Below are 69468 nucleotides of genomic sequence, written 5' to 3' on the forward strand. Positions count from 1 at the left end.
TAAATAAGTAGATAAAAAAATAAAACAAGGTACCCTAGAAGAACAAAGTCTCTATTAGGAACTGGACTAGAGGCCGTTCATGTGCCCTCTGACAGAGTCTGGTTGTGTTCTGACTGTGTCCTGGAAACTTTACCAAGGCTGACTTTAGGAATAGTGGACTAACTAACTAGGTAGAGGAAATTTCAGGATTAGACTGTAGCATGGTTATTTGGGGCTGCTTTTATCTGGGATTTTTTAAATACTTATTTACTATTTATTTTTATTTATTTGACAGAGAAAGAGGGAGAGACGGAGAGAGAGAGAGAATGGGCACACCAGGGCCTCCAACCACTGCAAACAAACTCCAGACGTGTGTGCCCCTTGTGCATCTGGCTTACGTGTGTCATGGGGAACTGAACCTGGGTCCTTTGGCTTTGCAGGCATACACCTTAGCCACTAAGCCATCCATCCAGCCTTGGGGCTGCTTTTAGACAGACTTACAGTGAGAATTAGAGGCAAAACAAAACAAAACAGTGCAGAAAGATGTGGGAGGCCGAGGCAGGAGGAAAACTTGAGCCCAGTAGTTTGAAACCACCTGGGTAACACAGCCAGTCACAAGAAGAGGGGACAGAAACAGACACCATGCATAGCAGGATAGAGGCCAGCCAGCTCCATGCTTGTCTGGGACCCTCAGTGGCAATTACTGGCCCTCCTACTTTGACTTCATTTTCATTAGTTCTGGTACCTGCATTTGGGCATCTTTTGGGCCTCATGAAACCTTCCACTTACACCACCATTTTTTTTGTTGTTGTTTGTTTGTTTTTCAAAGTAGGGTCTCACTCTAGCCCAGGCTGACCTGGAATTCACTATGTAGTCTCAGGGTGGCCTTGAACTCACAGTGATCCTCCGACCTCTGCCTCCCGGGTGCTAGGATTAAAGGTGTGTGCCAGCACGTCTGGTTTACACTACCATTTTCAGTGGCTCCTTCCACCTCTGCTTCCACCCTGCCCCACAAAGCTCCCTGACCCGTCCCCAGCACTCTCCCCTGCAGACATGTGACCTACCTGACTTCTTTCACCCAGTGTCCATGTGAACACCTGGGATGTTACCACACAATATGGGAGACTTCATACAAATTGTGCACTTGCTCAACTTTTCTTTTCCCTAATTTTTATTTATTTATATGTGTGTATGTGTGTGTGTGTATGGGTACACACGTGCTATGGCATGCAACAGGAGGTCAGAGGATAGCCCCAGAGTTCCTCCTCCTCTTCTATCTTTTTTTTTTTTTTTTTTTTGGTGGTGCAGGCCTTTATTTTTTTTTTTTTTAATTTAATTTATTAGTTTTCTTTTCAGTAAATACAGGCAGTTTGGTACCATTATTTAGACTCATCTGTGATCTACCCCCTCCCATTAGACCCTCCTTATTATTGAAAATGGGTCGTGCATTGTGGAGTTAGCCCCCAGTTATTAGTATGATAAATGTCTCTGAAAATCATGACCCAACATGTAACTCTGACATTCTTTCCGCCCCCTCTTCCGCAAGATTTCCCTGAGCCATGTTGGGTTCATTTTTGGTCTGCTTCAGTGCTGAGGTGTTGGGGGCCTCTGAGGCTCTGGCTCTCTGATTTGGTAGGAGTTGATTTTTCTCTGCATTGATCTCCTTCCCCTTTGTGCTGGTATCCAGTTCACAGGAAAACATCACCCTTGCTTATTTCGCCAGTTGTCCTTAGTTTCAGTTGGGCCCCTTCTGAGGTATGTTGGGGCAGCTCTCTTCTTAGGATCTGCATCTATCTGGAAAAGAGAAGCAGATTCTCCAATGGAGAGTAAGTTAGCACCCAGAAAATTGAGATAACACTTACTTTTTTGATAGACAGTTTGATAGGTGTAGGCCCTCTTATACCCCGTAATTGATGGTAGCTTGATATTGTAGAGTGGGCTTGTGTTTGGGTATGGTTCTGACTTGTTTCCCAGCTCCAGCTAAGGGTCTAGTACCACTGAGTGGATCAGTTAGCCAAATCAAGAGCAATTGATTCCTCACCATGGCTGTGTACCACTATTGCACTTGTGTGGGTATCACATCCAGTTAATTGTTGCTACTTAGGTTAAACAATGTGTTGCTTGGACAGATCTTGGTCACTTCCCCTTTTAAAGATTTTTTTTTTTATTACAGTCAGGGGGAGAGAGAGAGAGTGAGAATGGGCACACCAGGGCCTCTAGCCACTGAAAACCAACTCTAGACGCATGCACCGCTATGTGTATCTGGCTTACGTGGAACCTGGAGAATCAAGCCTGGGTCCTTAGGCTTCACAGGCATGCATCTTAACCACTAAGCCATCTCTCCAGCCCTCTTCTATATTCCCTTTCTTCTTTATTTTTTTCTCAAGGTAGGGTCTTACTGTAGCCCAGGCAGACCTTGAACTCATTCTGTAGTCCCAGGCTGGTCTTGAAATCACATTGATCCTCCTACCTCTGCCTCTGAGTGCTGGGATTAAAGGCATGTGCCACCATGCCCAGCTCTGCCTTCTTTTGAGACAGGGTCTTTCTTGCTGCTGCTTGTGAGCTTCTACATTCTACTGGCCCTGCCTCCCATTGCCATAGTTGAATTGGAATTACAGACGTGTGTGTCACTTTGCATCTGGCTTTACATGAGCACTGAGGAGGATCAAACTTGGACCAGCAGGCTTTGCAAGCAAGCACCTTTAACCTCTGAGCCCAGTCCCTACATTCATTTCTTTTTCAGGTGGGTGTTGTGGTTACACCTACAACCTTAACACTTAGAAAGTGGAGGAGAGAGAATCCTGAATTTGAGGCCAGATTAGGCTACATAATGAGCCCCTATATCAAAAAGCTAGAGGAGCCGGGTGTGGTGGTGCACGTTTTTAATCCCAGCACTTGGGAGGCAGAGTTAGGCGGATCACCATGAGTTCGAGGCCATCCTGAGACTACTTAGTGAATTCCAGGACAGCCTGAGCTAGAGCGAGACACTACCTTGAAAAGAAAAAAAAAAAGCTAGGAAAAGGGCTGGGATGATTGCTCAGTGGTCAAAGGCACTTTCTTGCAAAGACTGTCAGTATAGGTTTGGTTCCTTAGCACCCACGTAAAAATGGACACAAAACATGGCACATATGGGCTGGAGAGATTGTTCAGTGGTTAAAGCACTTGCCTGTAAAGCCTAAGGACCCAGGTTCAATTCCCCAGTACCCTTGTAAGCCAGATGCACAAGATGGCGCACACATCTGGAGTTCATTAACAGTGGCTGAAGGCCCTGGTGTGCCCATTCTCTCACTCTCGCTCTCTCAAATAAATGAATAAAATACTTTTTTAAAGTGGCAAAGGCATCTGAGGTTTGTGGCAGCAAAACACCCTGGTGCTCCCCCTACATACACACGTGCATGCATGCACTCTCACACACAAATAATTGGTTTTTTTTTAATGTTTTTTCCTTTTTATTTATTTATTTATTTGCAAGCAGAGAGAGAGAAGAGATAGACAGAGAGAATGGGCGCGCCAGGGCCTCCAACCACTGCAGACAAACTCCAGACGCATGTGCCCCTTGTGCCACTGGCCTATGCGGGTCCTGGGGAATCACACCCGGGTCCTTTGGCTTCACAGGCAAATGCCTTAACCACTAAGCCGTTTTCTCAACCCCATAAATAATTGTTTTTAAGAGCTAAGGGACGTAACTCAATGGGTCAGTGCTTACCAGCATTTCCTAGTCCTTGGGTTCTCTCACCAACAATTCAGTGAAAAAAAAGTACTGCCCTCTTTAATAATAAATGAAGCTTAGCTTACCCTGACTGTAGACATGTGCCAACATGCTGACCGACTTCTGTGATTGTGGGCAAGAATCCTCACAGCACCGTGATGCCTTTTTTTTTCTTCCCCAAACAGGATAACTGGTCATCTCCTTGGGTTTCAAGAGCTCAGTGTCATTCAGGCAGCATCATGCCCAACTTGTGGGGGGAGGGTAGCATGGCAGTCCCTATGCCCCCGCACCCGCGTGCCTTCCGCTGCATCCTCTTCCTCCCCTCTCATTCGCTTTGCAACTCACGCCCAGCAGAGAATCCAGACCCTGAGCCTTGGCAGAGGACCCTCACTCACTGTCTTGCCGTGTGCGGCCCGCTTCCAGGGGCCGGGAGGAGTACAATTTGTTTCCCCTCTGCCAGGCTGTGGCGAATGGGACGCCCCTGCTCCCTCTCCTCAGGTCTCCGCAGTTGCGTCCTTCGTGCTCTGCTGGCTTGGGAAGTTCTGGTTGGCTTGTCTAGGACATTCTTAGTGGTCACGGTAAACCCGGGCTGGGGCTGGGGGAGGGGAGGGCGTTGATTGGTGGAGTGCACACCTGTCCAGGTGCACAGGCCCTGCCAACAAAGAGGCTCTGTTAGAGGAGGGCCGGTTGAGGACTCTGCGGGCTGCACTGACAGGTGAGGCGTCTTGGGTGCTGAGCGGGGCACAGACTTGGCTTTGAATGGGAACTTCCAAGGCCAGGACAGGCAGGGAGGGGGAGGAAGGGCAGGGACAGAACTTCATATTCACCCTCAAGGGTCTCTCCTTCTCAGCCTGGGGTCTTCCTGCCTCCTGTGTCCTGAAGTGAGGGACACGGGGTCTTAAAGGATGGCCACAGGGATATCAGAACCACGCATAGAGACCCCCACAGTGAAGAGGCTGTGCTGGGACAAAGGGACCGCTCCCAGCAATAGAAGCAGCAGGGGACCTAGCAGGGTGACGGTGGCAGCCCTAACAGGGGAGAGGCTCTGATCAGGACTTAAGGTCCTATCCCACTCCACTCCTGCTGGAGAAACTTCATCCTTCCCATGAGGCACGTGGGCAAATTCACCTCTAGGTGACAGAGCCTCGTGAAGAAAGTACCTCAGGACAGTGAAGTCCCCTGAGAACGCCCCCATCCAGGAGCGTGCGGCTTGGCTTTCCCTTCTGTGTGAGAGGTAGAGGTCGGGGGGGGGGGGGGGGGATCCTGAGGCGGGTGCAGGCGTGGAGTGGCTCACTGAGCATCTGTCTGTCTGTCCTCAGAGAATCAATGGAGGAGCTGGTGGGGCTGCGTGAGGGTTCCACGGGGAAGCCAGTGAGCCTACCCGAGCTGTGGGGCCCATGTCCCCGCATCCGCCAAGGCATCCGAGGTGAGAGCTGGGTCCCCTCCTTCCCCACAGAAGCCCTCAGGACATCCCTCCTTCTCAGGCTCAAGGCGCCCCTGCCTGCTTTCATTTGCTCTCATTAACACATCCAGGGTCTCTTGGGAGGCGGGAAGGAAGGGTCTGCGTGTTCACTTTGAGATCTGCCCATTATAGACAGACAGCAGAGAAGGTAGGGACCCCCAGAAAGAAGCTAAGTGTAGCTGGTGGTCACAGCCTCATAGCTAGAGAGGGCCAAGTTCCAAGCTGGGCTGGCAGTCAGTAGTTGGGGATATAACATAGGGTCTGGGAAGCAGATGGTCAGGCTAGCCCTGTAGTGACCCTGGGACCCTGTTGTTCCTCATGGTCTAAGCTTCTGAGATATTAGGGAGAACCACAGTGACAAGTGTTTCCATTCTCCCTGGTTCCTTGACCACTATTCTGAAGTCCCCAGAGGTGGGGAGACAGATGAAAGGACTTTGTAGGAACCACAGGCCACCCATGGTACCTATACCTTCACCTGCCACAGAATCTGGCTCCGTAAACCCCATTCTTTGTCACCCTGGACCCTAGCCCCTGGTTTCTAGCATGCCCAGAGCCCAAACAGCCCCCAGGGAAGGGGCTGTGACCCTCTGTCCTGCCCAGGTGGCCTGGAGTGGCTGAAGCAGCGACTGTTCCGCGTGGGCGAGGACTGGTACTTCCTGGCGGCCCTCGGGGTGCTCATGGCTCTGATCAGCTATGCCATGAACTTTGCCATCGGGCGTGTGGTCCGAGGTGAGGCCTCCCTGGCACGCACACCTGCTCTGGGTCATGGGATTCCTGCACACTTTTTGGGATGCCAGCTGGGCCGCCAGGGGCAGTGGGGCACGGGAGGTGCTATGGGTGGCCAGTCCAGGGGCTGACTCTGATCATGTTACTTTGCAAGACTGCTTCCCTTCTTTGTGTGTGTGGGGGGGTCTTAGTCATCCTAACTGCACCATGGAAAAGAGAGACCCTGCATCTTCACAGACCCCTGACTCTTGTGACAAATCTGCCTAACCCATGCCAGCCCTGTTTCTTCTCCACCTCTCCTTCATTGCTACCTGCTGGGTGGGGGGAGGGCACCCGCTTTCTCTGGACTCGCAGCTGCCTTACTGTGACTCCACATAGTCTCACCCAGTTCTCACTGGACTCATATGGGACCCAGAAAGGAACACAACCACAGGCCACTGGGTAGATGGAGAACAGGCTCAGAGGGGTGAACCACTCCACGGCCCCACAGCTCAGAAGCAGGATAACTGGGACAAGGCCCCAGGGTCCCAGCACTCATTCCTTCACTGTGTGGCCTTGCCTTTCCTCATCTAGACGTAGACACCCCAGTGTCTGGCCCCGAGGGATGCAGAGGCTGTGGGTAGCCAGCTCCCTGACTGTTGCCTATCCCTAGCACACCAGTGGCTATACAGGGAAGTTGGGGACAGCCACCTGCTTCGGTATCTGTCCTGGGCTGTGTATCCTGTGGCCCTCCTGTCCTTCTCCTCGGGCTTCTCACAGAGCATCACGCCCTTCTCTGGAGGTGAGTCGTGGTCACTTGGCCTATGGTCCACACACCTTGCCCTGCATTTTCCATAGCCCTCGCATACCCTGTGACGTTTCTGAGGGTAGAGACAGGAAACAGTGATCTATGTTAGTACTGGAGAAGCAAGTTTATAAGAGCCAGGCCACTTACTCAAGGTCAATCAGAGGAAATGACAGAAGGGGATCCAGGGGACCACCAGCTCTGCCTGACAACCCCAGTCTCCTTTGTGCCATGTTAGGAAAGATGATTGGTGGCTGGTCCTCTGTGGGACCATGACCACTGGCCAGGGCAAGGAATGGGCTGTTGGAGGTGGCCAGTAACTCCAGGCCTCTAGAGCGGCCTTCAACTGCTGGTCCTTAGGACTCTCACAAGTGTATGTGAAAGTTCACCCCAGGTCCCCACTCTGTCACCATGGTCTTCCTCCTTGGGCAGCCGAGGTTATGAATCCTTTTTATGATGTGTGAGGTTCCACAGGATGGGTCCCCAGAGCACTATTTGCATGGCGGGGTAGAGGAGTTACTAAGAGCTCATCTTAGCCAAATAAGGTGGCCTAAACCTGTAATCCCAGCACTTGGGAGGGAGAGGCAGGAGAATGGCCATAAATTTGAGGCTAGCCTGATTTATATGGAGAGTTCCATGTCAGCCAGGGCTACATAGCAGACCCTGGGGAGAGGAAGGTGAGAGGGACAGATGGAGAGAGGAAAGAGGGATGGAGGGAGGTAGGGAAGGAAAGTTAATGTAGACCTTGTCTTCTCTTTGCCCCTGCCTTCCTGGCCCAGGGTCTGGACTCCCAGAACTGAAGACCATGTTGTCAGGTGTGGTCTTGGAGAACTACCTGGACATCAAGAACTTCGGGGCCAAGGTGGCGGGCCTTTCCTGCACCCTGGCCACAGGCAGCACCATCTTCCTGGGCAAAGTGGTATGAGCGGGGAAAGCCCACTTGTTCTATTGCTGTCCTGTTGCCTGGCCTGTCTTCCTCATCCCCCAGTACAGCCAGCCCTGCCTTGTGGACACAGTCTTGGGGGAGCACACACAGGTCCCCAGGTGTGTCCATGTCATTTCAGGAACCAGAAAGACAGCTCAGTGTGTAAAATACTTGTCTCACAAGCATGGGGACCTGAGTTTGATTCCCAGACTCTATGTGGAAAATAAAAAGTGCCAGGCATAGTGGTTCACACCTGTAGTTCTAGTGCTAGGTAGAAGAAACAGGAGGATCTTGGGGCTGGCTTGACAGCCAGTCTAGCCAAATTAGGGAGTACAAGTCAATGAGAGACTCTGCCTCAAAAATAAATAAAAAAATAAAAATAAACGACCAAGAGGAAAGATATCTAACTAACTTTATCCTCTGGCCTACACAGATACATGCACATACACACTCCAACTCAGGATGCCCTGGAGGTTGAGGTTGACCCTGGGGGTAGAGGATGACCCTAGAGGTTGAGGATGACCCTGGGGGTTGGGGATGATCCTGGGGGTTGGGGATGGTCCTGGGGGTTTGGGATGTCCGTGGGGGTTGGGGATGATCCTGGGGGTTAAGGATGACCCTGGGGGTTGGGGATGGTCCTGGGGGTTTGGGATGACCCTGGAGGTTGGGGATGATCCTAGGGGTTTGGGATGACCCTGGGGGTTGGGGATGACCCTGGGGGTTGGGAATGACCCTGGGGGTTGAGGATGATCCTGGGGGCTTGGGATGACCCTGGGGGTTGGGGATGACCCTAGAGGTTGAGGATGACCCTGGGGGTTGGGGATGACCCTGGGGGTTGAGGATGACCCTGGGGGTTTGGGATGACCCTGGGGGTTGGGGATGGTCCTGGGGGTTGGGGATGACCCTGGGGTTTGGGGATGACCCTGGGAGTTTGGGATGACCCTGGGGGTTGGGGATGACCCTGGGGGTTGAGGATGACCCTGGGGGTTTGGGATGACCCTGGGGGTTGGGGATGATCCTGGGGGTTTGGGATGACCCTGGGGATTAGGGATGGTCCTGGGGGTTTGGGATAACCCTGGGGGTTGGGGATGACCCTGGGGGTTGGGGATGATCCTGGGGGTTGGGGATGACCCTGGGGGTTGGGAATGACCCTGGGGGTTGAGGATGATCCTGGGGGCTTGGGATGACCCTGGGGGTTGGGGATGACCCTGGGGGTTGAGGATGACCTTGGGGGTTGAGGATGATCCTGGGGGCTTGGGATGACCCTGGGGGTTGGGGATGACCCTCGGGGTTGAGGATGACCCTGGGTGTTGGGGATGACCCTGGGGATTTTGGATTGCTGAGACAAGATGAGTGGGGATGCTATACTATTTCTAGGTAAGACTTCTGGTTCTCTTCACCCTGGGCCCCAAGGGAAGAGCAACAGGTGGGAGGACAAGGAGGAGGAGAGAGGACATAGAGGATGAGAAGCAGGAGGGTGGGAGATCTGGAGGAAGGACTCTCTTCCTTCCAACTCCTCACCCTTGCAGGGCCCCTTCACACATCTGAGTGTGATGATTGCTGCCTACCTGGGCCGTGTGCGCACCAGGGCTATTGGGGAATCTGAGGTAAGGAGGACAAGGAGGGGGAAGGGGCCCCTTGGGAAATGGGAGTGGGGAAGGGAATGAGCCCAGGACTCTGTTCCCCTCCAGAATAAGAGAAAAGAAATCGAAATGCTGACAGCTGCAGCGGCAGTGGGTGTGGCCACTGTCTTTGCAGCCCCATTCAGTGGTAAGACCTTCCTCACAACCCCCCCGCCCACCCCGTGCATCCTGAGGCTGCCACTGCCCCATTCCCTGGCTTGAACAGACCCTCAGTTACCTTCTGACCCCAAATCAGTGGACTGCAGTTCTGCCATGTGTCTAGCTGCTGCCCCAGGTTGGCAGGGAGAGTGTCCATTCACTACAGGCTCACCTGAGACATGTAGGTTTGAAGCACAGATCTCACTGTGTGACTCTCTGAGTCTGGTTTCCAGAGCTGGGAAATGAGGATTGTCACAGTCCTTCCCTGCCAGGTGGGGACAGATGCATGCCAGGCTTCTCAGGGCCTGCCCTCCCCACTTCAACCATGGACAAAGGCAATAGGGGGCCCTGACTGTCCAGGAGGCAGGATAGCAGGTCACAGATGGCCAGAGGGAGAATGGGCCTACATCCTGCAGCCAGAGAACAGGGGTCCTCCTGAGCTGTGTGTCCCCCAGGTGTCCTGTTCAGCATCGAGGTCACGTCCTCCCACTTCTCTGTCTGGAATTACTGGAGGGGCTTCTTTGCCGCCACCTGTGGGGCCTTCACGTTCCGTCTCCTGGCGGTCTTCAACAGCGAGCAGGGTGAGCGCAGCTGCCTGGCCAGGCCTCCAGGGGCTTAGCCTTCCCTGCCCTCCCTCCTGCCTGCCCTCCCTCCTGCCTGCCCTCCCTCCTTCCTGCTCCTCCCTCCTTCCCTGCCCTCCCTCCTTCCCTGCCCTCCCTCCTTCCTGCTCCTCCCTCCTTCCTGTTCCTCCCTCCTTCCTGCTCCTCCCTCCTGCCTGCCCTCCCTCCTGCCTGCCCTCCCTCCTTCCCTGCCCTCCCTCCTGCCTGCCCTCCCTCCTTCCTGCTCCTCCCTCCTTCCCTGCCCTCCCTCCTGCCTGCCCTCCCTCCTTCCCTGCCCTCCCTCCTGCCTGCCCTCCCTCCTGCCTGCCCTCCCTCCTTCCTGTTCCTCCCTCCTGCCTGCCCTCCCTCCTTCCTGCGCCTCCCTCCTTCCTTGCCCTCCTTCCTTCTTCCCTTCTTTCCTCCTTCCTTCCTCTCATCCCCCTTTCCTCTTTCCTCTTCTCTCCACTTCTGTTAGCAGAGTCCCTGGCCATAAGGTATGGCTCTGAATCCAAATGCTAACTTGTAATGCAGGTGAGCATGCATGTATGTACATGTGTGTGTGTGCACGTGTTCATGTGTAAATGAATTCGTTTACAATTTTGAACAAAACCAGGAAGAAGTTTGTTTTTTCCTTAATTTATGAGAGAGAGAGAGATACAGTGGCCTCTGGCCACTGCAAATGAACTCCAGATGCATGTGCCACCTTGTGCATCTGGCTTTATGTGGGTACTAGGGAGTCCTTAGACTTCACAGGCAAGCACCTTAATCACTAAGCCATCTCTTCAGCCCAGGAAGTTGTTAATCTGTCCCCTATCTTGGTCACAGCAGGGTGACAATTTAAAGAGACTAAGCAAAAGCCAGAGAACATATATATGTAGATAGACTTTCTCCTGGGAGTAGGGCTTCTGCAAGTGGCCCATCTTCATACTCAACACAGAATTTTCCTAGAAAAACATCTTAATTCCTATGTCCTCCACTATAATCCCCCCTCTTTTGTGTCCATTCCTTGGTGCTGAACCATCTGTTGCAGAGTTGGTGTGTACATTCCATTAAGGGTACATGAATCATATAGTCAAAATAAACCAAGAGGGGCTGGGGAGATGCCTTAGTGGTTAAGGCATTTGCCTGCAAAGCCTAAGGACCCAGGTTCAATTCCCCAGTACCAATGTAAAGCCAGATGCACAAAATGGCACATGCATCTGGAATTTGTTTGCAGAGGCTACAGGCCCTAGCATGCCCATTCTCTCTTTCTCTCTCTCTCTGTTTGCAAATTAATTAGTTACTTACTTAAAAAACAACCAAGGGGCTGGAGGGATGGTTCAGTAGATAGGTGGTCATTATTCAAGTTGGAGTAAACAAGTCCAATCTCCAGGTAACACATAAAAAGACAGGAGCTGTGGTGGGCTTCTGTAATTCCGGCAGGCTGATGCTGTGCTGAGACGGGAGGTGACAGGATATGGACACTTATGGCAAGAGCAGAAAAGAAAAGCAGAGCTGAGCTAGAGTCTAGAGTGAGAAACTGTGCCTCCAATGAGGTGGACAGGAGAAGACTCACCGAAGGTTGACTTCTGCCCTCCACACACATGCTGTGGCAAGCACACATCTGTACTCACACACCTTCACAAAGAAATCAATAATGATAAATAAAAACACTTTTTTTGTTGTTTCTGTGAGTGTCTCAGTCTAGCCTGGGCTGATCTGGAACTCACTTTATAGCCCAGGCTGGCCTCAAACATATAGTGTTCCTCCTATCTCAGCCTTCTGAGTGCTTAGATTGAAGATGTGCACCACCACACACAACTTTAAAAGCAATGTTAAAAAAAAAAAAAAAAAAAGGAGTCTTGAGCCCATGCAGGAAAGAAATACCATGAGTAGAATACAAAGAGTAGCCGAGTTTCCTCTTGACTGAAGACTAGGTAACATGCACAGGACCTCTCTTGGCTCTGCATGTGTCTTTAGGAGGGATGGAGGGATATTACAAATTACTCCTTTATTTTATTTTATTTTATTTTATTTATTTATTTATTTTTTTTTTTTTGGTTTTTCAAGGTAGGATTTCACTATATAGTCTCAGGGTGGCCTTGAACTCATGGCAATCCTCGTACCTCTGCCTCCCAAGTGCTGGGATTAAAGGCATGCACCACCACGCCCAGCTGAATTACTCCATTTTGATCTTGACCTCTCCCCCTCTTATCTCTGAACAAACTTAGTATTTGAAGCTATGCTGGTTAATCATTCTTGGCCCTGGTCCCTTCTTGGTCACCAGATTGTTACCAGGTCACCCGCCCGCCATCAGGTGTGACTTTGTGTCAGAATACTCTCCCACACTGAGAGAAAGTGAAAGCAGAGACATAGAAATGGAACAATGAATTTACTTGCATTTTTGGTCAAAACTAAGAAGAGAGAAATTCCCAGTCTGTCTCCATCTTGCTTCCAGAAAGGTCACAATGTATAAAGAAGCAAAACAAAAGCCAGGAAATATGTGTGTATAGAATACATAGAATCTTTCCTGTGCCCTCAGAGTTCCTGCAACAGCCCATCTTCATGTCCAGCACTGTTTTCCAACAGAAACCTAATCTCCAGTCCACCTCTTTGCTTTTTTAGGAGGACAGAAGAAGGAGGGAAGAGGTCCACATGGGTAGAAAGTGCTGAGGCTGCCTGGGAGGCAGGGACAGAGACATTTGAGATCAAGCCTGATACTGCCTCCACCCTTGCCAGAGATCTCCCTGGAGAGGCTTTGCATGGGGAGGAATGTGACCTCAGACGCCCCCCTTCTTCCACAGAGACCATCACGTCCATCTACAAGACCCGTTTCCGGGTGGATGTGCCTTTTGACTTGCCTGAGATCTTCTTTTTTGTGGCCCTGGGGTGAGTAGCATCCAAGGACGTGGGCATCTCTAGGCATGAACTAAGGCAGGTCTAGGCTCACCCCCATACCCAACCCTAGGGCCATCTGTGGTGTCCTGAGTTGTGCGTACCTCTTCTGCCAGCGGAATTTCCTCCGCTTCATGAAGACTAACCGGTTCACCTCCAAACTGCTGGCCACCAGGTGAGCTGGGGCCTGGCTGGATTCCTCCTCAGGCAGTGCCCGACTCCTGACCTTCCATAGAAAGCCCCACCCTCTAACAGATCCTGCCCTCCCACTGAACCCTTCAAATCCCTCCCTGCCTAGTACCCCACTCATAGTACCCTCGTTTCTTCATTAATGCTGTCTTGTCAAGTCCCACAGCCACTGCCCTACTTACTGGGACACCAGTCCCTTGCTGAATCCCTCCCCTCCCAGGGTCCACACCCCATCACTGAGCCTGTGCTTCCTCTCCTCCCGGAACCACTTCTGCCCTTGGCAGTTCTTATCCTGGATCCTTCTTCCCATCCTAGGCCTGGGCCTGGCTAGTCCTTCCTTCCCACCCTCCTTGAGCCACATCCAGTTTTCAGCGTTCGCCCCACCTTTTTTTTTTTTTTTTAGAGGTAGGGTTTCACTTTAGTCCAGGATCTTTTCTTTTCTTCCTTCTTTCTTTCTTCTTTCCCTTCTTTCTTTCTTTCTTTCTTTCTCTCTCTCTCTCTCTCTCTCTCTCTCTCTCTCTCTCTCTCTCTTTCTGTCTTTCTTTTGTAAATATAATTTATCTATTTGATAGAGAAAGAGAAAGAGAATGGGCACACCAGGGCCTCCAGCCACTGCAGACAAACTCCAAGTGCATGCGCCCCTTGTGCATCTGGCTAATGTGGGTTCTGGAGAGTTGAACAGGGATCCTTTGGCTTTGCAGGCAAATGCCTTAACCACTAAGCCAACTCTCCAGCCCCTCTTTTTTGTTAAATTATTATATTTATTAAGGAAAGGCAACCACGTGGCTAGAGATCCCATGTGGAGGGCCTGGGGGGAAAAAAAGAAAGTTCAAGGAGCTCCTGCCATGTGGGGAGTTGGGGGGAATAAAGGAGCCCATATGGAGAGGAAGGGCTAGGGGCTCCTCCCAGCCCAGGCCCAGGCAAGAGAAAAACTCACCCACAGCTTCAAGGTCCCACTGGTCCCCCACCTGCTTTTTCTCTGGTGGGGTTTTACAGGTTACCTTCCTTTTCTTTCTCCTCCCAAGTTGTTCTTTTTTCCCCCTCTGCGTGAGCACCAGGGTGGTGGGCCTATCACTGCTGGGGAGCCCATCTCCCTTCCCCCAACATCAGGGGGAAGGAGAGGAAGTGAACTGAAGTCCCCTCCCCCCACAGCAAGCCTCTGTACGCGGCTCTGGCTGCCCTGATCCTGGCTTCCATCACCTATCCCCCCGGCGTGGGCCGCTTCATGGCTTCTCGGGTAAGGGCGCCGGGCTTGGTGGTGGGAGCCTCCATTTATTGTCCCCTCTGTGTGCGTTGTGTGCATCATCTCATACAGTCCCCTTCAGAGGAAGAGACCATACTCAGCAATGGCAGAGCTGTCCCCAGTGTCCCTAGCTGGGGAGTGGCACAGCAGTTGAGGCTCAGGTGGGGCAACTGGTTGGGGCAGTTGGAGGCATGCTAAACTCATTGCCTCTGTCACCAGCTGTCTATGGGACAGCATTTGGCCTCACTCTTTGACAACAACTCATGGGCACTGATGACCCGGAACTCATCCCCACCCTGGCCGGCTGAGCTCGACCCCCAGAACCTATGGTTTGAATGGTACCACCCACGATTCACAATCTTTGGGACACTGGCCTTCTTTCTGGTCATGAAGGTGAGCTCCCTTGTGGGGAAAGCTGAGGCAAGCTGTGGGCAGGATGGGGTTACCCCTACAGCTGGAGCCCGGGGCATCCCTTGATACTCAAGTCCCTGATCAGTCCCTTGACCCACTGTGCTCCTGGGCGAGTTGTCCCAGCCTGTTGAGCCTCTGTTTCTTCATCTTGAAGATAGGGTAGTTATTCTTTCTACCTGAAGGTGGAAAGGACTGCTATGTGCCTGGCACATAGTGAGCACTTTATTAGGGCTTGGTTCTTTCCCCTTGTTGATGTTGTCCCTGATACCAGACATTGGCAAGGGCATAGGCCATGGGCACCCTTTCCTCTAGGAACCTTCCCCTATCTATCCTGTTCTGCCCTTGTCCATCTCTGGCCATGTTGCCTGTAACTTCTGCTCTCTGGTCTTCTCTGCCATCTGGGCACAGTTCTGGATGCTGATTCTGGCCACCACGATCCCCATGCCTGCGGGCTACTTCATGCCCATCTTCATCATTGGTGAGCCAGAGGTCCTGGGAGGAGGCTCGGGGGCTTTGAGGCATGGCCATGGGTCCCCCATGCCTCCTCCACCCATGGTGGTGCTGACGACAGTCCCAGGGTTTGAGAACCCTAGGAACCGTTCAGCCTGGTTGTCCCCTTCACCCTGAGTCTGTGGCAGGAGCTGCCATCGGACGCCTCTTGGGAGAGGCGCTCTCTGTCGCTTTCCCAGAGGGCATCGTGTCTGGAGGCGTGGTCAATCCCATCATGCCTGGAGGTTATGCGCTGGCCGGTGAGTGGTCTGGGTCTGGCAGGTAGGCAAATCTTATGGGGCTGGGCTGCAGCGGGAAAAGGCTGGCATTTGCCGGGTACAAAGTAGTCACTGATCTGTCCACAGTACCCCATTCTTTATGCAGATTTGTCTCCGCCCCAAGAGCTTCACCGTCCCCTAAGCCTCCCACTTCTCTCTCAGCTCTTATTTTGCCCTCCATTTCCTCCCTCCTCTCTTGCTATGCTCAGGTACTGGGCATTAGTGTGTGCCCTCTGGGCAGCTAAGCCTAACCATGCCAACCTTGCCATCTGAGTGATCTTGGCCCCTGACCTGAGCCACCTCATCCTTGCTCTGTCTATGCAGGGGCTGCGGCCTTCTCAGGGGCAGTGACCCAAACCATCTCCACGGCATTGCTGGCCTTCGAGTTGACTGGCCAGATCGTCCATGCATTGCCTGTGTTGATGGCAGTGCTGGCGGCCAATGTCATCTCCCAGAACTTCCAGCCCTCCTTCTACAACGGCACCATCATGGCCAAGAAACTGCCATACTTGCCAAGGATTCGGAGCCGCAAGATTGGGTGAGCCTCTGGTTGGGTGATGTGCCTGAAATAATTTGGGTGTGGTGGGATTTCCCCCCCAAAACATGCCACTGTACTGACCTTAGACATGAGGTGATAGGAGCTGACCCACAGCTGCCCTCTGGTTCTCAACCTCCCCAGAGCCCCATGTGGTGGGTGAGGAATCTGGGGCTCAGGCAGACCAACATCTTGCTCTGAGTCCCATGAAGAGTAAGGACCAGATGCGAGAGGCCCCCCCTCCCCTTCCCGACTCTGCTGCCCTCACTGGGTGGTAGGAGCCTCAATGAGCATGGGCTCTGAGGTCCTCCCTGGACCAGATAGGACCTTAGCAGCTTCTGCCCCTCACAGCAACATGGCTCAAAAGCTCAGAGAGATCCTGGATCAAGTCAAGCTCCAGACTTGTGCAAGTTGCTGTCCTCCAAACCTCCATTTCCTCATGTGTGGGGAGGAAGTGATCTCTCTCACACTTTCTAGGCATTAAGATTTTTCTCTCTCCACGTACAACATTTTATTTTTTGAATGAAATTCTGGCTGGGCATGGTGGCTCATGCCTATAATCCCAGCACTTGGGAGGTGGAGGCAGGAGGATCAGAAGTTCAAGGTCACCCTCAGATACATAGTGAATTTGAAGCTAGCCTGGCTATGTGAGATGAAAGAAGGAAGGAAGAAGAAGGAAAGAAGGGAGGGAGGGAGGGAAGGGAGGAGAAAGGAAAAAAGAGGGAGAAAGGGAAAAAAAAACATGACACAAGTCCTCCAGGGTAGGCCGGTGGGTAGTACAGGCCTCAGTGGAGTTGGTGTGGGGCAACAGGGATCCTGGGGGCCGAGGGTGCACACTGGCCATCAGTGAGATGTTCTCTAGGATCCTCCCACCAAGGTCCAAGGCTTACTCATTCCAGGAATCCTTCAGATGTCCCAAGCCCACACTCAGGAACCACAGATCCCTCGAAGATTCCCCTGGGTGCCCCTGCCTCATGTGGGGGCTGACAGCCCTCCACTCTAGGACCTGATGGAGCTCTCCCCGCCACCGTCACAGCTCCTACCCTGTGATCGTGGAGCACTTCATGAACACCTCCATCACCACGCTGGCCAAGGACATGCCCCTGGAGGAGGTGCTAAAGGTCGTGACCTCCACAGATGTGACCCGATACGCCCTGGTGGAGAGCGCAGGTGCCCAGCTGGAAGTGGGAAAAGCCTGAGAGGTGGGAGTGGGGTTCCCTGAGTCTCCCTCCTCTCGGTCCACAGGTGTCACAGGCAAGCAGGGTGCCGGATATGCTTCTGAACCCAGGCTCTGCACCTGGACAGCAGTGTGACCTTGTGCAAATCCCTTAGCTTCTCTGAGCGTGTTTCCTTGGGGATCACATGGACATAATAATAACCATCCTACTGGGGAGGAGCATGTTTAAAGAAGAGATCAGGAGGTGCTCATAAGACAGCCCAGGAATGACTGTTAGGATTCTAGGCTCTCAGCCATTCTCAGCTGTCAAACCTCTGCGTCTAGACGTGCGTGGCCGTGGGCAGGACAGTCAGCCCCTCTGTGCCTCTGAGTCTTGGTTCCCTCTTCTATAAAATGGGGGATGCCGGTTCTCATATGATCATAAGCTGCCTGTCAGTTTCCTCAGAGACTAAGAACACATAGTAGGTGTTCAGTGAGTGTGACGTCCTTCATTAAAATGTCCTTCCCTTTGCATTTGCTAGAGTCCCAGATCTTGGTGGGTACTGTGGAAAGGACCCAGTTGGTACAGGCCCTCCAGGCTGAGCCAGCTTCCTGGACTCCAGGCCAACAGGTGCGTCCTCCTGCTGGGTGTGGGGACAGGGTGGGGGTGCTGAGCGGGGCTATGGGGGGAGGAGCGACTGGCCTCCTGGGGCGAGGCCCCATCGTCTTGCACCCGTCCCCCAGTACTGTCTCCAGGACATCTTGGCTGGGGGCTGCCCCACACAGCCAGTGACCCTGAAGCTGTCCCCAGAGACCTCTATACACCAGGTAAGAGAGAACTGGAGAGTGTGAGGTGGGGAGGAAGGCCTGATGGTGGGGGTGGGGGCCGACTCTTGGGGCTCCAAGTTCTGCCTTTGGACAGCATTGATTCCCACTCCTCTGGGGCTGTTTCCTCATCTGTGGATGGGCACAGCAGCTGCTGCCCAGGAGCTCCTCACTGCCAGGGGAGGTGGAGAGCTTGGGGAACCGTGGCAGTGGCTAAAAGCATCCCATGGAGGCACATACAGAGGCCTGATCTGAGGTGGGCACCTTCCTCCTGGATGATCACCAGAACTCTTAGCCACTCAGGACAGAGCTGGTACCCGGGGTAGAGGAGGAGCAAAAGCAGGCCAGGGACCTAGCTGTGGCCCTAGGTGCTCTGCCAGGGCATCATGGCCCCAAGACTGGGTAATGGTGGAAGACTTTGTACAGATCCTTGAGTGGACTCTAGCTGCCCCTGGTGGTCAGACTGGACATTGCAGGCTAGTCCCTGGCCCAGAGGGCAGGAGTCTTCTGACAGAGATGGGTGCCTGGGCCAGAGGGATGTTCCCTGCCCCCAGCATTTCCCATCAATCCCTCCTCTAGACACACAGCCTCTTTGACCTGTTGAACCTTCAGTTGCTGTTCGTGACGTCACAAGGAAGAGCTGTGGGCTCTGTGTCCTGGGTGGAGGTACCAGTGTCTTTTTTTTTTTTTTTTTTGGTTTTTCGAGGTAGGGTCTCACTCTGGCTCAGGCTGACCTGGAATTCACTATGTAGTCCAGTGTCTTGATGGTGGGCAAAGAGGAGGAGGTAGGGAGTCCAACATCCTCTCAGTCAAAGCTTATGGGCATCATAGGAATCTGATGAGCCCACGTCCTGGCCCAGAGTGGCCACTGGGCTTGAGACCCCAATCACCAACCTGTCACTGTCTGGGTTTGGTGGTCCCATCTGAGCAGTAAGGAGGTGTCAGCTTCTAAACTATTCAAAATCCATGAGGTGAGCAGTCAATGCCAGAAAGCACAGATGTCTCCACTACTGCTAACCCTTCCTTTCCTCCACATTTTCCCTCTACTGTAGTTGAAGAAAGCAATTTCTACCCTGATCAATCCACCTGCCCCCAAGTGAGCAAGTCTGGGGGTCAGAAGAGGGTGCCCCACTGCCTGGTGCCTGGGGCAGCCCCCCCCTTCCCCATCACTACCGTGATCCTCCATCCCAGCGAAGCTCCTTGGCACAACAGACAGCTCTACCCAGCCCTGAAGAGGACCCCACTCATTGCGTCCCATTGGTGGAGGGACAAATCACACCCTGGACGGAGCTGGGAGCGTGAATAAAGACACTGATATATTCCTTCTCCAAGGACAGACATTTGGGCCTTCTGGGGGTGGTCTATTCCCAATGAGAAACTCCTGAGAAAAATAAAGTTCATGCCCAGAGCCGCTGTTCGTCTCCTTCTTCCTCGAGGGCGTGTACTTGCCCCTTGGCTCCTCACTGAGCTGGCCCAGGACAAGCACTTGGGATGGCTGGTGCTTACGAGGGCATCACACATTGAGGCCCTGCCCTCCTCACGCTCTGCTCCCAGGGGAGAGTGGGTGCCCACTGGGCCTTAGGATGCTTGCTTGTCCTCACAGTGTTTCACAGTGCTCTGTGCATGGTCTTGCTCTCTGGGTCTTATCTCCTTAGCTGAGGCACAGTGGATAAAGGGGGAGTCCTCAGGTGTGACTCCTTGAGGATTCCATGAGCCCTGGGTATCCACCATGGGGCCTCTCAGCCCCAGATTCCCTACCCATGGTTCAGTGACACACCTTCCCCACAGAGACCAGGCCAAGTTCATCCAGGATGAACCCACCACTTTAATGTCAAGAGGAACCTTGTAGGAGACGAAGGGGGTTTGAGAATGGGGAGGCACAGGCTCCCTGGAGTGGGGAGCAAGGCAGGGGCATCTCGGAGGAAGCAGGTGAGAGGAAGAGGGACAGTCAGACCTTCCAGAGACTGAGGGAAGCTGAGGAATGACTCAGCTACCAGAAAAGGTGATCCCATATTCCATGGGATCGATGCACAGTGGGGAGGGGCTAAGCCCAGGTCAAGGATGGTTCCCTAGGCCCCCTCCAAGTTGGTCTCACAGTCCTTCCGTGCTTGTATTCCTGGGGGTCCAGCTGTCAGCTCTCCTGAGGCCCGTTGCCCTGGTGTCTGCTAAGAGTCCTGGAGCAGGCAGAGGACAGAGGCCCTGGAAGGGCCAAGTTCACAGAGCAGGGAGTGAGGGGCTCCCACTGCTGGGGCAGGTCCCCAGAAGCACAGAACAGTCCAGAAGACAGCTGCCCCATCCCTGCCATTCACTGCTCCATGCCTGCCCCAAGAGGTCAAGAGAAATCCGTTGCTACACTGGTGCTGTGGTATGCCTGGGCTCCCGCCAGGCAAACAGGCACTGGAATGATCCAGTCCTTCAGTTATAGAACACCTCGTCCTCCTCCTCCGAGAGCGAGCCACTGTCCATTGAGGGCAAGGAGCCATGCAGGCGTGCCCCACCCTCAGGCCCTGGACCCCCAGGCAGCCTCCTCCGATGCTGCTGGGTGGGGCTTGGGAGCTCCTCGGGTGAGGGCCAGCCAACATCAGAAGAGAGGCCAGGGGAGCAGGCCAGGAGACTGTCGTCCTGTGAGGGTCCACTCAGAAGGCTGTCCTGAAGGTAGATGTTCTCCAAGTCTGGAACATCAAATGGGGACGGGGTGGGGGAGGGACAGAGTTCTGCATCCATCTTCCCACCCTCCCTGGATGCAGACGACAGGGCAAAGAGGAGGATACCTGCTATGCCGCTGCTGGGCTGTGTGACCCTGGGAAAGTCACTGAACTGTGTGGCTGTGGGACAGCTAGTGCTCTTCAGGGACCCCTAACCCTTCCCTTCTTGGTCATTGTGAGTGGAATGAATGCAAGTTTCATTCAAGACCCAGGCTCATAGAAACCTCCCTCGTAACTCGGGGTTCTAATAATCACAGTGGTTCTGGCACCCCTAACTGTGACTCTGGGGTGAGTTTCTGAACCTCTTATTGTCCCCCTTTCTTTATTTGTAAAATGGAGACATTAGGATCTGCTTTCCAGGTTATCAGTGCCCGTGATGAACCTGGTATTCCAAGCACGCCCATCTCCATCACAACCCTTCTGCCGAGAACGAACGGGCAGGCAAAGACCAGCAGCTCCATTTTACATAGAGAGGAAGAAGTGAAGGCTTGGGAAGGAAGGGGCATCTGGCCTCAGCACCACTCCGCCCACACCACCCTGGTGTCCCCAGCTATACCTTGGAGGTGGAAGGCGTCCTGGGGACTGTTCTCCGGGTGTAGCTCCTCATCATCTAGTGAGGACCAGGCACTCAGAGTGGCCTCTGTGATGGCAAACTGCTCAGCGACCCCTGGGAGTTAACAAGACTGGGTTCAGTGAGGATGTGGGATGGGGTGGGGGGTTGTGTCCAAATGACCCTAGCAGAAATGCCCAGATGATCAGGGAGGCCACGAAGTGCCTCGTCCACTCTGTGTCCTTATTGTCCTTGCACAGACAATGGTCACAGGGTGACCTGGCTTCACCCCTGCAGAGCCACCCTGCACCTCCTCCCACACCCTTTGCCCCTCGTGCCAACCTGCAGCAAAGCGGGCTTCACGCAGCTCGTCAGAGAGGCAGCAGTAACGCTCGTCCTCGGCAGGGGGCAGCTCCCAGCCTGACCGCTGGGCACTCCAGCCCTTCCACTCGATGAGGTGGGCCACGCGGCCACGGGCCATGGCCGTAGGCTTTGTGATGTGGTCCTTGATGCTCTGCACCACCCCTAGGGACACAGATGGCTATCGGGGGACTGTCCCAACATAAGGTCCAGTTCAAGATATGATACCCTCAGCCAGGCGTGGTGGCACATGCCTTTAATCCCAGCACTTGGGAGGCAGAGGTAGGTGGATCGCTGTGAGTTCGAGGCCACCCTGAGACTACATAGTGAATTCCAGGTCAACCTGAGCTAATGTGAGACCCTACCACGAAAAACCTATATATATATATGAATGAGATACCCTCAGCCCCTCATACCTCAGCCTATCCATGGTCTGTTCCCGAGCCCCTATATCTGTTCAGTGCTCTGAGCACCGAATGTCTGGCACCCCCGATGCCACACGTGACCCATAGGCCTTCAGGAGCAGCAGACGTTTTGCCTCGCTGTGCCCACGCACTGCCCTGTGCTCTCCTCAACCTCTGTGGCCCCACTTCACTTACATGCCCATGCTCTGGCATACCACCTCTCACCTAATGTCCTTTTCCCAGGGGATATTCCTGTGAATCTGGGGCAAGTTTCTGAGGTAGCCACTTCTTTCACACTCCTCAATTCCTTTCTGACCCAGCACCACCACCCCTCTCCGTCCCACGAATCAACAGTTCCCATGAATCAACAGTTCTGGTGGAGCTGCTCTGCACTCTCCCAGTTCTACCAGTGGGAGACTGCTGAGCGGAGCAGGCCGTGAGAGCTTCCTGGAAGAGGCGGCCTGCAGTTGGGCTCTGAAGGCCCGTTGAGACTGGACGAATGGAAGTCAGAGCTGGAGGCTGTTTCAGAGATGAATGGCATAGGAGGCATAGGAGAGTCTGGCGTGACACCAGCCCCAGCAAGGGGGAGACAGGGGACTAGACCAATGTAGGCTGGGAGCTCCTCCCAGGACCACACTGGGGGGCCTAGAGCACCAGGCTGAGGGTTCAAGGTTGTCTTTTAGCAATGATCGTTGGGAAGAGCACCCCAGCTAGAAGATTAGGAGTGTAGGGACCCAGCAAGGGCCAGGACTAGACATGGGGAGAAGAAGAGCTGGATGGAGTTCTTAGGAGCAGGTCCTCTGGTTGGAAGAGGTGACTCAGCCTCTCCATTAACCGAGCCTGAGACTTCTGAAGCCATTAGGACACAAGGCCTCGGGCATGGGAAGACTCTGAGGAAAGATGAAGAGACCAGGAACCTGGGAAAGAGGGAGGGGAGAGGAAAGGGAAGACCTCCCCCTCACCACGATGGCCCAAGTTCAAAAAGGTAGAGGAAAGCCGGGCGTGGTGGTGCACGCCTTTAATCCCAGCACTTGGGAGGCAGAGGTAGGAGGATCGCCGTGAGTTTGAGGCCAACCTGAGACTACAGAGTGAATTCCAGGTCAGCCTGAGCTAGAGTGAGACCCTAGCTACCTCGAAAAACCAAAAAAAAAAAAAAAAAAAAAAAAAGGTAGAGGAAAAGTGGTTTGTGGGGAAGATGACGCCTAGGCCAAGAAAGGGAGGCAGGCGGTGAGGACGCCAGCAGCGATGTGGCATGGTGCGAGTCTGAAGTGGGCGGGGGGCAAAGCTCTGGGAAGAGGCAGGAGTGGCCTGGGGGGCTGGCCGGGCTGGGCTGAGTCCACTCAAAGCAGAGGTCTGGAGCAGCCCGAATCCCTTCCCCAGCCCGTGTTCCTCTCACCCGCCCTGCTTTGGCACGACCTTACCAGAGGTGCTCCCGGGGACACACAGTCCTCTCCAAGGGCAGCGGAGGACTGAGCAGGGGAGGAGGGAAGGCTGTCAAATCCGGCCACCTGGTGGTCTCCAAGGGCCCTGGACTCTGCGGGCACTGCGCTGCAGACTGGGGAGACCCTCCCCAGTGTCTGCACCATGCCTTCACTGAGCAGGGTCCCCAGCCTCCTTGCCTGCTTCCCTCACGCCCCGTGGGCCCTCCCAAGAGCAATCCCTCAGGGCGCAGGCTTCGGCTTCTCCCATGGGGGACCACACAGACAGCTACCAGAAAACCCTGCGTCCTCCCTCAGGGCTTCCCCACAACCCAGCGACTTAACCTCTGAGCGCAGGAGCCCAGCTGGAGCCTCGCAATGAGGCAAAGGCTGACCTCACCAGGGCCGCCTTCTTCTACCTCCTGCAGGGTGTCCCAGGGCGGAGCCTGCAGTCTGAGGGCTGGAGGAGTTAGGGCAGCCAGAACCTACCCACGAGGGATGATGTGGCCAGGGCAGCCACGCTGTAGTTGCTGGGGCAGGCTCTGGAGTCAGACAGGTAGCCATTGGTGGTCTGGAAGCACCTCTGTAAAAAGAGGAACAGGGACTGGAGAGATGGCTTAGCGGTCAAGCGCTTGCCTGTGAAGCCTAAGGACCCCGGTTCGAGGCTCGGTTCCCCAGGACCCACGTTAGCCAGATGCACAAGGGGGAGCACGCGTCTGGAGTTCGTTTGCAGTGGCTGGAGGCCCTGGCATGCCCATTCTCTCTCTCTCTCTTTTTCTCTCTCTGTCTCTTTCTCTGTCTGTCACTTTCAAATAAATAAATACACATAAAACAAAAAAAAAAAATTTAAAAAAGAGGAACGGGTGAGCAGGTTGACTGCGGCTATCACCCACCCACCTCTGGGTAGTGGGCAAGGACCTGGCATGTAAAGCAGGGAGATCCTACCCACACCCAGAGCCCCTCCCCACAGGGTTGACTGGACCATGGGCCTGGGTGGGGCATAGCAGAGAAAGGAACAATTAGGTCAGCCAGACTGGGGGCCAGAGAGGACACTGACCTGCCAAGGATCCCAACAGAAATCCAGCTGCTTGTCCTAAGGCAAGAGGAGAAAGGGAGAAGTCAGGGCCGGGCTCAGCATGCAGCAGCCGGCTGGGCCCTGCAGCCTCAGGGGAGGGTGGCCAAGGAATGGGTTCACCTTCTGGTGCTCCAAGAGGTCAGGTCGCTCACTCACAGGTCATGCCCTGCTGTCCCCTAGCACGTATTTACCACAGGTGGTAACATGTAAACAACACAACTTAGGCCTACAGTATGAGTTTTTAAAATCCACTGATCTCAGGAGGCAGAGGTAGGAGGATTGCTGTGTGTTCAAGGCCACCCTGAGACTCCATAGTGAATTCCAGGTCAGCCTGGGCTACAGTGAGACCCTACCTTGAAAAACAAAACAAGGGCTGGAGAGATGGCTTAGCGGTTAAGCGCTTTCCTGTGAAGCCTAAGGACCCCGGTTCAAGGCTCGATTCCCCAGGACCCACGTTAGCCAGATGCGCAAGGGGAAGAACACGTCTGGAGTTCGTTTGCAGTGGCTGGAGGCCCTGGTGCGCCCATTCTCTCTATCTCTGCCTCTTTCTCTCTGTCTGTCACTCTAAAATAAATAAAATAACAACAAAAAAAATTAAAAAGAAAAACAAAAAAAATCAAAAAACACAATTATGGACTAGGGAGATGGATAAGTGGTTAAAGGTGCTTACTTGCAAAACCTCAATGGCTGGGTTTGATTCCCCAGTACCCATGTAAAGCCAAATGCACAACATGGCACATTCATTCCATGGCAGTTCATTTGCAGTGTGTACCGGTGCACCCATTCTCTCTCAAATAAATTTAAAAAACAGGGGGCTGAAGAGATGCCTCAGCAGTTAAGGTGCTTGCCCATAATGCCTAATGACCTGAGTTCAATTCCCCAGTACCCACATAAAGCCAGATGCACAAAGTATTGCATGCATCTGCAGTTCCTCTGCAGCGGCTAGAGGCCCTGGCGTGCCCATTCTTTTTCTCTCTTTCACTGATGGGTATGGTGGCACACACCTTTAATCCCAGCACTAGGGAGGCAGAGGTAGAAAGATCACTGTGAGTTTAAGGCCAGCCTGATACTACAGAGTGAATTCCAGTTCCAGGTCAGCCTGGGCTACAATGAGACCCTACCTTGAAAAAACAAAAAACAAACAGAAAAAAAAAAAAAAAGCAAGGGCTAGAGAGATGGCTCAGCAGTTAAGAGCACTTCCTGTGCAAGCACAGGCGCCTGAGAGCACCCACATAAAGAGCTGGGCATAGCCACACACATCTGTAACCCCAGCACCCTGGGGGAGCAGAGACCTGAGAATCACTGGAGATCACAAAGCTCTGGGAGCAGGGAGAGACCAAACAAGAACAGGCGGAAGAATTGGGCATGGTGGGGTACACCTTTAATCCCAGCACTTGGGAGGCAGAGGTAAGAAGATTGCCATGAGTTCAGGGCCACCCAGAGACTACATAATGAATTCCAGACCAACCTGGGCTAAAGCGAGATCTTACCTCAAAACAAAACAAAACCTGGTGGAAGAATGATGGAGTGGGATGCCCAGTGTTCTACTCTGGCCACCACAGCGAGTGCACGGGGCACATGCATTATAACACATGTACATATGCACACGCACACACCCCAGAACAGAATAGATCAGATCTGAACCTGCTGTCTACAGAACTGAGCTAACTGGGGCAGGAAGATCTTCAGGTGGGATTGTGTTTTCTAAATAGGTCTGGCTGGGTCCCTGGATGCCCAGACCCTTCCAGAAATCCTCAAGACCCCTGTCGCCCAAGGAGAAGCTGAGTTTGTCAGGGAAGAAGGGAGATGGGAGTGGTTCCCCCTTACTGTGGGGGAGCAGTAGGGGCAGACAGTATCAGGGAAGCAGGAAGAAGGACGATGCATTCGTACCCTGTGAATTTTAGCATATTTCATCCAACACTTTCTCTGGATACATTTTAAAGGACAGGATATTTGTAAACAAAGGTGTTTATCCCCCACCCACCCACCCCCAAAAAGAAGAAGGATGATGCATGAATGACTGTTACCTTGCCAGTGACATGGTCGGGGGCAATCACAGTGGGTGGGTGGGTGGAGGGCAGGTCTGTGTTCACAAGGTCAGTGCCCTGAGGCCTGGGACAGTCCTTGTGGGCACTTGTGAACAGATCTGGAAATAAGAATGACAAAGTTTAGAAAAGTCCAACTCAAGCCAGAGCAATAAGGCAGAGAAAAGAAATAGGGCATTTAAGTGGAAATGGAAAGGCTTGAACCATTCCTGTTTACGAGCGACTTTCTTTATTATTTTTTTTTCTTTTTGTTTTATTCAAGGTAGGGTCTCACTTTAGTACGGGCTGACATGGAACTCACTCGACAGTCTCAGACTGGCCTCGAATTTATAGCAATCCTCCTACCTCTGCCTATGACGTGCTGGAATTAAATGCATGCGCAACCAAGCCCAGCGGTTTTTGTTTGTTTAGTTGGTTGGTTTTTGGTTTTTCGAGGTAGGGTTTCACTCTAGCTCAGGCTAACCTGGAATTCACTATGTAGTATCAGGGTGGCCTCAAATTCATGGTGATCCTCCCAAGTGCTGGGGTTACAGGCGTTCACCACCATGCCTGGCTTGTTTGTTTAAATATTTTATTTTTATTTATTTATTTATTTATTTATTTGAGAAAGAGAGGGAGAGAGAAAGAGGCAGACAGAGAAAGACAGAATGGGCACATTAGGGCCTCCAGATACTGCAAACAAACTCCAGGCTCATGCGCCGCCTTGTACATCTGGCTTATGTGGGTCCTGGGGAGTTGAACCTGGATCCTTTGGCTTTGCAGGCAAATGTCTTAACCGCAAAATCATCTCTCCAGCCCTGTTTTTTTTTTGTTTTTTTTTTTTTTTTTAAGGTAGGGTCTCAGTCTCACTCTAGCTCAAGCCAACCTACAACTGACTCTGGAATCCATCCAGGCTGGCCTCAAATTCACAGCAATCCTCCTTCCTCAGCCTCTTAAATGCTGGGATTAAAGGTGTGTGCCCCACCATGCCTGGCCATTTTTTTTTTTTTTTTTGAGGTAGTGATTCACTCTAGCCCAGGATGACCTGGAACTGTAGCCCAGGATAGTCTCAAATTCATGGCAACCTTCCTACCTCAGCCTCCTGAGTGCTGGGATTAAAGGCCACCACCACGCCCAGGTATAACTGGGTTTTAGATGTAAAAACAAAACAAAACAAAAAACCTGAAAACTAAACACTTCACCAAAAAAAGGTTGAACTAATAAATTAATAAGATTACATGATACAAAATCAATATACAGAACCCAACAGCTTTATCGTATGGTGACACACCTACTGTCCTGAGCTGGAAGGATCACTTCAGCCCCGGAATTGGAGAACAACCTGGATGACATCAGCATCATATTAATGGTGTATCATAAAGAAATTCTGGGGCTGGAGGGATGGCTTAGTAGTTAATGTGCTTGCCTGCAAAGCCAAAGGACCCAGGTTCAATTCCCCAGGACCCATGTAAGCCAGATGCACAAGGTGGTGCATGCACCTGGAGTTTGTTTACAGTGGCTGGAGGCTGTGACACACCCATTTTCTCTCTCTCTCCCTCCCTCTCTCTCTCTCTCTGCCAAATAAATAAATAATAAAATAAATTCTGGGGGCTCAGAGGATGGCTCAGTGGCTAAAGCTGCTCGCTTGCAAAGCCTGCCCACCTGGCTTACATTTCCCAGCCACCCGCACAAAGCTGGACACTAAGAGTGGTGTAAACATTTGGCATTTATTTGTAGTGGCAAGTAGACTCTGGTGTGATCATACACACAAATAAATAAATAAATAAAACTTACTTAAAAAAAAAAAAAGACATGCAGCCCGGTGTAGAGGCTCACACCTTTAGTCAGCTGAGGTAGGAGAAGCACTGTGAGTTCAAGACCAGCCTGGGTGAGAGTGAGACCTCAAACAAAGAAAACAGAAATTCCAGCTTGGGGACATAGCTCAGTTGGTAAAGTGCTTCTCTAGCATGTATGAAGCCTTGGGTTCAATCCCGAGCACCACAAAAACGGGATACGGTGGCACACACCTGTGACTGCGCCACTCAGGAGACGGGAGGCAGGAGGGTCAAAAGTTCAAGGCAGGGCTGGAGAGATGGCCTAGTGGTTAAGATACTTGCCTGTGAAGCCTAAGGACCCAGTGAGAGGAGGGTACAGTTAGGGTGACTGAACCCCTGGAAGTAAGAAAGTGCTAGAAATCAAAGAGGATCTGACTTCTTATCCCTGGCCTAGTTCCCTAGACCTGATTTTCCACAAACAACCAGGACCCCTCCTGGGAGGGAGGTCTTTCATAGGATTCAAACATTGTGGGTGATCAAGTTCAGCCCCTGGAACTTGGTGTTGGGACTAACCTCTTCCTGAGACAGCCCCTAGCCCTAACCAACCTGCTATCCCTCTGGTTCACCTGATCTGGAAGACAGTCCACCACTAGAAAGTTAGGAATACCTCTGCAAGGGGAGGGCAGGCTCTCTGACCACTTGGGAACTTCCATCTGTGGGTGAATTTTTCCCTCAGCTAGGCCTGGGCTGGGGCCTAGTTGGATTGAACCAAGGGGAGGATCCCTTAGCCCTTACTCTCCACATGGGTTCTTTTTTTTTTTTTTAAATTTTATTTATTTATTTATTTGAGAGCGACAGACAGAGAGAGAAAGACAGATAGAGGGAGAGAGAGAGAATGGGCACGCCAGGGCTTCCAGCCTCTGCAAACGAACTCCAGACGCGTGCGCCCCTTGTGCATCTGGCTAACGTGGGACCTGGGGAACCGAGCCTCGAACCGGGGTCCTTAGGCTTCACAGGCAAGCGCTTAACCGCTAAGCCATCTCTCCAGCCCTCCACATGGGTTCTTTATCCCCTCCAGCTCCCACATGGCAGGAGCTCCTTGAACTTTCTTTTTTTAATTAATTTATTATTATTATTATTTACTTATCTGAGAAAGAGAGAGAGAGAATGAGCACACCAGGGCCTTCAGCCTCTGCAAACAAACTCCAGACACATGCACCACCTTATGCATCTGGCTTACATGGGTCCTGGGGAATTGAACCGAGGTCCTTTGGCTTTGTGGACAAGCAAGCACCTTAACCGCTAAGCCATCCCTCCAGCCCTGAACTTTCTTTTCTCTCTTTCCCTTGCATGGTTTTCCCAGACCTTCTACGTTGGATCTCTAGCCATGTGGGTGCCTTTCCTTGGCGCTGTACTCCCCTCAATAAATATAATAATTGAATAATTATCCTCTCAGTCTTTTTTTTAAAATCAATTCTTTGATTATAATTAGAAAAGAGGGGCTGGAGAGATGACTTAGCAGTTAAGGCACTTGCCTGCCAAGCCTAAGGACCCACATTTGACTCTCCAGATCCTAAGTCAGCCAGATGCACAAGGGTGAGGCACGGGCAAAGTCGTACATGCCCACTAGGTGGAGCAATCATCTGGAGTTCATTGCAGTGGCTGAGGCCCTGGCACACCAATTCTCAATCTGTTTCCCTAACAAAAATAATTAGAAATGAACCTAGGGCTTGGGGGTCCAAGGACTTTCCTGATTGTGAGCACCCTGTTTTCACCAGGTTCTACTCTCCAGATCCCAATTAAGCCAGAAGCACAAGGTGGCGCACACAGCTGGAGTTCATTTACAGTGGCTAGAGGACCTGGCACACCCATTCTCTTCCCCCTCTTTTTATTTATTTTTTATTTTTTTATTTTTAAATTTTTATTTATTTATTTGAGAGCAACAGACACAGAGAGAAAGACAGATAGAGGGAGAGAGCGAGAATGGGCGCGCCAGGACTTCCAGCCTCTGCAAACGAACTCCAGATGCGTGCACCCCCTTGTGCATCTGGCTAACGTGGGACCTGGGGAACCGAGCCTCGAACCGGGGTCCTTAGGCTTCACAGGCAAGCGCTTAACCGCTAAGCCATCTCTCCAGCCCCCTCTTTTTATTTGAGGTAGTGTCTTACTGTAGTCCAGGTTGACCTGGGATTCACTTTTTAGTCTCAAGAAGGCCTTGAACTCATGGTGATCCTCCTACCTCTGCTTCCGGAATACTGGGATTACAGGCATGTGCCACCATGCCCAGTGTCTCTTTCTGTCTCAAAATAAATAAATAAATTAATTAATTAAATAAAACACTAAAAAAAAATTCAAGGTAATCTTCAACCATGTAGCAAGTTCAAGGTTAGCCTGGGCTACATGAGACCCTGTATCTAATTTAATTAATAAATAACATTTTTTTTTGTTTTGTTTTTTGAGGTAGGGTCTCACTCTGGTCCAGGCTGACCTGAAATTAACTCTGTCATCTCAGGGTGGCCTTGAACTCATGGCAATCCTCCTACCTCTGCCTCCCAAGTGTTGGGATTAAAGGTGTGCGCCACCATGCCCAGGACATTTAAATTTTTTTGAGGGCTGGAGGGATGACTTAGCAGTTAAGGCATTTGCCTGCAAAGCCAAAGGACCCAGGTTCAATTTTCCAGGACCCACGTTAGCCAAATGCACAAGGGGAGCATGTGCATCTGGAGTTCGTCTGCAGTGGCTGGAAGTCCTGGTGCATCCATTCTCTCTCTCTCCCTCTTTCTCTGTCAAATAAATAAATAAATAAAAATATTAAAGGCATGCACCACCACACCCAGCTAAAAAAATACTAAAAAAAAATTTTTTTAAGAGGGCTGGACATGGTGGCATACATCTTTAATCCTAGCACTCAGGAGGGCGAGATATAAGGATTGCTCTGAGTTTGAGACACCCTGAGACTAAAGAGTGAATTCCAGGTCAGCCTGGGCTATCCTGAGACCTCACCTTGAAAAAAGCCAAAAATAAAATAAAGTAAAATAAAACAAAATGTATAATTTAAAAAAAAGAAGTTATGGTTCTTTTCTCTCTTTTTTTGTTGTTGTTATTTTTATTTATTTATTTGAGAGTGACAGACAGAGACAGAAAGAGGCAGAGAGAGAGAGAGAGAGAGAATGGGTGTGCCAGGGCCTCCAGCCACTGCAAACGAACTCCAGACGCGTGCGCCCCCTTGTGCATCTGGCTAACGTGGGTCCTGGGGAATCGAGCCTCCAACCGGGGTCCTTAGGCTTCACAGGCAAGCACTTATCCACTAAGCCATCTCTCCAGCCCTCTCTTTTTTTTAAACACAGTCTGACTATGTAGCACAGGCTGGCCTCAAACTAACAATCCTCCTGCCTCAGGTTCCTGAATACTGAGATTATATGGTGTGCAATCACACCTGGTGCTGAAGTTTCTTAAAGTAGAAAGTAAAGAAAACTACCAGATTTTTCAAAGAAACCAGCTTCTTCAACAGAAGAAAATTGGGGACTGGTAAGGTGGCCCAGTGGTTAAGGTGCTCATGTGCAAAGCCTGAAGGGCTGCGTTCAATACCCAGCACTCACATAAGGCCAGAGGTTGAAAAAAAAAAAAAAGGCCTATGCATCTGGTATTCATTTGCAATGGCAAGACACACTGGCACACTCATTCATGCACACACACACACAAAGTAAAACCTATTTTGGAGTCGGGGTGGTGGTCCACACCTTTAATCCCAGCACTTGGGAGGCAGAGGTAGGAGGATCACTGTAAGTTTAAGGTCACCCTGAGACTACCGAGTGAATTCTAGGTCAGCCTGGGCTAGAGTGAGAACCTACCTTGAAAAAAACAAAAAAGAAAAAAATAACAAAAATAACAACAAAAAGCAAAACTGAAGGAAATACATTTCTGAGAAATATGTTCAAGAATATGAATTAGGGGCTGGAAATATGGCTTAGTGGTTAAGCGCTTGCCTGTGAAGCCTAAGGACCCTGGTTCAAGGCTTGATTCCCCAGGACCCATGTAAGCCAGATGCACAAGGTAGCACATGCATCTGGAATTCGTTTGCAGTGGCTGGAGGCCCTGGCAAGACCATTCTCTCCCTCTCTCTCTTGGCCTCTTTCTCTCTTTGTCACTCTCAAATAAATAAATAAAAATTAAAAAAGAATATAAATTTAAGTCATAAAGATGTACATGTTTGAAAGGTAACTGACAATTCTGGAAACTGCATGTGCATGTGTATGTGTGTGTGTGTGTGTGGTGTATATGGCATATAAACACATATGTGCAGTGGCACATGCCCCTGGTGCACCTGTGCAGAGACCAGAGGAGAACAAGTAGTCTCTCCTCTAACACTCACCAGATTTTTCCTGTGAGTGTCTCACTGAGCCCAGAACAGCCATTTTCAGTGAAACTGGATGGCCACTGAGCCCCGGTGATTCTCTGGTCTCCACGACTTCCCCAATCAAACTAGGGGTACAGATGTGTGTGGACATATCCATCTTTTCACACACGGGATGTGGGAGGTTGAACACAGTAGTCTCTAGCTCAAGAGGTCTGGTATTTAAAATTTTTTTTAAATATATTTAGCTATTTGAGAGCGACAGACACAGAGAGAAGACAGATAAAGGGAGAGAGAGAGAGAGAATGGGCGCGCCAGGGCTTCCAGCCTCTGCAAACGAACTCCAGACGCGTGCGCCCCCTTGTGCATCTGGCTAACGTGTGTCCTGGGGAACCGAGCCTCCAACCGGGGTCCTTAGGCTTCACAGGCAAGCGCTTAACCGCTAAGCCATCTCTCCAGCCCAGACCTCGTATTTAAGCAGCAGGCACTTAACCTTTGAGCCCTCTCCCTAGCCTCATTTAGTCCTTGACCTTTACATCCTGACGAGACTGAGCCATTGAGGAAGGTCTTCCCTCCCCTGAACTTGTTTCAACATTTTTGTTTTCTCAGGGGCTGCAGAGGTGGCTCAGTGGTTAAAGGCACTTGCTTGCAAAGTCGTACCCATGTAACAGCTGGATGCAAAGTGTGCATGCGTCTGACATTCATGCAGCGGCAAGAGATCCTGGTACGCGCACACACACACACGTACATATGCATGCAGACACATAAATAAGAAACTTTCAAAAATTGTTTTTCGGGCTGGAGAGATGGCTTAGTGGTTAAGGCACTTGCCTGTGAAGCCTAAGGACTCTCCAGATTCCACATTAGCCAGGTGCACAAAGGTGAGGCAAGCACAAGGTCACACATGCCCACTAGGTGGCACAAACATTGAGAGTTCAATCGCAGTGGCTGAGGCCCTGTCACACCAATTCTCTCTCTCTCTCTCTCTCTCTCTCTCTCTCTCTCTCTCTAAAATAAAATTTGAAAAAATTGTTTTTCATCATGTACTCCTATTTGGGATTCTCCTTCACAAAATAATCTTGGGGAGATTCCACGAGCCACTATCGTTTCGGGTGTGGATGAAGAAACGATGGCACTGCTAACTAGCTGTTGCATCATTTGCTTATTTGCAGTGCTGGGGATTAAACCCAGGGCTTCCCACCACCCAGCTGGGGTGCAGCTGCAGGCAGCTCTGTATCTAAGAGGACAGGAAACTACCAAGCCACCGTGGGTTCATCAAGTGCAACACTGGATCAAAAGTGAAGAAGTTACAAGGGTTCAATTCATAATTTGTTCTCCACAATTACTACTGCATCTCCTGCTTGTCTCCTCCTCCTCTTTTTTTTTTTTTTTTTTTTTTGTTTTGTTTTGTTTTGTTTTTCAAGATAGGTTCTCACTGTAGCTCAGGCTGACCTGGAATTCACAGTGTAGTCTCAGGGTGGCCTCAAACTCACAGCGATCCTCCTACCTCTGCCTCCCGAGTGCTGGGATTAAAGGCGTGTACCACCACACCTGGCTCTCCTCTTTTTCTCCCTTACTTGCCTCCTTCCCCTCTTCATCTTCCTCTTCCTTTTTCTTCTCTTTTTCTGCTTTCTTCTCCTCCTGACCTCCCCCTCTATCCCTTCCTCCTCCTGTAGTGTTAGGCATCAAACCCAGAGCCTCTAGTGTGCTCTGCTACCAAGCCACATCCTCCGCCCTCACCATCATGGTCTGAGATGTCAGCTTGAGGAAAGGGCACACATTTGAAGGAATTGTGGAGGTCATTCGACATCTTACTTACTATAAGGTTTCTTGGGCATCTATTTAGGGCACTCTGATACTTAAACTACGTTCTAAAATGAAAGTTAGTATATTGAATAGATTTGCCAGCTGGGCATGGTGGTATATACCTGTGATGCCAGCACCTGGGAGGTGGAGGCAGGAGGATCAGGAGTTTAAGCTATATAGTAAGTTCAAGGGCCTCCTGGCTACATGAGACCCTGTCTCAAAAAAAGCAAAAGTGGCCAGGCGTGGTGGCGCACGCCCTTAATCCCAGCACTCAGGAGGCAGAGGTAGGAGGATCGCTGTGAGTTCAAAGCCACCCTGAGACTACATAGTGAATTCCAGGTCAGCCTGGGCTAGAGTGAGACCCTACCAAAAAAAAAAAAGAAAGAAGGAAATATAAAGAAACTCTCTCTCTCTCTCTCTCTGCCCCTTTCTCTGTCTGTTGCTCTCACATAAATAAATAAAAATTTAAAAAATAAAAATAAAAAAAGCTAAGACCCTGGCTTGCTGGTTCCATGCTCAGTGGGGGTATAGTCCTGAGTTCAATCCCCGGGGTGAAAAAGATAAAATAATAATCATGTGCACCAGTAATATCATCACCAAGTGTAAGTCACCAAGTGTTAGTGTGACACATAATTCTACATGCTGTCCTTTGATACAACCAATAGCAGTTAAATTTCTGACATCAGTAACACACACACACACAAGTGCATGCACATCTTGTCTACGGAGTGAGTTTGAGGCCGGCCTAGGTACATGACAACCTGTCAAAACAAAACAAGAAAGGCTGAGGACAGGGATGCCCCAGGTTCACCATGTTTTGAGACAGCCGCTGTCACTGCCCACGGAGGTGGGGAGCACACACCCTTTCCACGGTGGGCTCTGCCTAGGCCCCTTGGACTACAACTACCCACTTCTTCCACTTGCCAAGGTGGGAGTCTTGTGAGCTTTGTGGAGAATGGTTACGAGATTCAGGTGCCTTGGAGGAGGAGACCCATTGGATGTCTGCAAGCCCGCACAATGCTGCCCCAGGGCCGCTGTTCACACCCTCCTTCTGGAACTCTCTCTTCCCCTGACAGCCCAGGTTTCACTCTCACTCCATTTAGGTCTCTGCTCAAAGGCTATAGCCTTGGGCTAGAAGATAGCTTAGTGGTTAAGGAGCATTCTTGTAAAGCCCAAGGACCCAGGTTTGATTCCACAGGATCCACATAAGCCAGATGCATGAGGTGGCATACTCATCTGGAGTTCATTTGCAGTGACTAGAGGCCCTGGTGCATTCATTCTCTCTCTCTCTTTCTCTACCTCTTTCTCTGTATCTCAAATAAGTAAACACAATATTTTCTTATTTTTTAAAAAAATATTTTATTTTTACTTATTTGAGAGAAACAGAGAGAGAGAGAGAGACAGGTAAGAGAGAATGGGTGTGCCAGGGCCTCCAGCCACTGCAAACAAACCCCAGACCCAAGTGCCACCTTGTACATCTGGTTCTATGTGCATACTGGGGAATTGAACCTAGGTCCTGATGCTTTGCAGGAAAGTGCCTTGACCACTAAGCCATCTCTCCAACCCAAATTATATATATGTATGTATACACACACATATATATAGTTTTGTTTTGTTTTTCGAGGTAGGGTTTCACTCTAGCCCAAGCTGACCTGGAATTCACTAGTCTCAGGATGGCTTCAAACTCACTGTAATCCTCCTACCTCTGCCTCCCGAGTGCTGGGAATAAAGGCGTACGCCACCACACCTGACCCAAATAAAAGATTTTTAAAAGCATATTTTTTAAAGCTATATCCTTAAGAATGTCCCCAACTATTTTGCTTGGGAACACCTGCCCCTGCCTGTCCTCTCGGTCTGCTCCACACTACACTGCACCCAGTCACTGGTGTGCGCCTGGCTCCTCCATTCTCTCCACACCTGCCCTTCATCTGTTTTATCAGCCACGGCACCTGCCACAGGGCCCAGCACACAGCAGGCTTTCATTAACTATGCCTCTGGACGAGGAAAACAGAACTATTCCAATACTGCGTGGCGAGCCAGTGTGAGTTAGAACTCCAGACATATAAAAACATCTGAGCCTTTTGCCTCCACCCCACACACCAGACACCAACAGAGAGAAAGGGAGGGGGCAGAGCCAAGAGCAGAGTGTGACCCTCAGCGACGGCCAGCCTGGCTGGAAAGGGGAAGGCGAGCAGTGACCTGGATGGGAGGTGAAGATTTTCAGCCAAACGGCCCTGGACTCAGAATGTGGAAGAGGCTGGCCGGTCTGGGACCTGCCCCAAGACTCATGGCCAAGGTGGGGAGACTAGAGCCAGGCAGGTTGAGGCCAGAGAAGAGAAGAGGAGGCACGGTGATGGCTAACTGCTCCCCTCTTTCCCCATGACCCAAGCATAAGGCAGTTAGGCCAGAGGACAGAAGGTTCCTGACCTCGTGAGCAGAACTGCATGTCTGTACATTGCAATGGCCAGCACAGCCTGCTCTATGTCCCCAGACCTGGACGTGTGACCCTGAGTGAGTCTTGCTCCTCTCTGGGCTCCGGAGTCAACACAAATAGGGTTTCGGGGTGGGGAGGGCTTAGGGAAATGTCCTTCAGGGGTCATGTAAGCCATTCACTAGGTCTATTTTTATTTACTTGTTGGCCTGTTTTTGCCTGTTTATTTATTGCAGTGCTGTCTGGAGATCAAAACCAGGGTCTCATGTATATTAGGCAAGCGCCTCATCAATAAACTACACTCCAAGCCCTCTTTTTACTAGGTTTAGTTTTAGTTTTTCTGGTTTTTTTTTTTTTTTTGTTTTGTTTTTCTTTTTTGAAACGGAGTCTCACTATGTAACTTTGGCTGACCTGGATCTTGCTATTAGACCTGACTGGCCTTGAACTTGCTGCAATCCTCCTGTTATCTCTGCCTCCCAACTACTGGGATTCCAGGTGTGGACCACCATACTTGCTACTGGGTGCTAGGTTTTCTTTTCCCCCCCAGATGGGTGGGCAGAGTTTTATGTAGTGCAGGCTTGCCTCAAATACACTATATAGCCAAGATGACCTTGAACTCCTGATCCTTCTGTCTACCCCTCCCAAGTGCTGGGATTACAGGTATGTGCCACTATATCTGGCTATTAAATCCATTTTTTAAAAAGTTATATATAGCCGGGCATGGTGGTGCACGCCTTTAATCCCAGCACTCGGGAGGCAGATGTAGGAGGATCACCATGAGTTGGAGGCCACCCTGAGAATACATACTGAATTCCAGGTCAGCCTGAGCTAGAGTGAGACTTTACCTCAAAAAACTAAAAAACAAAAACAAACAAAAAACCTGTCTAAAATAGACTTTCAGAGCCCATGCAGAGTGGTGTTTCACCTTGTTTCATGAAGCTTCTATTTAAGTTACATGTACACAGGCATGTACTCGCTTACACATATAAGAATTGTCTGAGTGGGCACTGAAGAGATGGCTTAGAGGTTAAGGCTTTTGCCTGCAAAGCCAAAGGACGCAGGTTCCGCTCCCCAGGACCCACATAAGACAGATGCACAAGGAGGCACATACAGCTGGAGTTCTTTTGCAGTGGCTGGAGGTTCTGGTGTGCCCATTCTCTCTCTCTCCCTGCCTATTTCTGTATCTCTCTCTCAAATTAATAAATAAGAATAAAGTAGTAAAATAAAAAGAATTGTCTCAGTGTACATACTGGGTCAAGACACAACTATGTTCCTATAGAGTCAAAGAAAGACTGAAAGCTATGGCTGGGTATGGTGGTGCACGCCCATAATCTCAGCACAGGAGAGACTGAGGCAGGGAGCTCACACCATGAGTTCAAGGCCAGCCTGGACTACACTGTGAGTTTCAGGTCAGCTCGGGACATAGAGTGAGACCCTGTTTCAAACACACACACCAGACAACAAAGTTACAGCACAGCCATTTGGAGCTTGGGCATAGCTCAATGGAAGAGCCTAACATGCAAAAAGCCCTGGGTTCCATCTCCACCACCACCACAAGAAGACATCGCTTTCAAAGCTCTGAAAATTCTATGTGTTGTATAAAGCCAGGGCCTACCAAGCTGAAGATGGGGTGCCCTAGGGACTTGGATGCATGCTGGAATGTTTCTAGGTTCACTGTCCATCCCCTAAAATTGTTTTTTTTTTTTTTTAATTTATTTACTGGACAGAGACAGAGAGAGAGAGAATGGGCGCACTAGGGCCTCCAGCCATTCCAAATGAACTCTAGACGCATGCGCCACTTTGTGCATCTGGCTTACGTGGGTCCTGGAGAATCGAACCTGGGTCCTTTGGCTTTGCCGGCAAGCGCCTTAACCACTAAACCATCTCTCCAGCCCAGAAGTTGCTTTTGAGCTCACCAGCTGAAGAGCAGGGAGTGAGAAGAATGGGGATGAGGACCAGCAGAGGAGGTGAGATGCACTGAGGTGGTGGGGGGCCTCCTGGCTCCAGCCCCTCCCCAGCCTGCCTGTGCCTGACCTCCATCCCAGCTGGGACACAGACGCCTCTCCCAAAGTTGCCTTCTTCCCCTGAGGACTTTGGCCCCATAAGCGCACAAGGACTGGTTGCCATGGAGACGTCAGCTAATAAACCAGCCTAGGGTGAAATCACAGACTGCTCTCAGCCCAGCTGGGACCCAGCCACATCACTGCCATTGGAAAAACAGGGTTTATGTAGGCTGGGAGGGGGTGCAGGGGGATCCCACGGGACTGCTAAGTTGTGCTTCCATGGGTGCCTCCCTCTCCCAAGGGTGTCGTGGAAGACACCCTTTCTTCCCAGTCCTTACTCTACTCTCTGGACCTCAAGGTCTGAGGCCCCTTCTTTTTTGCTTATTTTTCAAGGTAGGGTCTCACTCTAGTCCAGGCTGACCTGGAATTCACTATGTAGTCTCAGGGTGGCCTCTAACTGACAGCGATCCTCCTACCTCTGCCTCCCGAGTGCTGGGATTAAAGGTGTGCGCCACCATGTCCGGCTTTTTAAAACTTTTTTTATTGACAACTTCCATACTTACAGACAATAAGCCATGATAGTTCCCTCCCCTCTCCCACTTCACCCTTCAAAAATCCACACTCCAATCATATCCCCTCCCTCTCTGTTAGTCTCTCTTTTATTTTGATGTCATTGTCTTTTCCTCCTATTATGAGGTTTGTGTAGGTAGTGTCAGGCACTGCGAGGTCATGGACATCAAGGCCAATTTCTGTCTGGTCTATTGCAATGTAAGCAGTCCTACCCTTCCTTTGGCTCTTACATTTTTTCCGCCACCTCTTCAGCAATGGACCCTGAGCCTAGGAAGGTGTGATAGAGACTTTCAGTGCTGAGCACTCCTCTGTCACTTCTTGTCAACTGTGGTGTCTTTTGGAATACTCGTCTGTCACTTCTCAGCGCTATAGGGCTGAGTTCCCTTCTTGGACCTTCTCCCTCCCCCACCTCTGGACTGACAGGCTTCTGGTTGCCAAGACAACCTCAAGGAGCCATCTTGAGCCTTTAAGGAGAGGGGTGTTATCCAGACGTCCCCTCCGTCCCTCCGCCTTCACTCAGAGCTTCCCCTCTGCTTCGCAAGGTTGCTCCCGTCTTCAATCAGACTCACAGTCTCACCACCCGGGTGGTTCTTGCTGTCTAACCTAAAGCCTTCTTGCTGCAAAGCTTCCCTGCCAGCCTGTTGTCCGTCTGCTTGGTCCCTGGGTGAATCTGTAACACTAGTCCCCCAGGCTCCTCTGACTTGCCTCAGAGCCATCCAGGGCCTCTGGTTCTATGTCCCAGCCCATTAGTCACCATGGTTGCCAACTGTCCCCAGAGTGTTTCCAAAGAGCGAGAGAATAAGCCTACAGCCACTTGGGAGGAGACAGTTACAGGTGGAGAAGGGCGGGGGAGGGCAAAGAGGGCCCACGCCTAACCCTGCTCTTCCCCAGCAGCCCGAAGGGGGCAAACAAATTGTGAGCGGCAAACTGAGTCCAAAACCCCTTGTGCTGGTCTTGTCTCTCCTCACCCCACCAGCCAGCTGCCTCTCTATGCTCCTCTGACACCTTCTGCTCAATGAATGCACCAGGTGGTCCTTTGGGCCACTACCATGTAGGTGTGGGCCACCCAGGCTGTCCTGGGCTCTAGGGAGAAGCAATGGCCAGAGTACTCCTCCTGTGACCTTGCTCTGGGGCTAGTCTCTGCTTCCCTGCCAGCCCCTGGGCTGTGGCATTTGTCCCAACCTGGGGCACCCACCAGGCTTCTCATCTGAGGGCAGCGAGGCAGCCACCCACCCACCACGGCCAACGCTCCCTCAACGCACCTGCTCCAGCCTTGTCTGACTCTCAGTCTCTCTTTCCAGACACTCTGAGTCCTCTGTCCCATGCCTGGGCCTGGGCCTGGACCTGAGCTTGACCTAGGGCTGTACAGAGGGAGGTCACAGAGGAAAGTCCTCCCTTCTCTGGTGAGTCCTGGCCTGGGAAGCAGATCCCAGAGCTTGCCAGTGGCTGGAGACAGTGTTCTCCACTCTCTAGGATGTTGGTTTATAAACTACTGGGCCATCCCTTGTTGGTACCATTCCGTGGTAGCGTCATTCCTGACTGGTTCATCTCAGAGATGCATAAGGGCGTCCATTTCCACCCCAGCCAAGGACTTCCACACATCCCAATTCCTCCCAACTCCCTCTGCCGTCCTGGAGCCCAGCCTCCTGAGTTCCTGTTCTAGCCTCACTACCTCCAGGCAGCCTGCCAAGTTGGCCTCCATTAGACCAGGTGACGCCCACAGAAGTGGCCCTTGTGGGCCAAGACTGCCTGTTAGGAGTTCCTGCCACAGTTTATTAAGCCAGGACTTCTCACCCGTTATGTCTCATTGAACCTTAAAAATGTAGATGTTGTTCTGCTCAGAGAGGCTAACTGACTTATCCAAATCACCAGCTATTAAGTGGTAGAGATGGGGTTGGCACCTAGGCCAGGGTGAACCTCCAACTACCAATCAATGCCGATCTCTGAGAGGGCTCTGGTCATTCTTCCCGTGTGTGTGTCCGTGTGTGTGTGTCTACTCCAAAATCAAACCTGCATCTCTTCCATCAGACTGTAAGCCTTTAGGGTGCACACCCTGTCTCCCCTTCCCTCAGTCTCCCCACAGTGTTCCGCAAAGTCCACTCTGTAGCAACGCCAGCACCACACAGCACAGGGCTTGGGTACTGGAAGCAGAGTGGGTGAATGTGGCCTGTCCCCTCAGAGCCTGAGACTTCTGGACATAACCAGATGTCTGACCTTCCAGAAGCAAGCCCTCCATCACCAGTATCTGCTCTCACAGTACTCAGCGTCCAGTACTGTGGACACCCCCAGGATGGACCATGAGGCTGACTGGTTGGTTGGAAGAGAGGGCTGAGGTAGGAAGCAGGTGGAAAGGCTAGAGTGTCAGGGGCAGGGGTGGGCACCCAGGGACCTGGAGCTGGAAAATGGGGACGATATTAATTCTTCTCTGTTCCATCTACTGCCACTGTGGGTGCCATCAGAGGCCCAATCAAACATGAACCCTTTGAGTTATTTCAGAAAATTGTTCTGGAACACTGGCCATGCGCCCAGTGTCTATATGCAGGGTATATGAGAAAGCAAAGGGTGGGCCTTCCTACTCAGTGCTGGAACCGTGGACTAGGATTCGAACCTGCCCCTGCATGTCCGGCTGGATCGCCTGGGGTGAGGTTCTGCTCTGCTTTGAGCTAGCCCATTTCCCCTCCCAGGGAATTCAGGGAGAGTTAACTAGCCAGAGAGCAAAGGCCGGGCCCAGCTTGGCTCAGGATAAGCACCCAGGAACAGCAGCTTAAAAATAGAGGAGGGGTGCTCGCTTCGGCAGCACATATACTAAAATTGGAACGACACAGAGAAGATTAGCATGGCCCCTGCGCAAGGATGACACGCAAATTCGTGAAGCGTTCCATATTTTTAAAAAAAAAAAAAATAGAGGAGGGGAGCCAGGCATGGGAGTGCATGTCTTTAATACCAGCACTCAGGATATAGAGGCAGGAGGACTGCTGTGAGTTTGAGGCCACCCTGAGACTCCATAGTGAATTCCAGGTCAACCTGAGCTAGAGTGAGACCCTACCTCAAAAAAAAAAAAAAAAAAAGCTGGGTGTGATGGCATACGCCTTTAATCCCAGCACTTCAGAGGCAGAGGTAGGAGGATAACCATAAGCTCAAGGCCACTCTGAGACTACCTAGTGAATTCCAGGTCAGCCTGGGCTAGAGTGAGACACTATCTTGAAAAAAACTAAAAAAAAAAAAAAAAAAAAAAATCAAAAGGAAGAAAGAAAAACTACAGGAGGGGTTGGGGAGTGGTCAGTGGTTAAGACACTTCCTTGCAAATCCTAGTAGCCACCCAGTCAGATGCACAGGGCTGGAGAAATGGTTTAGCAGTTGAGGCGCATGCCTGCAAAGCCTAAGGACCCTGGTTTGCTTCTCCAGGTCCCACATAAGCTAGATGTACATCGTGGTGCATGCATCTGGAGTTTGTTTGCAGTGGCTGGAGGCACTGGCACGCCCATTCTCACTCACTCTCTCTCCCTTCCTCTGTCTCTAATAAATAAATAAAAATAAAAACAAAATCTCTAAAAACTGTCAGATGCACAAAGTGGTGCATGCATCTGGAGTTTCTTTGCAGTGGCAGTAGAGCTTAGCAGAGTGCCCATACTCCTTCTCTGTGTTCATAAATAAGTTTTTTTCAAGGTAGGGTCTCACTCTAGTCCAGGCTGACCTGGATTCACTATATAGTCTTTTTTTTTTTTTTTTTGAGGTAGGGTCTCACTCTGGTCCAGGCTGACCTGGAATTAACTCTGTAGACTCTGGGTGGCCTTGAACTCACGGCGATCCTCCTACCTCTGCCTCCCAAGTGCTGGGATTAAAGGCGTGCGCCACCACGCCCGGCTCACTATGTAGTCTTAGCGTGGCCTCCAACTCACAATTATCCTCCTACCTGTGCCTCCCAAGTGCTGGGTTTAAAGGCATGTGCCATCGTGCCTGGCTTAAATAAAACTCAAAATAAATAAATGAGGGCTGGCACGACGGTTCAGCTGTTAAGACACTTGCCTGCAAAGTTTAACAACCTGGGTTTGATTCCCCAGTACCCACAAAAAGCCAGATGCACAAGGTAGCATATGCATCTGGAGTTTGTTTGCAGTGGCTGGAGGCCCTGGTGTGCCCATTCTCTTTCTCTGTCTCTCCTTGAAAATAAATAGAAATACTTCAAAATATTTAAAAATAAATAAATAAATGAAAATAGATAAGATAGTTCCTAGTCACAATGTGTGGCCAGTCTGGCCGCTCGCCCCCATCACCTTCCAACTGGCCTGCCACCTGCCGCTCCTCAGAAGGAAGGAGGGTAAACCAGGGTGGTGGCGCACACCTTTAATCCCAGCACTCGGGAGGCAGAGGTAGGAGGATCACCGTGAGTTGAAGGCCACCCTGAGACTACATAGTGAAATCCAGGTCAGCCTGGGTTAGAGTGAGACCCTACCTTGAAAGAACAAAAAAATAAAAGAAGGTAGGAAGGGCTTGGAGTCTCTAGCTCCCTTTCCTACCAAGAAGGCCTGGAACAGCTCTCTCTGTGACAACCCTGACATACACGCCACAGCTCGTGAATACTGGTGGAACAGAGCTCCGTGGGGGCTCCTCACACTGAGACACTCACACAACCCAGTGACACCCACGCTGTTAGCACCCCAACTTCAGAGAGAGCACCGAGCCTATATGTAGGCCAAGTGACTCTCTGAGGCCACACACTGGGGAGTGTGGACGCCAGTCTGGGTCCTCCTGATCCATCAGCTAACCACTCAAGGGGACAGCTCTCTCAGGAGCGGCCTGAACCTGGGGTAAAGCCTGGCGCCCTGGGGCATCAGTGCAAAGCTCACTGGCTTTGGCTTCAGGCTACACACCTGGCCTGGAAGCCCTTGGCCAGTTGGCAATGTGGCAGACAGCTGAGAGAGCGAAGGAGGTGGGGACTCAACAGCCCAAGAAACCTACAGCTCCAGCTCAGCTCGGGCAACAGAGCCGAGGGCTGGCTGTGTGGCACTGAGACTTGGGGGGCCTGGTTCAGAAGTGAGGAGCCAGTCTCAAGCCCCGCCTTTGCTGTTTCCCAGCCATATGGCTCTCAGGAAGTCATTTGGTGTCCTCATTTGTAAAATGGGAGTCTAAGGAGTTGTTGGAGAGATGGCTCAGTGGTTAAAGGCACTTGCTTGCAAAGCCTGCCAGCCTGGGTTCCATTTCCCCCGGTGCCCACATAAAGCCAGATGTAAAGTAACATATGTGTCTATGATCTCAGCATGCCTGTATCAATGGGAGGCAGAGCAGCCAGGAAGGAGATCTCCTTTGCAGCGGCAAGAGACCCTCACAAAGAAGGTGGCATGCAAAAACCTCAATGTTAGCTGGGTGTGGTGGTACATGCCTTTAGTCCCAGCACTCGGGAGGCAGAGGTAGGAGGATCGCCATGTGTTCAAGGTCACCTTGAGACTACATAGTGAATTCTAGGTCAGCCTAGGCTAGAGTAAGACTCTACTTCTAAAACAAACAAACAAAAAAACAGGGACTAAGATAGTATATAATCAGAGCTGGAGAGATGGTTCAGTGGTTAAAGATGATTGTTTGCAAAGTTTAACACCTGGGTTCAGTTCCCCAGTACCCACTGTAAAGCCAGATGCACAAAGTGGCACATGCATCTGGAGTTCATTTGCAGTGGCAGAAGAAGCCTTGGCATGTCCATTTCTCTCTCTCTCTTCTTGCAAATAAATAAATAAATGAAAATATTTTTAAAAGATAGTATATAAACCAAGATAGCCCCCCCCCACACACACACAGGTAGCACTCAGGAGGCAGAGGTAGGAAGACTGCTGTTGAGTTTGAGGCCAGCCTGGGTCTACAGAGAGAGTTCCAGGACAGCCTGGACTAGAGTGAGACCCTACCTTGAAAAAACAAAAAATTAAAAAAAAAAAAAAAAAGCCAGGTGTGGTAGCACATACCTTTAGGCCCAGCATTGGGAAGACAGAGGTAGAAGGATCACTGTGAGTTGGAGGCTACCCTGAGACTACATAGTGAATTCCAGGTCAGCCTGGGCTAGAAGACCTTATCTCGAAAAAAATTTTTTTTTAAATAAATAAACACAGTGTCTCATGTAGCCTGGGCTGGCCTTGAATTCTCTGTATAGCTGTGGCTGGCCTTGAACTCATCCTCCTGCCTCTACCTCCTGAGTGCTGTGATTACACACATGTGCCCCTCACTGACACCAGCTCAACCTCTTTTCCTAAGTGTAGCTCAGCTCCAAAGGGACAGCTCCAGAGACCCGCTTGCCCATCCCCCCACCCTCCATGCAGAACCCCGTGTGCCCACTCTCAGACAGATGCACCCTCAGGTGAGGGAAGATCACTCCAGTTCCCTTGGCACCACCTTGGAGAGAACCGATGGTGCCAGGAGAGAAAAAAGCCCAGGGTGACTGGGAGTATCAGCTGTCCCCTCCCCTCCGGTCTTCCGAGCAAGGATGGGGGTGGGGACTAGAAATTAGGGGTAGGGGAAGGACAGCCTGCTTTATAACCTGTTCACCACCATTGACGCTTTCCTGCCAGTGGGGTTCCGGGATTGAAAACAGGGGCACGGGAAGGCTAAGGGGAGTGGAGCTAGAAAGGCTTGCGTGTTAGGGGGCAGAAGACAGGTCTGCTTGTCCTCCAAGTGCCCCGTGGTCCCTAAAGCAGACCAGAAAAAAAAAAAAAAAATACAAAAACCGGAAGCCTCCCTCTCCTCCCAGGCACACTGCAGGGGGCGTGTGGCTGTCAAGAAGAAAGCCTGGCACCCAGACTCCGTTTCATGCCACCTGCCTGGTGCCAAGTGGGTCTGGGCATGAGGCAACCCCCACACACCCGCTCTCCGCGCCGCCACCCACCCTCCCCAGCCTGGTCCCCCTGGGGCACCGGGTCCCCTGGAGAGCAGGTGGTCCGTGAAGGGCGGACACCCATCCCCGGGGTTCCCTGCAGCAGCCGGAGAGAGGGGATGCGCGGGTGCCGGGTCGCAGCCCCCCACACCTCACCTCGCGACACGCAGGAGCCCATCACGGGGCCGCGGGGCCGGGCCGCTGCGCCCGGGGTGCGTGGGGCGGCCGCGCGCTCATGTCTCCGCGGGCCCGAGCCCAGGAGCCACCGATGCACCAATTCTGGGCCGGGGCTAAGCGGGTCGGTGTCCACGCGTGCCCGTGTCGGCCCCGCAGCTTCCGCCGCCGCCACGTCCCGCTCGCCTTGCGCCGCACCCGCTGCTGCTGCCAGGGGCCGGAGGGCGGCACCACGTGGGGCGGGCACCGGGGAGGGCGGAGGGAGGCGCAGGGATGGGTGCGCCCCGCCCCCACCGCCATCCCACGCACTTGTTGCCACAACCCCGGGGGAGGGGGGAGGGGGGTCTCCGGGCCCGGGCCCAGGAAGATGGACCTCTGACCTCAGGCCTCCAGCACCACCTGGTGTCTGGAGCTCAAGGTCAGCGGAGGGGACCGGGGTGGGGAGGTTTCTGGCATTGAAGCCCAAGCAGCCTGAGCTCTCCAGGCGCCTAATCTTGTGCACTGATGCTCTGTCTACAGCCTGCAGTTGGGAAGATCGGCGCTTTTGACTGACACTTCCTCTCTGGGAACTTTGGCCCAGGGTGAGGGTACAGAGGGCTAGGACACGACAGGGCACTGGTGTCCTCCCCACCAGACCAAGAGGCTCGCAAGGTCACAGTAGGAGGCACGCTACCTCCCCGGACTACCTCTGAGGCAGAGTAAACTGAGGCACAAGGCCTCTTCTCCCTGTTGGTGGTCTGCGGTGTTGTCAGCAGTGGTCCCATGCAATTGCTACACTTCCCTGTGCCCACATCCCCCCCACTCCTCACACACCCGACACGCTTGCGGGCAGTCACGCCCGCACACACTTGCATTCACGCATGCTCACATGGGCTCCTGAGGAGGTGACCGGCGGTCCTTAGCAAATCCTGTCCGGCCCACAGCACTTCATGTGTGAGGCTCACACTTGCGCACCCTCTGTCTCCCTCCATCCTTGAACCTACTTGTTCCCAGGTAGGAAGGTGTCACTCATTCCGTTCGCTGGAAAGGCAGGTGTCACTGAAGACAGACCTGCATAAGGAATAATGGAGGTTTAAGGCAAGACTGCAGCTAATGGTACTGTGCAGGGCAGAAGCTGGGCGTGGAGGGATTGCCTGCTCCTCAATGGGCAATGGTTCTGTGGGTGGGCCCGCTGTGAGGGAATCTGGACGTGAATGGGGGCTCACACAAGTTGTGTGACCTTGGCTGAGCTGATGCATCTTCCAGGGCCCCAGTTTCTCCTCCTGTTAGCTAGGAGCAAAAGCATCTCTCCTCATGGGGTTTCTGTGAGGGCTAGTTGAAGACTCTATGCCAAACGACTGGTGTATAGTAGGTGTCTGAGGCTAAAAGTAAATTCAGCCAGCCCATTGCATCCATGGGTTCTGTGGAGTCAGCCAACTGCAGACTTAAAATGTCCAAAAACAAAAATGGAGTGATAGGGCTGGAGGGATGGCTTGGCTATTAAGGCATTTACCTGCAAAGCCAAAAGACTCAGGTTCAATTCCCCAGGACCCACGTTAGCCAGATGCACAAGGGGGAGTACATGCATCTGGAGTTTGTTTGCAGTGGCTGGAGTCCCAGGCGTGCCCATTCTCTCTTTCCCTCTTTCTCTATCAAATAAATAAATAATTTTGTTTTAAATGGAGTGATAGGCTGGAGAGATGACTCAGTGGTTAAGGCACTTGCCTGCAAAGCCAAAGGACCCACGTTTGATTCCCCAATGTCCACAGAAAGCCAGATGCACAAGGTGGTGTGTGCATCTGGAGTTTGCAAAGACTAGAGGCCCTGGTGTGCCCATATTTTCTCTCTCCTCTCTCTCTCTCTAAGAAATAGATAAAATGTATAAAAATTGACTCATGTACAGGGGAGGTGGGTATGACGGTTCATGCACAAAGGCAAGACGATCAGTTCAAGGTCATCCTCAGTTACATAGTGAGTTTGAGATCAACGTGGGCTACTGAGACTGGTAGTAAAAAGCCTGGGTTGGGGAGATGGCTCAGTGGTTAAAGGTGCTTGTTTGTGAAGCTTGCTAGTCCAGGTTCAATTCCCCAGTACCCACATAAAGTCAGATGCACAAATTAGCACTTGTGCCTGGACTTTGCAGTGACTAGAGGCCTTGGCATGCCTATTTCTCTCTCTCTCTCTCTCTCTCTCTCTCTCCCTGCTTGCAAATAAATAAAAAGCTTGCTGGTCTACTGGTTGGGATTCAGTGCTCTCTCAATTAAAAATAAATAAATAAAGTAGCTCGGTGTGGTGGTGCACACCTTCCATTCCAGCACTCAGTACTCAGGAGGCAAAGGGATGAGGATTGCTGTAAGCTCAAGGCCAGCCAGGGACTACAAAGCAAGTCTGGTCACAGGTCAGCCTGGGCTAGAGTGAGAACCTACCTCAGAAATAAATGAATAAATAAAGTAGGTGGGAAGATGAGCATAGAATATAAGCAAATGCTGCACCATTTTAAAAATTATTTTCATTTTTTTTAAGTTTTTATCTTTTTGGTTTTTCAAGGTAGGGGCTCACTCTAGCCCAAGCTGACCTGGAATTCACTATGTCGTCTCAGGGTGGCCTCGAGCTCATGACGCTCCTCCTACCTCTGCCTCACGAGTACTGGGATTAAAGGCATGCCCCACCATGCCAGGCTCCATTTTTTTTTTAATTTTTAAAATGTTTTTATTTAGTTATTTGTGCAGGAGACAGACAGAGAGCGAGAGTGAGAATGAACGTGACTGTGAACGCAAGCATAGCAGAACCTCTGGCTGCGTCTGGCCTTATGTGTGCACACCGGGCCACTGAACCCGGGCCAGAAGGCTTTGCAAGCAAGTACCTGTAATCTCTGAGCCATGTCCCCAGCTCTTAGTTTTGTTTTGTTTTTGATTTTCAATTTTTCAAGGTAGGATCTTGCTATCGCCCAGGCTGACCTGGAATTCACTATGTAGTCTCAGGCTTGTCTTGAACTCACAGTGATCCTCCTACATCTGCCTCCTGAACGCTGGGATTAAAGACATGAGCCACCATGCCCAGCTTGTTTGTTTGTTTTTTTGAGGTAGGATCTCACTCTAGCTCAGGCTGACCTGGAATTCACTATGTAATCACAGGGTGGTCTCAAACTCATGGCAGTCTTCCTACCTCTGCCTCCTGAGTGCTGGGATTAAAGACTTGCACCACCACACCCAGCCTCCTGCACCGTTTTTGTTTGGTTTTTTGCTTTTTGTTTGCCCAGGCTGACCTGGAATTCACTGTGGAGTCTTAGGGTGGCCTCGAACTCACAGCAACCCTCCTACCTGCCTCCCAAGAGCTGGGACTAAAGACATGCGCCACCATGCCCAGCTCTCCGTCATTTTATGCAGGGTCTGGAGTCCTCCCATGTATTCTAAGGGAAGACAACATAAGTCAAAACAGCTTCCTACATCCATGGAAGGAGGTGCAGGGGCACAGACTGAGGACCTCTTGCCAGTGAGCACATATGAACCACCTACTATGTGCCCTGAATAAGTGCGATGAACCACCTACTATGTGCCCTGAGTGAGCATGGTGTTCAGGTGTAACTGCCTGGAGGCCCATGCCCTGAAGGGTCTGTCCTTTATCACAAGGACTCCTAGGTGCCTCCGTGCCAGGGATGCCCTCACTCATGTGTACAGAAGGAAAGATGGGTCTGCCTGAGGCCAGCCTCTGGTCCTGTTCTCTGTGGCCCAGAGCCCAGCGGGCAGACATTTCCCTTTTTCTTATTCCTGTCTCGAGCCCGTGGCCTGGCTTGGAAGGAGGGCTGTGTGACTCACCATGACGCAGGAGCAGGAGTTAGGTCACAGCTGCTGATGCTCCTGCTGGCAGCCTGACAGCTCTGTGGCAGAAGGGATGAAGGGGAACCCCTGTGGAGAGGAGGAGAAGGACAGCACACACGAGAGGGGCTGCCTGGGGACCAAACTGTGCCCTCTTCAGCCAGGACAGGGCCAGGACAAGCTGAGGAGGGGCGCCGCACAGGTCCCTGGTGGTGGGGTCACAGAGGTGCTTCTCAGGATCCTGTGGCTGACCTGCGCATTCGTGCTGCGCAGCTCCCGACTGGCTTCCTCCTTCCTGGTATGGAGCACTCAGGGAGAAGCAGGAGTTTGCCCAAGGTCACACAGCAAGTTGGTGGCAGAATGAGGACTAGAACCCATGTCACCTGCCATACGGGGGCAGTGTCCTCTCCTTGCATATCCATACTCACCTTTCTAGTCCTTGGAATTCTGCTGAAGCAGATAATGTCCAGCCAGTTCCAAGATATGTGGCCATTCTCTCTGGGGCAGGTTGTCCTTTCCCAGATCTCCCCACAGGCCATCTGCCCTTTCACTGCTCTCTTCTGTCCCCTGTCATGCCCACTGATGGTGGAGGGAGGACGGCTCCGAGGAGGTAGTGTCAGGCCAGGTTCTTTGCCCCTCACATCCCGTTCTCCAGCCGTGAGCATGGGTGGCAGGCAAATTCCCCTCCCATGGCTGCCCCACTTGCTCCTATCCATCAAGGGACATTGGCAGTCCTGAGAGCCAGCCCTGCTCTGAGCACTGGAGTGTGGAGAGGGATTGCTACAGAGCTGGAGGAGAGGAAGATTAATACACAAGAGTCACTACGGTGATGAATCAAACTGACGCCTGTCTGGCCACCCTGAGGTCGCAGGAACACGATGGAGAGCCGCCTGTGAAAATAGCTCAGGGTCAAGGTGAATGATGCCACTTCCCCTGCCTGGAGAGCAGTGAGAGGAGCTGATCCTGCCAGGAGCCCTGGGAACAGCTTCAAGGCTATGGCGGCCCTGAAAGGGGATTTTGAAAGGTTGGGTGAGGGTAATGGCGGTGGGTAGAGCTGGCCCAGGGCTCCTCTAAGCACCCAGCTTGGGGGCAGGGGATAGTGGGGCATCTGAGACTTCTGGGAGACAGTAGGAGGGGGGTGCTGTGCACCAAGTTGCTCTTCCCCTGGTTGAAAGCATCTCTACTAAAGGGAGAATTTAACAGCAGGGGGAACAGCCAGGAGCTCCACAGACTTGGGGTTGGGTTTTGTGGCCAGAAGGATCCTCAGTAGGTCAGTGACTGACTGCAGGAAAGCAAGACTTGCCCGAGGTCCCACATCTGGAAAGTGGTCCCAGTCGGAACCGAGCCAGCCTTTCCCTCAGGCTGCAGACATTCACCAAGGGCTGATGATGTGCCAAGGGATGTCGGTGCTGAGGTCACGATGGGACTGAAACAGACAGGCCCCTGCTCACTGGAGCCTGCAGTACTGGTTTCCCAGTGTTGCCCCAAAATGACCAGGATATTTACACTTGGGACCACAGACCTGGATGCATAGGGCAAACCCCAAAAGACTTGACCTGGTCTCAGGCCTGGAGGAATAGCCCGAGGACATGACCCGCAGCCCCAGGATGAGTGGATCTTGGCAAGGCAGAGGAGACAACTTGGACGTGCCCATCCTCGGTTCTGTTTCTGAACTTGTGTAGCAGACCGTCTCTCCACTTCAGTGACCCAGACAAGGCCTGGAGTGATGAGGACAGGGAGAGACAGAAGAGCACGTCCTCAGTCTGGCCCAGGCAGCAGAGTCCTCAGGAAGCTCAAGTCTGGTGGAGGAGACCTGGGACATTGGGAAGAGACCAGCCCCTCCTCGGGGAAGCCTCCAGGCTGGGAGTACAGGAACACGTTGGATTTGTGTCCGAAATGCCTCGCACGGGGCCTGCCATGTTATCTGCTTCGTGACAGGACCCCTTCCTGGGCCCAGGGGGGATGATGTCCTCACTGGCTCTCCGGCTCTCTGCAGGCAGAGTAGACCTACCCTTGCTGACCCCAGAATAGTGCATGCCATGCAGCAGGTGGCCACCAGGGGGCAGGCGGAGACAGCATGGTTCTAAGCTGCTTTCAAGTTCCAAATGACCCAGAAAGCACCACGCTGGCAAGTCAGACCCAGCCAGGGCTCAACTTGTCCATGCTGTGCTCTGCGCAGTGGTGCCAGCGATGAGGAGGGGACTGAAATGCTGTTCTTGCTCCTGTCACCGGGCCCTGAGGCTGACCATGGAGCTGTGACTGCCCTAGGACTGTGCCAAGGTGTCACCTCCCTGGAGACAGGCGCTGCAAGGGGACAAGCCCCAGAGGAGGGGCTTCCTTCCAATCAGCACAATGGCACTGTACAGGACCCGGCACCCCTGAACTGAGACCCACCTGGTTCTGACCTCACTACACAGATGTGGAGACTGAGATCCAAGAGAGGAGTCAAGGCCAGTTAGGAACAGAGCTGGGATGGGAACCCTCAGCCACAGAGTTTGGGGGTGGGGTGACTCGGGATAGGTGCTACTTCTGGTTTTGTTGTTGTTTTTGTTTGTTTGTTTTTAAGTTTTTCAAAGCAGGGTCTCACTCTAGCCCAGGCTGACCTAGAATTCACTATGTAGTCTCAGGGTGGCCTCGAACTCAGGGCGATCCTCCTACCTCTGCCTCCTGAATGCTGAGATTAAAGGCACGTGCCACCATGCCTAGCTACTTCTGTTTTTTTATTTGCTTGTTTGTTTTAGGTAGGGTCTCGCTCTATCCCAGACTGACCTGGCATTCACTCAGTAGTCACAGGCTGGCCTTGAACTCACAGCAATCTGCCTGCCTCTGCCTCCTAAGTGCTGGACTCAAAGGTGTGCACCACCCTGTCTGGCTGGCTACTTTGGAGACCTGCCCTGTATGGGAGTCCCAGGGGTCAGTTGTGGGGCCACAGAGCCTGAGAACGTCATAGGCTGACCTTGGAAGAATGGCTGTCAGCTGCAGTCTGGGGTTGGGGGACACCCAGCTAGAGTTGGAAGTCAGGATAGAGTCCTCCTCAGGCAACCATCTGGACTAGGTGAGATATAGGAAGGCAAGTCCCCAGGCTGACAGGGGAGATAGAACCCTCAGGGATCTGCAAGTCCGGTGGAGGAGACACAGCCCCTATGCTGAGCCTTCCTGAGCAGTGGGATACACTCCCTGTCTTGTGCCGGGATATCCTCAGGACTAGTGCAGAGCCCTCAGCTCCCCAGGAGACACCATTCATTAGGGTGCTCCTCCCCAGTGAGGGAGCCCGGCTGAGCCTCGTGGTGCTTTGGTGGCAGACTGGGGACCAGTTAAGGTGCTTGCATGGTTGATAACAGCATGATGCATGGTGCAGCACGGGCCCTGTCTAACATTACAGTCGCCCCCAGGCAGTGGGCCCACCTCATTGTCATGGAGACAGCTGTTACGAGCTCTCACCACTGAGCTGCCCTCAGCCCCGTTTCTCTCTGTCTTGGGAACTCCTGAGGCCTCAGGAGCAGTGGCGTCCCCTCTGTTCCTGCCTCTGAGTGTTTGCGCAAGCTGTGCACTCCTCTTCCATCTGCACACGCCACACATCTGTCCTTCCAGTCCTACCAACAGAGGTCCTGTCCATCTTGCTCCCATGCATTCTTTCCTTCTGTTTTGTTTTTGTGAGGTTGAGTCTCACTCTAGCCCCAAGCTGACCTGGAATTCATTCTATAGTCTCAGAGTGGCCTCAAATTTATAGTGATCCTCCTACTTCAGCCTTCCAAGTGCTGGGATTAAATTCATATGCCACCATGCCCAGCCCCTATTCCCTATTTTTTTTTTTTTAAGAGAGAGAAAGAAGGATAGAGAAAGAGGCAGAGAGAGAGGGAGAGAGAGAGAATGGTTGTGCCAGGGCCTCCAGCCACTGCAAACAAACTCCAGACGCATGTGCCTCCTTGTGCATCTGGCTTATATGGGCCCTGAGGAGTCAACCTGGGTCCTTTGGCTTTGCAGGCAAATGCCTTAACTGCTAAGCCATCTCTCCATCCCCTATTCCCTAAATTTTAAATCAAGCAGCTCCTGCAAGGTGGTAACTGGCCACACAATGGGATTCAGCTGACAGCACACATGCATTCTTGAAGACTGAAGTTGGTGTCAGCAAACTATGGCCCATATCTTGTTTTTGCAAATAAAGTTTTATTTAAACATAACCAGGCTTATTCATGTATCTGGCTGATGTGGTATGATCCCCAAAGCTGAAAATATTCACTCTCTGGCTCTTTACCAAAAAAGTTTGCCAATGTCTGGCTGAGAGTCTAGCAGAGAAGAGAGACAAGACACTGGGATAAATAATTTTTTGTTGTGTTATTTATTTATTTGCAATCAGAGAAGCGAGACAGAAAGAAAGGGCATGCCAAGGCCTCCAGCCACTGCAAATGAACTCCAGATGCATGCACCACTTTGTACATCTAGCTTTATGTGAGTACTAGGGAATTAGGGAATTGAACCCGGGTTATTAGGCTTTGCAGGCAAGTACCTTAACTGTTGAGCCATCTCTCCAGCCCCTGTTTTTTGTTTTTTGTTTATTTGAGGTATGGTCTCACTCTAGCCCAAGCTGACCTGTAGTCTCAGGCTGGCCTCAAACGCACAGTGATCCTCCTACCTCTGCCTCCTGAGTGCTGGGATTAAAGGCATGCACCACCATGCCACACCCGGATCTAAATATTTTTACAACTTCTAAGAGTACAGGGCAGAAATGGAGCCTGAGGGTAAGACCAGCTGACCATTTCTTCTCTCCTCTACCATTAATACCTGAGCAGATAAGCCAGGGTAGGAGGTGAGCAGCTCACATGCCATGGCTTCTCTGAAGGTTGGGCCTGTGTCTGGAGTCTCCGCTCCAGAAGGGCAGTGCCCTTCTCCCCTGTCTCCTCACCTGGCTTCCCATGTACACAGAAGCAGCTGGATCTGCCAGGATTGGGAAGTATGTCCCTTTTGCAGATGGGACAACAGAGGCCTGCCACGTTTGATAAACCAGCCAAACCTTGTTCCGTGTCTGTAGGCAGAGCTCTGGATGTCGTGGGAAAGCCCCCGATGGTATTTAGGACAGTGGGTTTCAGCCCAAGACTCATTTGGGCAAGTCTGTCCCTGTTGGGCCTCAGTGTGGTCTTCTGTAACCTAGAGGCCTGGATAAATACACCTGGAAGATCCACCCGCTGCACGCTAGGGCTCGCCTTGGCCCTCCTCAGGCCTTGCTTTGTCTCTGTAAAATGGGGAGATGAATGTGAGCCCTCCCACACTCCTGTGGCTGGACCCAGGCCAGGGAGATCACAAGTGGGAAAGCGCTTTGAGCTTAGTGGAAGAAAGGTGCTCTATAAACCTAAGGGGTTATTATGTGCCCATCTGGGATCAAGCACAGGCTGGCTCCCAGAGGCCCCCCCTCCAAGCTTGGTCTAACCAGCAGAGGGCACTGTGGAGAAGCCATCTGGCTCCTGAGCTTGGTCCCTCTGAAGACACCTACTGAGCCACCAAGCCTGCAGTGGAGACACCCGGGACATGGTATGAATGAAGGGGACCCAACATGACCCTGTGTTGTGATGGAGCCAGATGGCCTGAGCCCAGAGTGAGATGAAAGCCAAGGTGGGTACCAAGCAGGCATAGTGACCCCTTGCCTGGGAGCCCGCAGGGGTTGGAAAGACATTCCAGGCGGTCTCAGCTGGAAAGGCTGTGGGGATCACGAGGAAATGGGCTCCAGAGCCAGCTGAGCCTCCCGCCGGCAAGTGGCCTCACCTCTCAGGGCTTTGCTTCCTCCCCGGTAAAATGAGAAGTGTCCTTGTCTCTCCTCACAGAGCTGCTGCAGGACTTGAGCGAACCCTGAGCGGCACCCCGTAGGACAAGGCCTGAATGCAAGAGCCCTCAACAGTGTCTCGGCCCCATCCATGGTCTACGTGATGGTGGCGGGAGCCATGAGGGGTTCCAGTGGTAAAGGTGAAGCTGAGGACCAGATGAGAGAGACACCACTGAGGTTTGGGAGAAGGGAAGCACAAGTTGGGGGTTGTGGATAAGGGAGTTTGAAAGAGGAGAAGAGCCAGCTTTTCCTGCACAGTCCCTCCCAAGCCCCTCCTCTGTGAGAGCACTGGGGCTTCTCTGAGCCTCAGTTTCCTCTTCTGTGAAATGGGGCAATAGCCCCTGGATCACAGGGCTTCAAAGATCCCTTAAGACTGCTAGAATCTTGGAAGAGTCCAAATGTCTGCCTGGCATGTTGGATAGTCACCTCAGCCCACCCAGGCTCTGTCCCTGCAGCCACAAGACCTTTTGTTTAGAAAACCAGACTAAGTGGGATTGGAGAGATGGCTTAGTGGTTAAGGTGCTTGCCTGTGAAGCCCAAGGACCCAGGTTCAAGTCCCCAGTACCCACATAAACCAGATGCACAAGATGGCACATGCATCTGGACTTCATTTGCAGTGGCTAGAGGCCCTGGGGCACCCATCCCCCCCCCCGATCTCTCAAAAAAATAATAAAATTTTTTTTAGTAAAAAATGAAGGGTCTGGAGAGATGGCTTAGCAATTAAGGTGTTTGCCTGTGAAGCCTAAGGACCCAGGTTTGGCTCCCCAGAACCCACATAAGCCAGACACACAAGGTGATGCATGCACCCAAGATGGTGCATGCATCTGGAGTTTGATTGCCATGGCTAAGGCCCTGGTATGCCAATTCTCTCTCTCCCATAAATGAAATAAATTTTTAAAAAGAAAGAAAACCAGTCTAAGAGGAAAAACTCCAACACAAAATGAACCCAGCTGACTTCCCCTACCCAGCCCCTAGAAGGGGGGGACGGGAAGGGGACCCAGGGCTCTGGCAAAGTGTTTTCCCAGCACGGGAATGGAAAACGGCAGCAAGAAGTTCAAGGTGGCCCCATCTGAGGCCCCACAATGCACCTGAGAGCTGTGTGAGGCCTCTCCCCAGAGGGTATGACAGTGGCATGAGGACCCACTGAGAAGTGGGTTAAACAAGCAAGATTCTAGAGCCCCTCCCCCAGGCCTGGTGAAGGGTCTGAGCCCTTCTGGGGGGAGGCGTGGTGGTGACCCAGAATGTCCTCCACTTGCACTTTGAGAGCAATGGGAAGGAAATGAGCTAACTTGGGGTAGGGACTAGGTAGGTGGGAGGCCCCATCTGATATGGGGATACTTACAAAGTCCATCAGTGGAAAGAAGGAAGATGGATATGTAGGAAGCAGAGAACTAAGGAGACACACCATGAGCTGAAAAGATGACCCAATTAATTCTGTACCTGGGGAGGCTGAGGAGATGGCTCTGCTGGTAAGAGCACTTGCTGCTCAAGCATGAGGAGCTGAGTTACTGCACACCACCCGAGTGCTGAGGGGACCAGAGACAGGAGGACTGCGGGGGATCACTGGTCAGCCAAGTCTAACAACAACAAAAAATTCTGGGCTGGGCTGGAGGGATGGCTTAATGGTTAAGGCATTTGCCTGTAAAGCCAAAGAACCCAGGTTCTATTCCCCAGGACCCATGTAAGCCAGATGCACAAGGGAGCGCACACATCTGGATTTCGTTTGCAGTGGCTGGAGGCCCTGGCACGCCCATTTTCTCTTTCTCTGTCAAATTAAAAAAAGGGGGTGGGCTGGAGAGATGGCTTAGTGGTTAAGCACTTGCCTATGAAGCCTAAGGACCCCAGTTCAAGGCTCGATTCCCCAGGACCCACGTTAGCCAGATGCACAAGGGGGCACATGCGTCTGGAGTTCGTTTGCAGTGGCTGGAGGCCCTGACGCCCATTCTCACTCTCTCTCTCTCCCTCTTTCTCTCTGTGTCACTCTCAAATAAATAAATAAAAATAAACAAAAAAAATTTAAAAAGGGGGGTTGCTGGAGAGATGGCTTAGAGGTTAAGGCATTTGGTACAAAGTCAAAGGACCTCTGTTTGATTCTCCAGGATCCACGTAAGCCAGATGCACAAGTGGCACAGGCATCTAGAGTTGGTTTGCAGTGGCTGGAAGCCCTGGCACACCTATTCATATTCTCTCTCTCGCTCCCTCTTTCATGCTCTCAAATAAATAAATAAAAATAAAAATACTAAAAAAAAAAGTAATTCTTAAAAAAATAAAGTGGTTTGGCCAGGCGTGGTGGTGGTGCATGCCTTTAATCCCAGCACTCGGGAGGCAGAGGTAGGAGGATCACCATGAGTTCCAGGCCACCCTGAGACTACAGAATTAATTCCATGTCAGGCTGGACCAGAGTGAGACCCTACCTCAAAAAAACAAAAAAAAGAAAAGAAAAAAAAAAGTGGTCTGCCTCCAGGTTTAGTGAGACATCCTGTTTCAAGGCAATAAGGTGGAAGAGCGATAGAGGACCCCCAACATCCTCCCTTTGGCCTCCTCATGCATGTCCATGAGGCCTGTGCCTCTACACAGTCACACACACATACTTCACATACCACATCCTCCCCTCATTCTATAGCTTGGGTGTAGGTCTTAGGCAGAACTCTGGTTTAGCATGCACAGGGCTCTGGGTTCAATCCCCAACACTGCAAAAACAAAAATTCTTGGAACAGGGAGATGGCTTAATGGTTAAAGGTGTTTTCTTATAAAGCCTGATGGCCTAGGTATAATTCCCCAGTACCTACATAAAGCCAGATGCACAAAGTGGCACATGCATCTGGAGTTTGTTTGCCATGGCAAGAGGCCCTAATAAACTTATTCATATTCTCTCTCTCTCTGCTTGCAAATAAATAAGCAAATTAAAAATCTGAGTGAGAATTGGGCATGGTGGCGCACACCTTTAATCCTAGCAGTTGGGAGGCAGAGTAGGAGGATCACCATGAGTTCAAGGCCACCCTGAGACCACATAGTGAATTCCAGATCAGCCTGGAATAGAGTAAGACCCTACCTTGGAAAAAAAAAAAATCTGAGTGAAACTGGGCCTGATGGTGCATGCCTTTAATCCCAGCACTTGGAAGATAGAGATAGGAGAATTGCTGTGAGTTTGAGGCTACCCTGAGACTCCAAAGGACTTTGACTTCCAGGTCAGCCTGGGCTAGAGTGAGACCCTACCTCTAAAAACCAAAATTAGAAAATAAAATAATTTTTTAAAATCCCAGTAAGGCTCCACACAACTGCCACAGCTTTTAATGTCCACAGCCAGCCTCAGAAGTGGGGGTTCTCCCAAACATCCCTGTGCAGGTGGGGAAACTGAGACTCTGAGAGGCAAGTGCTAGGATTCCAAATGTCATCTGCCAAAGAACACTTGCTCTATCTCTGTATCAGAAGGTGGGCAGCAGAGAGGAGCAGGGAGAGGGTTCAGGCAGGTCCTTCTGGGGTCCTGGTGCTTCTGTGACATGCCAGAGCTGAGCATGGGCAAGACAATCCAGGGAGGAAAATCCACAAGACAAAAGAACCCAGTAAGCTTCCCCTGCCCAGCCCCTGAGGGAGGGCTGAGATAGAGTTCTGGGATAATAAATTCTTTCTCTCCCTGACTCCAGGTAGCCCCGTTGTCCTGCCTGGAGAGGGATGGCTGGATGGCTTCTTCTCCCACTCTATAGCTCTTTTTTTTTTTTTTTTTTTTAAAGAGAGAGAGAGAATTGGCGCAGGGCTTTAGCTGCTATCATCAAACTCCAGACACTTGTGTCACCTTTGTGCATCTGACTTACATGGGATCTAGAGAGAGATCAAACCTGGGTCCTTAGGCTTCGCAGGCAAGCACCTGAACTGCTAAGCCATCTCTACAGCACCCCTGCTTTTGGATTAATTTATTTGCAAGTAGAGCCAGATACAGAGAGAGAGAGACAGAGAGAGAAGAAAAATGGGCACACCAGAGCCTCTAGCCACTGCAAGTAAAACTTCAGATGCATGCGCCACTTTGTGCATCTGGCTTTACACAGGTCCTGGGAAATCAAACCTGGGTCCTTTGGCCTTGTAGACAAGGGCCTCAACTGCTGAACCATCTCTTTAGCCCTCCAATTCTTTTTTTTTTTTAATTAATTAATTAATATTTTGGTTTTTTGAGGTAGGGTCTCACTCTAGCTCAGGCTGACCTGGAATTCACTATGTAGTCTCAGGGTGGTCTTGAACTCTCAGTGATCCTCCTACCTCTGCCTCCTGAGTTCTGGGATTAAAGGCATGTGCCACCACGCCCAGCTTTAATTTATTTTTAATTTTTATTTATTTTCAAGGAAAGAGAGAGAAAACAGGTATGCCAGGGCCTCTGGGCACTACAAATAAACTCCAGATGCTTGCATCACTTTGTTGTCCACTTGGACTTGTGTGGGTCCTGGGGAATTGAGCCCAGGTTGTTAGCCATTGCAGGGAAGTGCCTTAATAGCTGAACCATCTCTCTAGACCCTCCAACTCTTTTTTTCTTCTTCCCAAGTTTATTTTATTTACTTGAGAGACATCTGGGAGTGCTGGTGCACACCTTTATTTTTTTTTAACATTTTTTTTCAATTTTATTTAGTTATTTGACAGAGAAAGAGAGAGAGAATAGGCATGCCAGGGCCTCCAGCCACTGCAAACAAACTCTAGATGTGTGTGCCCTATTGTGCATCTGGCTAACGTGGGTCCTGGGGAATCAAACCTGGGTCATCTGGCTTTGCAGGCAAATGCCTTAGTGGCTAAGCCATCCCTTCAGCCTGGTGCACACCTTTAATAGCACTCAAGAAGCAGAGATAGAAAGCTCACTATGAGTTCGAGGCCAGCCTGAGACTATACAGTGCATTCTAGGTCAGCCTGGGCTAAAGCAAAACCTCAAAACACCAAGAGAGAGAGCGATAGAGGCAGACAGAGAGTGAGTATGGGCACGTCAGGGCTTCCTGCCATTGCACCAACTCCAGACACATGCCCCATTTTGTGCATCTGGCTTTTCATGGGTGCTTGGGAGTTGAACTTGGGCCTTTTGGCTTTGCAGGTGAGCGCCTTAACCTCCAAGCCATCTGTCCAGCACACCTCTCTCTTTAATCCAACATCTTGGAGCTTGTTGGCCACCTGTTTGGCAAGCCACACCTTCTGCACCAGCAGATGCCTCCCCAGGGTGACCAGTCCAGACTCAGGCAGCAGCAGATAGTGGTAGAAGATACAAGTTGGGGCTGGCGTGATAACCTAGTTGTTGCAGTCCGGTTCGCATTGCTGGTAGAAATCACCCAACCAAGAGTAGCTTCTGGGAAAAAGATTTATTTTGGCTTACAGGCTCGAAGGGAAGCTCCATGATGGCAGGGGAAAACGATGGCATGAGCAGAGGGTGGACATCACCCCCTGGTCAACAGAAGGTGGACCACAGCAACAGGAGGGTGTGCCAAACACTGGCATGGGGAAACTGGCTATAAAGCCCATAAGCCCGCCCCCAACAAAACACTCCCTCCAGGAGGCCTTAATTCCCAAATATCCATCAGCTGGGAACCTAACATTCAGAACACCTAAGTTTATGGGGGACACCTGAATCAAACCACCACATTCCGCCCCTGGCCCCCATAAACTGATATCCATACATGATGTAAAATACAATGCATTCAGTCCCATAGTTTTTATCAATCCCAATGATGTTCAAACATCCCCATAGACCAAGATCTTTTAACTGAGCCATAATACCAAAAAATAACCTCAAAAAACCCATAATGGCACAGAATAAATATTCACACTGCAATAGATGGCATTGGGCATAGCAAAGAAACATTCAACCAATACAAGATTTAAACAACCAGGGCAAACATCAAACTCTGTAGCTTCAAGTCCAATAACTCTAGCCAGTGACAAATCTTCAAGTCTGATAATTCTAACCAGCAACAAGTCTCTGGCATTCCAATTCTGCCCCTCCAGCTAGGCTACTCACAGTCCTGGAAAACTTCATCGGGCCGGCAGCTCCTTGGCAGCCATCTCATGGTCCCAGCATCTCCACTGGGTCTCCACTGCAAGCCACGGTTCATCCTCATGGCCCCATGGGGTCTCTATGCAGGCAACCAGCAAACCCACTTCACACTGCCCATGGCCATTTCCAAAACACAAGATCATGTTGCAAACTCAGTGACCCTCTTTCCAGCATTTTATACTCCACAATACCAGGTAGGTGCTAATTTGTTAATCCAGGGGGGAATAAAGCAGACTTTGAAGAACAGGACACTCCTTGAGCACCCAGGCCCTTTCAAAAGAGTCTACATTCTTCTTGTTGCCCCAGCGCAGGTCAGCTAGCCCAGTCTCAAAGGTTGTAATCTCTCAGTTGCAGCTGAACGGGCAACAGTTCACCCAAAGATTTTTCTTTCTGTGCCATATCCCTCTGCACACATCAGTTCATTTCTACGCAAAGCAACCCTGCACAACTTCTCAGGACACGGGCTTAAGAGCAAGCTTCTCATACAAACTGCTAGCCCAGCCCAAGCAAAGCTCTTTCTCACCCTCATAAGCCAAACCTCATAGTCCATAGTTCTTACTGCCTTCAGGTCTTGTAGCTCTGACCAGAATAGTCCATCAAGCTGTACTTACAGCACTGCGAGGCATCTCTTAGGCCAAGGTTTCAACTCCTGCCACATTCCTCTTGAAAATCAGCTCCAAAAGGCCGAAGCCACATAGTCAGGTGTCTAGCAGCAACCCCACTCCTCGGTACCACTTTACTGTTGTAGTCCGGTTCGCATTGCTGGTAGAAATCACCCAACCAAGAGCAGCTTCTGGGAAAAAGAGATTTATTTTGGCTTACAGGCTCGAGGGGAAGCTCCACGATGGCAGGGGAAAACGATGGCATGAGCAGAGGGTGGACATCATCCCCTGGCCAACAGAAGGTGGACCACAGCAACAGGAGGGTGTGCCAAACACTGGCATGGGGAAACTGGCTATAAAGCCCATAAGCCCGCCCCCAACAAAACACTCCCTCCAGGAGGCCTTAATTCCCAAATATCCATCAGCTGGGAACCTAGCATTCAGAACACCTAAGTTTATGGGGGACACCTGAATCAAACCACCACAGTAGTGGTGAAGGCACTCGCCTGTGAAGCCTAAGGACCCAGGTTCCATTCCCTAGTATCCACGTGGAGCGTGTGTCCAGAGTTCTTTTACGGTGGCTGTAGGCATGCCCATTTCCTCTCTCTCTCTCTCAAATAAATAATTAATTTTAAAAAAGAGCTAGGGAGGGCTGGAGAGATGGCTTAGCGGTTAAGCGCTTGCCTGTGAAGCCTAAGGACCTCAGTTCGAGACTCGGTTCCCCAGGTCCCACCTTAGCCAGATGCACAAGGGGGCGCACGTGTCTGGAGTTCGTTTGCAGAGGCTGGAAGCCCTGGCACGCCCATTCCCTCTCTCTCCCTCTATCTGTCTTTCTGTCTGTGTCTGTCGCTCTCAAATAAATAAATAAATAAATCATAAAAAAATATTTTAAAAAAAGAGCTAGGGATGGCTCAGCAGCTAAAGATGCTTGCAAAGCCTATTAACCCAAGTTCAGTTCCCCAGCACCCACATAAAGCTAGAGGTGAAGTGGTGTATGCATCTGCAATTCCCAATAGGACAATAGGAGATGACACCAGGAGAGTTGGAGGTGCCTCTGGGCAGTGTGGCAGCGTGACTGCAGTGGCAAGAGACTGTCTCAAAGGAGGAGGAACAGGCACCTCGAAATTGACCTCTGACCTCCACAAACATGCTGTGGCTTGAGTAACCACCTACACCAAATAAATAACTAAATAAATATTTTAAGGGAGAGTGGTAGAGCACTTGCCTTGCAAGCACAGGCCCCGGGGTTCAATCCCCATCACCACGGAAAGTGGAGGGGGGGCAGCCAGCTGTGGCCAGTGAGTTATTCATTCTGTATCAGTGTCTGTGAGGCTATGGGCTTGAGGCAGGTACTTAGAGCTCAGAGAAAGTTTGCTGCTGCTGTTATTGGACTGTGCCTCACCTCCCCACTTCTCATGAGGGGAAAGCCAGGCCCAGAGAGGGCGTGGGCACAGTCCCGGGACACACAGCGCCTCCCTGGGGTGGGTCCCTTGGGGCCGACTCCATTGTGCTCTCCCCAGCAGGAAATCGCTGTGCTCAGCAGCCTGGGCCACAGAGAAGAGGAACGAGTTTGAGAGTTTGGCTACGTGACTGGCAAGCCCTAGAGGCTGAGCCAGGCCCTTCGCGCCCGGAAAACAACGTGCTGGGGTGGGCTCGGGTGGAGGCTTCCCTGCTTGGAGGGGGAGTGGCTGGCTGAGGGGCAGTCTTCCGCTAGACAATCCTGGGAGGAGGATCGGGGCCTGTGCCCTAAACCCGTCTTCAGAGGGGTGCCTGGCAAGCTCCCTGTGTTCCTGACATGCAGCCTCTAGGAGCAGAGGGGTATTCAGGTGGATGGCAAGGCCAGTGGGCATAGGGTAATCTACGCAGGGCCCTGACCATTCAATATGGTATATGGCGAGGGTTAGGCCATGCTTGTGGGCTTCTTGGCTCCTGGGGGCTCCGTGTCTATAGGGACCAAGGCCAAGACAGAAGGAAGGGTAGAGGTTTCCTGTCATGGGAATTTAGGTGAGGCAGAGTCCCTCGGGGACCTCAAGAAACCACAGCCAAGCCTCACCTCTGCATGCCAGCCAGACTCAGGAGCAGGAAACCAGCTGTGAGAAGAAGGGCCTCTACAGACCCTGGAACCACAAGGAGGGCACGAATGCCACACTCACCTGGAGGCCAAGGGGAGCCACTGAGGCTGTGGCAAAGGGAGAGGTAGTCAGATGAGCTGGAAAGCCAGAGAGAGGGGTCCAGACCCAGCTGAAAAAAGAGGCCACACTTGGACACCAGCAGGAGCTGGGGGCAGGAAGGTGGCCAGTTTGATGCAAAGACAGAAACTGGAAGTTCAGGCACTGGAGCCCCTCCTCTTCCCAACTGTGAGGTGAAGCACACCCCCACAGCCCATCCTTGAGGGCACACTAAACACACCATCGTTTGTCCTATGCACGTTAGACAAGGTGAGGGTGGACCTGGGTCAGAACCAAGAGAACCTCCCATCTCTCTCCCTGGACACCCCAGCACTGACTGCCGTGAGCAGAAGGTCCCCTGAGTCTAGTGGGAGACACAACTGCAAGGCTGGCTCAGACCTCCTGCCTGGAGAGCAGAGGGCCAGTAAGGCAATAGGTATCCCTTGAGACAGGCTCAAGAACTTGGGTGACCCTGGGAGCTGGGCAAGGTGGGCTCTGGGCAGAGCTTCAGCCAAGGACCTGGACACTGGTGTTTCCACGTCCTCATGCCTGGGGGACCATTGCTACTTAAGGAAGTGAAACCCAGAAAGGTGACCACAGAACACCCTGCTGGGCTACAAGGGTTACAGGAACAGCCTGCAATGGGGAAGCTGAAACTGTACCCTAAGCTGCTCACTTCCAAGGGACAGTCCTCCATGAGTGTCCCTGAGGGAGGAGAGCAGGAGAGGCCACAGTACCCATATCTTCCTGGCTTACCCAAGTCTCTCTTAACTATTGTGTATAAAATGGGGGCTCAAACCAGACACAGTGGTGTACACCTATAATCCCAGCCCTTGGGAGGTAGAGGCAGGAGGATTAGGAATTCAAAGTCATCCTTGGCTATATAGCAAGTTCAAGACCAACCTGGGATACCTAAGACCTTGTATCAAAAGTGAAACAAAACAGGGGCTGGAGAGACAGCCTAGCAGCTAAAGTGCTTGCCTGCAAAGCCTAACAACCAGGTTTTGATTCTCCAGTGCCCACACAAAGCCAGATGCACCAAGTGGTACAGGCATCAGCAGTTCGTTTGCAGAGGCTGGAGGCCCTGGCGTGCCTTTAATGCCTGCACTTGGGAGGCACAGCTGGAAGGATCACTATGAGTTTGAGGTCAGCCTGAGACTACCTAGTAAATTCTAAGTCAGCCTGAGCTAGAGTGAGACCCTACCTCCAAAAAAATAAATAAATAAATAATTAATTAATTAATTAAACAATGGGTCTGCCCTCTCTACTGATGACTTCCGGGACCTGACAGCAGGGATGCGCGGCAGCCTGCGTGCGGCGTGACACGTGACATGCCAGCCCAGCTGCGCTCAGCAGACACTGTTGGTCTCACACAAACGCCAAGAGGCCGATGCACGCTACCCCTAATGTAGAAGGGGAAGCAGAGGCTCCAAGAGCTTAAATGATCTTGGAATTACCCTACAATTTTTAGTCATAAGCCTATGTTCTCGGCAACGTGGAAACAAATGGGCAGATGGCTGGGCGCAGTATCCACACGCCTCTTGGCTTGAACCCTCTCCTCCCATCTCTCCTGGTCTCTGCTTCCCTCTCCTTCGTACTTGGCTGGCCCCAAGCATCATTAGGACAGCACCGGGAGCAACTCTCCCCACTTTTATTTATTTATTTATTTATTTATTTATTTATTTTTTGAGGTGGGGTCTCACTCTAGCCCAGGCTGACCTGGAACTCACCCTGTAGTTCCAGGCTGGCCTCACACTAACGGTGGTCCTTCTACCTCTGCCTTTGGTATGCTAGGATTAAAGGCGTGCACCACCACGCCAGGCTGGGGAGTCCCTTTCTGACCCCAGCATTCCCCTTGGGTGTAATGGTCCTGTAGGGTCTAACTTGAGCCCTTCCTGTCTTAGCCACAGCCACTTCTGTCCACCTGCCACCCCGGCTTGCAAATGCAGCTATCTTCAGGGACATTCCATCCTGTCCCGATGTTGCGGAACTAAAGTTCACCAACTCTTTCTGCATGCCTCAGCCTTTCTGGCCCATGGGCTCAGACAGCCTGTCCTGCCTGGAGCCCAATAGGTTGCGGCCCCTCCCGCTCAGTGGGCTGCTTTGGGTACAGCTAGTGCCAAAGGCCTAGCAGCCATCAACCTCTGGCCATCCCAGCTAGTGTTCAAACCCAGCAGGGCTAGGGTCTTGAATGCCAACTGAAGCCAGGAAGAAGCCTGCCAGCCTGTCCTGGCACACCTAGTCAGGTGAGAAGACAGGGAAGCCAAGAGCCAGCTCATGGCTTCAGTGTAAACAGAACCTCACGGGGAAGTTGGCAGCCGCCTCCTCTGCCCTTTCCCCAGCCCCCTCCCCGGAGCCCCGCCCGAGGACAGAGGGTGTCCCAACTTGTTGGAGGAGTTTCCATCCCACACCTGTGCCCACGCTGGGCGTGTGCAGGGGTGATGGATGGGGGCCACAGAGCACCTTTGTCCTCCAGAGCCTCCTTGCTTCCCTTGGCCAGTTCTGGGGAGGTGCCACAGCTCTTGAAATGTGAAGCCCCCTTCTTTTCCCACTCACTTGCCATAGTGGCTACTTGCTCCAGGTTTCTCCATCAGGCAGAGCGAGGGCATTGTGGGAGGTGGAGCATGCCCTGAAGGGGCCTCCTGGCTCCCCGTTCCCACCAGCTGAGAGGTCTGTGCCTTGGAAGAAGTAGGCAGCGCCAAGGTTTCTAGAACGGGGAAGAAAACAGATCTCCAGCAAATGTTTAACCTGACACCTTGCACTCTTGTTTTAAAGATGTGGAAACTGAGGCTAGAGCACCTGCTGCAGGAGGATCTCAGGGTGTGTTCTTGTGGAGCAGATGAATAAGGCTCAGAGAGGACCAGTGATATGCCCATGGTCACACAGCCAAGCCGAAGACCAACTGAAAGCTAATTGTGGCACACGCCTTTAGTCCCACACTCAGGAGGCAGAGGTAGGAGGATCGTCATGAGTTCGAGGCCACCCTGAGACTACATAGTGAATTCCAGGTCAGCCTGGGATAGAGTGAGACCCTACCTCAAAATAAAATATATAATAAAATGCTCACCTGGAAACTAACCCAAGCTAGTTTGAATCCTAAACTCAGACCTACTTACTGAGGTAGGATCTACCTACTGAGGAAGCGTGCACACTCACCCTCCTGTCAGAGAGCTGCCCACCCACAGGCACATACCTACTCGTGTAGCTGCACCCATGCACACCCCCCAGCAAAGCACCCTGCCTGCCCGCACCAATCAGGCTTGTGTCATGGGTGCTCCCCCTCACCCCAACCTTCCAGCAGATGCACAAACCTCCCTCTCTGCTGGTCTCACACCCTCCCCTGTCGCCACCCCTCCTCCAGGCCTGCAAAAGGCAGGACAGCACATGCCCTCCTCCACCCCCACAGCCCTGTACCCTCTCTGCCTCGTGGGCCCCAGCAACTCCCCAGGGCTGCTTTTCAGAAGGCTGGAGAACTTCAGGATGTCTGCGCTGGAGGGCTCCCGCAGCGTCCAGAGGGCGGGGTGGGGGCCTGGCAGCCTCCTGCCCCAGGTAGTAGGTCTTATGTCTAAGCTGTGTTGAGGGCCTCTCTCTCTCTCTCTCTCTCTGTTGTGTCCCCTGGCTTGTTCCCAGGGAGCAGCTGGGAGTGTAAAGTGGAAGGGCCAATACTCCAGAATCCCCCAATCCTGCCCTAGGTTGCCCAAGCCCATATGGGGTCCCTCTGGGGTCTCAGGTCCCTGGACAAGGGAGCAGGTGGCTTCCTTTCCAGGGCAAGCTGAGCCCCAAATAGACCCCTCCTGCATCTACTAAAAGGGGCCTATGAAGCAGAAATGGCTACAGTGAGTCTTAATGTGCTGTGTGACCTCACAGGAGTCCTGGGACACAGGCCCTCATTTATCTCAGGTACCAAGATCGTTTCTGTTTTCTATATGGATAAGCTGACCCCCAGAGGATTAAGGGAGATCCCTGTCCCTTGGCACACAGTAGGTGGTCCTTGATTGTTTGTTGAGAGAATAAAGTTTCAAGGAGTGAAGTGACTTGGTCAAGAGCATGCCTTAGAACTTGAACTCAGATCCAAGCCTCCTTTGCTACCTTGGGGTCCACAGAGAAGGCCCAACTACCCAGCTGGCATTCATCATCACTCTGCATGCTGTGCCCACGTTTCCAGAGCCACTCGCTGCTGTCTTTCCGGTGGAGAACGCCAGAGGCTGCCCCTGACAGCATTGCCCGAGCGCCACCCCACCAGAGAGGCGACCTGACACATCGTCACAGCAACGCAGCGACTTTCGGGTCATGCTGCACCAGGACAGAAAACAAGGTCACGCCACAGTCATGTCTGAAGGGAGATGAAGAAATGAACGTCGTCCAAACCACAAGAATGACCCAACATCCTCCATCCTGGCTGGATGAGTGACAACAGCTTCAGTTCGCATTCACTTCTCTTCCTTCTTGATAAAAATCGCCAACGTCCACAGTCAGTCACCTCGGCTTTGTGACAGCATCTGTCCCAGAGCAAAGCTCCACTTCCTCACACCCCCGAGGCACCCAGAGTCAGCAGAAACTGTGTAAGTTCTCCCAAAGACCCTCGCAGCCCCTGAGCTCCACC

At 51.7% G+C, this 69468-nt stretch overlaps 2 protein-coding genes and 1 non-coding gene across 5 annotated transcripts; 2 read left to right on the top strand and 1 right to left on the bottom strand.

Annotated features, from left to right (window-relative positions):
• The first annotated feature begins 4340 nt into the window (after positions 1 to 4340).
• On the top strand, positions 4341 to 19373 carry LOC101617211 (chloride channel protein ClC-Ka). Of its 3 annotated transcripts, XM_045149284.1 has the most exons (21): positions 4354 to 4403; positions 4823 to 4922; positions 5008 to 5114; positions 5751 to 5879; positions 6529 to 6657; positions 7440 to 7579; positions 9115 to 9192; positions 9277 to 9355; positions 9822 to 9947; positions 12749 to 12833; positions 12913 to 13014; positions 14181 to 14265; positions 14491 to 14664; positions 15091 to 15160; positions 15321 to 15431; positions 15774 to 15987; positions 17021 to 17154; positions 17683 to 17771; positions 17885 to 17968; positions 18545 to 18631; positions 19018 to 19373. In XM_045149284.1, the coding sequence occupies exons 3-21, from the start codon at positions 5015 to 5017 to the stop codon at positions 19063 to 19065; spliced, it is 2064 nt and encodes a 687-aa protein (XP_045005219.1). In that variant the 5' UTR covers positions 4354 to 4403; positions 4823 to 4922; positions 5008 to 5014; the 3' UTR covers positions 19066 to 19373. The 3 variants fall into 3 exon arrangements, with proteins under 3 accessions (XP_045005220.1, XP_004657672.2, XP_045005219.1); XM_004657615.2 differs by lacking the exon at positions 4823 to 4922 and having other exon boundaries at positions 4343 to 4403; XM_045149285.1 differs by lacking the exons at positions 4823 to 4922; positions 12913 to 13014 and having other exon boundaries at positions 4341 to 4403.
• Positions 19374 to 19770: 397 nt separating this feature from the next.
• Fam131c (family with sequence similarity 131 member C) lies at positions 19771 to 46646 on the bottom strand. The gene is made up of 7 exons (XM_045150229.1): positions 46450 to 46646; positions 26505 to 26623; positions 24460 to 24495; positions 23892 to 23985; positions 21563 to 21745; positions 21227 to 21337; positions 19771 to 20637 (listed from the first exon to the last, which is right to left on the bottom strand). Exons 1-7 carry the CDS (start codon positions 46469 to 46471, stop codon positions 20381 to 20383), a joined length of 822 nt encoding a protein of 273 aa, XP_045006164.1. The 5' UTR covers positions 46472 to 46646; the 3' UTR covers positions 19771 to 20380.
• LOC123461058 lies at positions 42222 to 42328 on the top strand. The gene has a single exon (XR_006637376.1). It is a non-coding gene; the product is annotated as a U6 spliceosomal RNA (small nuclear RNA).
• Positions 46647 to 69468: the final 22822 nt, after the last annotated feature.

Source organism: Jaculus jaculus, chromosome 5 (genome assembly GCF_020740685.1).
Source record: "Jaculus jaculus isolate mJacJac1 chromosome 5, mJacJac1.mat.Y.cur, whole genome shotgun sequence".
Taxonomy (NCBI): domain Eukaryota; kingdom Metazoa; phylum Chordata; class Mammalia; order Rodentia; family Dipodidae; genus Jaculus; species Jaculus jaculus.

Bases quoted from the DNA above. Each gene is read 5' to 3' on its own strand.
- LOC101617211 (XM_004657615.2), top strand. From the start codon at position 5,015: ATGGAGGAGCTGGTGGGGCTGCGTGAGGGTTCCACGGGGAAGCCAGTG. The intron at 9,948-12,748 runs GTGAGCGCAGCT...CTTCTTCCACAG, and splicing joins GGTCTTCAACAGCGAGCAGG to AGACCATCACGTCCATCTAC. The intron at 15,161-15,320 runs GTGAGCCAGAGG...AGTCTGTGGCAG, and splicing joins CATGCCCATCTTCATCATTG to GAGCTGCCATCGGACGCCTC.
- Fam131c (XM_045150229.1), bottom strand. From the start codon at position 46,471: ATGGGCTCCTGCGTGTCGCGAG. The intron at 21,746-23,891 runs GTAGGTTCTGGC...CTGTGTCCCTAG, and splicing joins GGCCACATCATCCCTCGTGG to GGGTGGTGCAGAGCATCAAG. The intron at 20,638-21,226 runs GTATAGCTGGGG...TTGATGTTCCAG, and splicing joins GGACGCCTTCCACCTCCAAG to ACTTGGAGAACATCTACCTT.